The sequence below is a fragment of the Arachis stenosperma genome, chromosome 5, assembly GCF_014773155.1.
Source record: "Arachis stenosperma cultivar V10309 chromosome 5, arast.V10309.gnm1.PFL2, whole genome shotgun sequence".
Lineage (NCBI taxonomy): Eukaryota > Viridiplantae > Streptophyta > Magnoliopsida > Fabales > Fabaceae > Arachis > Arachis stenosperma.
This window is the reverse complement of record NC_080381.1, coordinates 125300135-125361082: the sequence shown is the minus strand read 5'-3', so window position 1 is coordinate 125361082 and position 60948 is coordinate 125300135. Positions and strand designations below refer to the sequence as shown.

The following is a 60948-nucleotide window of genomic DNA, read 5'->3' as shown; positions in this document are numbered from 1 at the left end:
TAAATATTCAATGAAAAATATTCCTATGATCCCTATTCAATGATTCTAAGACATGAAAAATATTCCTTTTATTTTGTCACTATCATTCTTTTGCTTATTTATATACAAATTGTACCAAAAATACATTCTCTTTTGTTTTTTTAACTTTCAAAATACCTTATCTTAAGAACCTAAAAAAAGAATGAATAAAATAAAATAGAAATAATAGTAATAAATATATATATAAAATTTAGTTTTCATCCTTCAAGTATTCATTATGATAATGTAACATTTTACATTTGTGTGGATTCATAGAATATAATTTGTGTCTTTATTATATAATGGTACACAATAAAAAACTACAAGCCAATGTAATTTGTGTCTTTACATCACCATCTTTAGGTCCAGGAACAATATAAGCACCCACAGATTCTGATCTCTCTTGATTCACATTTTGATTCGCATCCAGATCCCTAGGCTTGTTAGTTTGGCCAATATTAGTGAGTTCATCACTTGGGGCTTCAATTCCTTTGGAAGTTTGGGGAGGATCCTCCTCAAAAGCATTTTCTTTGACAGACTCACCATTTGTAGATACAGTGGCAATTTCAGAAACAGTTTCAACTGCTAAAACTTTCACATCATCTGTGGCATGTTTACCAACATCATCAGTTGGCTTTATGATAATGAAGTGCCGGACAAAGGAGACGTTGAATCCACAGGTTGCTCCTTGTTTGGTTGGTCTGCAAATATGGGGGTACTCCGATCATTTTCAGCTACAAGTTCAACATTGTCCCTCTGAGTTGTTGCATCCACTTCTGCAGCTAGAGTTTCACTTTTCTTATGAGCATGAAGAAATCAAGAAGAGAAGCTCAACTTGAAAATTAACTACAAGATCATTATCCATGTATAGTAATGCACAAGCAATACCTTGACTTTTTTGGTCATGTTGCCCTTAGATCCTTGCCCATTGGAAGCTATTTCAAAAAACGTTAAGATACAATAAAACAACTGCTAGCACTTCTAATAACAGAATATGCAAAACTTAATATTGAAAAGGCACGCTTTTTTACTCATTTATTCTAGTTTAAAATTAAACTAGATAATGACAAGACTATATAACTATGGCATGGTTTGATTCACCTAGCCAATTCCACATAGCTAAACAAAGATTATTATTAGTAGTAGTAACAGTCGTTGTTTTCATAGATCAACCTAGATACAAATTAGATGTAAAACCTTTAAATCTAGAAGGAAGAAAGTAAAAGATTTGTTAGTGGTATAGTTTAAAAAGAAAGTTCTGTGAAAACCATTTTCCTGAAGGGATGGCCATTTCTGCAAAACACACATAAGTTTTATGTCTTACAACTTAAGTTGAGGTATCAAACCATCTTCTCTTGACCTAGCAAAAGTTTACACCAAAGCAACACCAAAGCATTCTAAAACAAAGGCAGAGAACAGATTTTTGAACTTAACAAGAAACATTTAAATCTTAATTGAAAACAGTGTATTCATGCCACATTTAGGATCAGAGTAATTATAGTTCTTCAGATTATGTCAGAGGCAGGGCAAAGCTTAAAATCAATACCTTTCTAAGTTTATCAATCTCCCAAACAGAAACATAAGACTAGAGATAGGACTTCAAATCAATGGCTAGCCACAATTTTGTTCACAACTACAACAACTAGGTTTGACCCAATCACTTTAAGCAAGAAACGAACAATACTATCTAAGCAAGAATTATCCTAAAAAGTGTTACTTCAAAACAATATCTATATGAACATCAAACACTAAAATTAGAGCAAACCAATTTTAATCATCTTCGAAAATATTGACATATGCATAAACACAGTTCATCAACATCGAAAAAATGAAAAAAAAAAATAATTTTAATGTCACCTGTTTTGACAAATCGAGTGCAGGCAGATCGAGGCGCAGCGTGGTGAGGCGCGGCACGGTGAGGGAGGGACAAGCCACTGCAGCCGAAATGCAATAACCAAGGCCAACCCTCCCAAGTCCCTGCATCCAACCTAGTCCTGGGATCTGTCTGAAACGGAAGCCACGGGAGCAGGCGCGAGGCAGCGAAACCAGGCGCGAGGGACGGAGGGGTGGTGCGGTGAGGGAGGGACGGAGGCACGGCGCGACGAGGCGAGGGAAGCATGGAAGAACAGAGGCACGTAGGCGAGGGACAGAGGGACAGAGGCGTAGCGAAATACAAGGGATGAGCAGAATATAAGGGATGAGACACGACAGGGACGCTGAGAGGAGGAGGCGCGGCGAGAGGGCACCGCGGCAGATTCTGAGAGAGCTTGAGGTTAGGGCTAAGGATATGTGACTCTTTTGGGGGGGGGGGTTGGGTGATTGGGTCAAGTGAGAAGGGTGTTTTTGGAATTTTTGAAATATAAGAGTGTTATGCTATCTTAAAAAAAAGAATATTCGTTTTTTTAAAAGGATATTCTGTTATTTTAGACGTTTTTGTCACAGTAAGGGTTTAATTGAAAAAAAAAATAATGTATAGGGATCCAATTGAAAAGAAAAAAAGTATAGGGACCTAATTGAAAAATTCGCGAAACTATAGGGACCAACAGAGTAATTAAACCTATATAAAAAAGAGTTGAAATTTAATTCAACTATATTCTTAAGATTTAATTATTTTATTAGTCTTTGTAATTTTATCAAATTTATAATTAGGTTACTAAATTTTTTTTCTTTTAATTGAATCTTTATATTATTTTAAATTTTGTAATTCAGTCTTTTTCAGTATAAGAATGTTAGAGTTAATGAAATATTTTATTTTTATACAAATTGAATGTATCCACAATTAAAAACTTAATTAGAACTTTGACTAGAAATTTTTTTAGAGGGAATATTTCGTTGATTTTAATATTTTTGACACAAAAGACTTAATTATAAAATTAAAAGTAGTGTAAGAACGTGATTAGAAAAAAATATAAAAACTTAATTATAAATTTGATAAAACTACAAAGGCCAACAGAATAATTAAACATATTCTTAATACATACATTTATTATAAGATGATTACCTAAAAAAATTATGGAAATAATTATAATTTAAATAATATATATATTTTTTCAAATTTAATAAAGACTGCATTTACAAAAGAATTAAAAAAAATTGTTCACAATTATTATTATTATTGATTAATTAATTAATTAAATAGAATTTGTTTACGATTAACCAATAATAATAACAATAATGACGACCACAACAACAACAATTATAGTAACAATTGTAATAATAATAGATAATGACAATGATAGAATAATAGTGATGATGATAAAAAATTATAAATAAATAAATTGAGAAAAAGTTTATAAAAAAAATTTCAGTTCGACAAATGTATGTGTTTTTTTATTTTTAAATTTAACAAATAAATCAAAATTAATGTAATTTTTTGATAGGATATTGTATTAAGATAGATAGAAATTAAAGAGAATTTAATAAAAAATTTTAAAATTAGAGTTTAAGAAAAAAATTAAAGTTTTTAATTATATTAAATATTTTTATATTATTATATCATATTTTTATTTATAATATAATTTTATAGGTAAAATTTATGTACAATTAACTTTACGTAAAGTTAATAACTAAAAATTATTAAATAATTTAATTAATTTAACTAAATTTTTAACTAATATTTTTTAGTTATCAATTTTATGTAAAATTAATTACATCTGATTTCTATCAAACTTTTAATTAAACTATAGACTCAACATTAATTTTAATATTTTTTAAAAAATAAAAATATTAAGTGTTAGTCGTTTACACGTGTCTTTTTTAATTGGATTTTTTTTTCTACTAGGTATGTTAACCCTCTCATATATGCTTTTAACTTAGACCCAAAATAAATAAATAAATAAATAAAGAAGATCAGAGAGTAGCAGCCTTTAAAGCCAAAACATTTGGCCTCTTATTTTCGTCGTTTTCATCAATAAGATGGACATTTTAAAAATTTAACTCCTCACTAAACACCAAAAGTAACCTCGGCAACTTATTCGTACGTGACATACCGTATTCCATTATAGTAGTGTGGAATACTGGATAACTTTTTTATATTATTTTTGAGGGTTATAATGTGTAAAAGAAAAATAAAATTAATCAAAAAAAACAAATTTTGACATTATTTTAACTATGAAAATATGTTAATAAAAATTTTGTCAAAAATAGTATTTTTAACATATAAGTGATTGTGAAAAAAATTTAAATCTTATTTTAATAAATATTGGCTGTCAAAAATAATTTGTTAGAAAATTTTGAGAATATATTTTCTGTGATACTTATTAATTGTCAAAAATACTATTAATTTTGACACTTATTGGCTATAAAATATTTTCAACAAAAAATTTTAACAAAGAATGAAATGAGATCTTGAAACTAAAGAATAAATTGAGATTTTGAAGATAAAGAATGAGTAGTATAATCCTAAACTGAGAGCAGTGTGATGTCAAAATTAACAGAGCCCAAAGAAGAAGAAAAATAGTGGAGTAAATTGAAAACAAATGAGTATCAAAATTGAGGAGTAATTTTTTACGGTCAAATTATTCATCAAGAAAACATAGAAAATTTGACATTTGTGATATTTGTCAAAAATATATATTAAATTTGACATTTAATTATGGTGTTAAAAAATAAAGTGTTAAAATAACTCTATTTTCTTGTAGTGCGTGGCTGTCAGTAGCGGTTTATGTTCTCCCCTAATCCGCTACTTTTAGTAGCGGTTTCTATAGATTCATGAAAAAATGCATTTGTGTCTTCGTTTTAAAAAATGTGTAATCAGGTAAAATTGATCTCCATTTATTTATTTAAGAAAATTACCCTTAAAATAATATATATTGATATCAAAAAATTAATAGTAAAATATAAAAATAATTGCTAACAAAAATTTTGGTAAAATCACAATTTAATAATTAAAAAATTATTGAAGGATAGGTATTTTAAAAAAAATTTAATTATTAATTTTTTAAAAGTATTTTGGTAAAAATATAATTTAATTAATAAAAAAATAATTTATTAAAGGGTATTTGGTAAGTAAAATTTAATGATAAAAAATAACATTTTTGTTAATGGGTATTTTTCAAAAAATAATTTATTTTTCTTAAAAATGGATAAAGTTAATATTAGTTAATACAAAAAATTTAAAATGGATTAAAGAGAAGGTTTTTTAAAAGTTAGAAAGGAAAATAATGTATATTTATAAAATAAAGAGAAATAGAGTGTCATTTTAGCATCTCACAAAAAAGAAAGGTAGAATTTCCTTAATATTTAAAAGTTGCTTTTGCTTTTATGTACTTCAGAAACCAATTAACTAGCCATCGATCCTTATTCTCAAGCTGGTCATTTGCGTCAATTCATTATCAAACTCGAGGATTTCTTTAACATTTTCTACTTCACTACACGACAACAATAAACTCGGCAACTTGTTCGTACCTACCATACCATGTTCCTCTCTTTTCAACTGGTATATGGGATAATTTTCCAATATTAAATGAAGTGTCTCGCAATTATTTCAAAGAGACAAACTGAAATCCAAGTATAAAGGAAAATTCATACTAGAGATCTTCAATATTGTCTGTGCCAAAAGAAATTGTATTAGCATTCAAAAATATTCTACAAGAACAAATGCAATTTCAATCTGTACAACATTGTTTCACTTATAATTCTTTATTCTAACCCCACTCATCACAATGCAGAGAAGATTTAGAAAATACCAAAGAAATAGGTGTAGAAATAGTTGTACTTGGCATTAAAATCACCAAATCTTTCATGACAGGTGTAGCTGATAACAGACAACAAAACTACAAACCATGTTTTAATAATAAAAGCTTTTCAACATGATTTTAAACAAGAACAATGTAATAATCCCTATACAGGATTTTTCAACAAGAAATAATGAAATAATTCAATTAAGCATTAACTGCTGACTAACATTAGTTATGAAAATGAACAAGGGTTTTAAGATATATTTGAAATGGATTGAAAATTTGAAATGGCTTGACATCCACATCTTGTATAGTCTAACCTAGTAATATTCAGTATCTACCTACTAGACTTAGATGCTTGGGCCCTATTACTGTAGTAGGTTGTATTCTTGCTGCTTAGTTTAAGGGCATCTGAATAAAATCCAATGGCTTTCTGCTACTGCTTGCCCTTGTAAACTAGTTATTTTCTGTTTCCACCTTAACAAAAAAAAAAAAAAAAAAAAAAACCTCGAAAGACAATGATAAATGCCATTTTTCAAAATTTTTAATGTCATTTTTTTTCTGAAAAAAAAAAAACAACAAACAAATAGACCAATGTTTTTCATGATAACTCCAAGAACGTTTCAAATGAATCAATTGATTTATGGTACAGCCAGCATAAAGATGAAAGTTATCAAGCCATCAACCTACAAGTTCAGCTCAGCTAACAAATGAAAATACTCTCTACTGAACAATTCCTATCTATAAAATTACCATAATTGTTTCATTAAAACCAGATTTAATCACATAATTGTTTCTTAACACAATATTTTAGCATTAATGAGATTCGAACTTAAAAGCCCGAATATACCACCAAAGTTTCTCATTTTAATTGTAAAGTTTATAGGTTTATTATTTTTCTTAACATGATTATATGGGAACATGCAATTCATGATAGAGTATTCCAACTTTTTTGAGTATTAACCTGTGCAAATGTTTCTTGCTACTCTTTGGGGTGCTTGGAGATTGCGCAAGAGGGTAGTGTTTGATCAAAATCTTTTGGCTTTGAAGTTTGAATCAGTAACTATTTTTATCAAAATGATTGCTTTGGTACAATATGCTTCAGGTATAACTGCATGAACACAGAAAAATGAGAAGATGTTTGCAAAATAACATTTGAGATTTCATCTAAGGCTACATCAGACAGTATGCTGCTGCATGGGAGTTTACTTCAAATATGGGGGAAATGAAAAGATCGAAAGACAATAAGAGTGCAGGGAAGCTTCACAACTAACAAGGATTCCCTTTGAATGATTAAATCACAACCATTTCAGCTTAGGAATAAATTAACATCAATGCACATATATAATTACAAAAACAAAAGGGGAAATAATGATAGATCCGACAAGCCACATATAACAGCCATCTAGTCGCCGAAAAAGCCATAAAATAAGCAACGACAAAGAAAACACTTAGGTGTGGGTAAAGCAGAATAAAGAATCACAATCATGTGAAGATCTAAAAGCATTAATATGGAATCGAAAGATAATTGAGAACAAAACACAAGTTAAAAAGAAAGAGATACAAACAACATTTTGTGATGTCTAACAAGAAGAATCTCACCAACTTTTATCCTTGCAATAGGCCTCTAGATATCATTTCCCGAAGAAGTTTCTCCGCGTTATCATTTTCACCTTTTTCAAACAGAGCACGAATGATTATTTCATAAGTCACAGCATTTGGTAAGCAGCCATTGTCTTCCATTTTTGACAAGAAAGCCAATGCTTCATGAAGTAGGCCCTCTTTGCAAAGCCCATTTATCATAATAGTGTATGTCCTCACGTCTGGATGATAGCCTTTAATGGAAAGATCTTGAAAAATCTCTTTTGCATTTTTAAGTCTTCCACTTTTGCACATGCCATCTATAAGTATGGTGTATGTATATATGTCAGGATCAATGCCACGCTCTTTCATTTGATTGAATAACATAAGTGCCTTGTCATGTTGTTTGATATTGAACAAAGCATCCAGCAAAGAATTGTAAGTGACTATATTAGCAGGTTGACCTCGATCATGCATCTTTTTGAGAAGCTCCAAGGCACAAGGGATTCTCCTTGATTTTCCCAAGCCATCAACTAGTGTATTGTAAGTTACCGTGTCAGGAACCAAGTTCTTGCGACGCATCTCTTCGAAGAGATTCAAGGCATCATCGATCATTTTACTCTTACAAAAGCCATTAATCATGATATTGTAACTCCGAACATTAGGAAATGGTCTACTCTTGGCCATTGTGTTGAATACATATTTTGCCTTATTTACCTGATTAACCAAACAATACCCGTCCATTAAGCAGTTATAAGTAACCACATCTGGTTTCACACCATGTTTTGTCATCACAGCCAACACATTCTTAGCATCTTTGATCTTTCCTTCCTTGCATAGCCCATCGATCAAAATACTATATGTACGAACATTTGGAGTAATGTTTATGAGAATCATATCATTTAGCAAATGAACGGCTTCCTTGAGTTGACCAGCAAGGCACAATCCATAAATTAGAGTGCTGTACGTGATAACATTGGGAGAAATTCCCTTAGCAAGCATTTCAGAGTATAAATGAAAAGCATCATTTACAAGTGTAACCTTGCAAAGGCTATCAATAATTGAGTTGTACATGAAGACATTAGGAACAATCCCATGCCGTGGGATCTTTCTCAGCACTTGAATAGCAGCTGATGGGTGTCCGGTCTTACAGAGCCCATTGATCAAGGTCCCATAAGTGACTTGGTCGAAGTGAAATCCATGAGCCAGCACTCTGTCATGAAAGCGCACTGCTTTTTCAACACTACCACAGAGATAGAGACCTTTCAGGATTGTTGTCAATGTTACCGTATTAGGTTGATAATCCATTCTGAAAATCTTGGCCAATACAGAGAAAGCAAGCGTCATACGACCCATGCCGCAACAACAATTAATTACGATGCTCAAAGTAAATAAGTCGGGAGCGATTCCTCTGGCTTCCAATTGCTGAAAAAGGGAAACGGCGGCGTGGAAATGCTTCGTCTTGGAAAGAGATCCCAAAATCTGGTTAAATTGGATGATGGGAGGAGTACGACGCATAGAGAGCATGCGAGTGAAGGAATGAACAGCTTCATCAACTTGGCGAGTAGAATGAGAGTGAAGGGATGAAGAGGAAGGGAAGGAAAGAAAATTAGGGATTTGGAGAAGAGAATACCTAAAAATGAAAGTGATCCTTGAGGTTGAGGATGACAACATTTTAGTGATTCGCACTTTTGCTGTTACGTTTGAGGAGTGCTGTCTGTTCTCTGGTCCAAGACGTAGACGACTAGACGTTGCGATCTCTGCGGAAATAGTTCTCGTAATTTTTATCCGGTATGTACGCGATTTCTTACTCTTAAAACTTTGGAATATTAAAACTCCTTTTAAAGAGTTAAAAAAAAAATTAACATTTATGATCATTTTATATTAAATTTATTATACTTTTTAATTAATATTACTCATATTAGATTATTATAACATTAAAAAAAACTATTATAACATTATAATTGAAACAAAAATAAAAAGTTAAAAAAATTAAAAAATCAAAACATATTTTTAGTATTAATTTTAAAAGACTAAAAAAATTAATGATGAAAACCAATGATAACTGAGCTTATTTTTCATTTGAAGGTTCATTTCTTAACACTTCAGGCGCCATCCATTCGGCCTGAACATGTTATAAAAAATGAATGTACTGCAATGCCAAACAAAGGCTTAGCAACAAAACTAAATACGTGCAGAATACCGGAGCTGATCACACATATGAAAGACAGGAGTTTGAGGTAGAGATGAAAAGCATGTAGTTAACTAAGGCCCCATTTGGCAATTATCAGAGGACACAGACCTATTTGAAAAGGAGACATAGAGAAATGCACAAAATTGGTCTTCCTAGGAAAAAATTTGTGCAATTATCTCTATCTCCCCTGTCTTTATATTTTTTTTTTCCAGAAAGGCAGAAACTCTTACCAAACAACAACTTTAGTAAATTTAATTATAACAAGCAAAATTCAACAGTTTCATGTTTAGGCCTCAACAAAATTAAGAAAGATTTCCTCATTTGTTACCAAAGACCATTCATCGTAGTAGAGTGAGCTGGTAAAGTCTAGAGAAGAGTTACAAGAGTTAGTTATGAAAGAACTGTTGGCGGTTAGAACAGTGCCAGCTACAATAGGAGAGCTGTTAGTTACAGCTATCATAACTAACTTAAGAATGAACGGGCTGTTGTGCCTTTTGTACTAGCTTGCAAAGCAAGCTATTCTTCTCTATACATAAGCACAGATTCATGATAAGCTCACTAGTAATGCAGATCATAAATTTCTTGTCTTTCTCTTCGAATCCTCTTTTGTTTCTCACTCTGTGTTTTCTTCCTTCTCTCATTCTCTCAAACCCTATTCAATCAACATTTTCTTGGCACAAAGAACTAGTAATTGTATTATAAATAGAACATAACATAAGCCGAGGCTAAAGATATCATCACAGAAGGATTAATATAACATGCCAAACATAATGAATTTTTAAACGGCAAAAAGCTCCTGGTTTTCCAAATTTTTTGTTAAAAGATAATAGCAAATGCCTCCATTTGTGTATGTTTGTATATCTTCAGAAGAATATAAAGCACAACGAACATAAAAAATATGCAGCAAAATATAGAACAAGAACATGAAAGAACGAATATTCAGAAGGCAGAGGGTATGACACAGTATTTGAGCTTAGAAATGAGAATTATGACAGCTTACTGTTCCTGCAGTTAATCTGGAAGAAAGGAATGTACTGTGCTTCATTCTTGATAATCCAAAATCACATACCTATTTGAAAGAAAAAAGAAAGGGTGGAAAAAACAATTAAACGATATCTACAGGAAGCATTCAGCATGCTATCAACCATATTCTATCTTGTTTGTTCATTTTATGTTTATTAGTGCAGTCTGAAGAGTGATTTTTGTGAAAGTAAGTAGCTATTATCCACTTCCATCCAAAACTGATTTTGAAGCTTAAAATCCAATGGTGGGTTCAACTAGAAATCAAATATGCTGAGAAAATATTATATCAACTGTCGCAATTATTTCAAATGGACAAACTGAAATCCAAGTATAAAGGAAAATTCATACTAGAGATCTTCAACATTGTCTTTGCCATGCTGCAACTTAACATGCTTGCGTGCACCTAGCAATCAGTAAGCATGGAACAAAGATGAAAACGTCAAGAATCCAAAATATTCAACCACCAATTCAAGGTCAATATCAGTTTCATGAAATAAGTTAATCAGCACTTAAGCAGAGTTCAACTTTTGATATTCAAAGATATTCTTCAAGAAGAAATGCAATTTCAAACTTTACAACATTGTTTCACTTTTAATTCTTTATTCTAACCCCAATCATCACTGCAGAGAAGATTTAGAAAACCCAAAGAAACAGGTGTAGAAACAATTGTACTTGGAATTAGAATCCCCAAATCTTTTGTGACAGGTGTAGCTAATAACAGACAACAAAACTCCAAACCATGTTTTAATAATAAAAGCTTTTCAACATGATTTTAAACAAGAACAATATAATAATCCCTATATAGGATTTTTTAACGAGAAATAATGAAATAATTCAACCAAGCATTAACTGCTGAGTAACATTAATTATGAAAATGAACAAAGGTTTTAAGAAAACATTAATTACAACTAAGTAACATTAATTATGAAATCAACATAATGTACATATTTTCAGTTGATTTCTAAGAATTACAGCCGAGTAATATTAATTATGAAAAGAACAAAGGTTTTAACATAATTCATACTTGAAAGATAGTAGACAAATTCCTAGAAATTCCTTCTTGCACAGCCCCTTTTTTTTCTTGAAAAATCAAGTGTAATCACATACTTTGTATACAGGTTTCTTCAGCTGTGATCAGATTTTGAAAAATAACAAAATGTTGAAATTGTCAACCAAAAAAGGTGGGGTCATGCATTTAGTAGATGTATTTGTTTTAGAGACAGCAGCGAAAATCATATATCCATGTCATTGATCTTACCACTGCATATCTTTTAGAAGAATTCTAGGAAGATTTAGTCAAATAAAGCACAGTTGCTCATCAAAAGCTGGGAGACTATATCAAAAGTCACCTGACATTACTATTTAATTCAAATTCACTAATATATACCTCTGGTGAAATGGGAGTTGGTCCAGGCCCCAAAAAAAGCTGGGAGACTGGGGGTTGGTGATGCAGTGTTGAGAAACACAGCGCTTCTGTTTAAGTGGTGGTGGTGATTTTCCAAGGAGGAGTGCCTGCTGTGGAAGAAGATTGTGTGTTCGTGCAACAAGTTAAACCCGGATGTCATGCTTCTAACTCAGCCTTTACCATCAACAGAAGGACCGTGGAAAGATATTTGTCAGCTGAGTATTAAAGAACCACGAATTCATGATAAGGTGGTTAGGGGCCTAGCAATGGCAGTAGGCAATGGTAGAAAAACCCAGTTCTGGGAGGATAATTGGATTCAGGATGATGCTCTGAAAGTGACTTTTCCAAGACTCTTTTCTATTTCAAGCCAACAAGAATTTTTAATTGGGGACTGCGGGTTTTGGAATGGGGTAGACTGGATATGAAATTTTCAATGGAGGAGAGAATTATTTCAAGGGGAGCTGGAACTTCTCCGTCAGTTCCATGAGAGGTTAAGCCCAGTGAAGCTTTCAACTAGCCGTGAGGATAATGTCATGTGGAAGTTTGAAAATAAAGGTGTTTTTTCTACGAAATCAGTTATACAGGTCATACAATCGGAAACATTGTCAGATGAAATCACAAGCTATAGCTTTACAAGTCTACTTTGGAAAGGTTTTGTGCCTCCAAGGATTGAGCTCTTTGGGTGGTTTGTGCTAGTTGGTAGAGTTAACATCAAGGAGCGGTTGACTAAGCTGGGAGTTAACATTCAGAGTGATAGCACTTGTGTGCTGTGTACCAAGGAAAGCGAATCGGCAGAGCACTTATTTCTTCAGTGTGAGGTAACATGGCAGGTTTGGTGTAATTTGGTGCGATTGTTTCGGAGAGAGTGGGTAATTCCCGGAACCGTTAAAGATATGTTTGAAAGCTGGTGGGGCATGCACAATAGACAACAAGGGCACCAGATGTGGATGACAGCGTTCTTTGCAGTGATATGGAACATATGGTTGGAACGCAATGTCCGGATCTTCAAGAATACAAGGGCAAGCATTGGGGTAATTCAAACAAGGACGGTATTGAGCTACACAGAGTGGTGTGGATGTGAACCCGTGTGAGTTGTGGGCAGTCCTGAATCACCAGGAGCGTGTTGTGTTTTGGGAGTTGGTCTGTATGTTTCTTTTCTTCTTTATGTATGCTCCACTTTAACGTGTTGAGCTTCCTTTATTTCAAAAAAAAAAAAAACTTGTTTTGAAAGCCATTTAAAAGGAAAAAGTGAAGGGTTAAGATATGAATGGAAAAATACTTTAATGATACAATGAGAGAGCTTTTAAGAAAGTGCTAAGAATTCAAGTGTAAAGAAAAAGAAGTGAATGGAAAAAAAAAGCAAAAAATCTCCCTAAAAGATTAAAAGAGTAGAAAATATGAATTAAAGAAGTAATAAGGGTAAAAATATCATTTTATAAAAGATTTGAGGGTAATATAGTTTTTTGTTAAAAGTTTGAGATTAAATTGGTAATTAGGAGGCATAAGGGATAAATTAGTTTTTAATAAAATATTTGAGGGTAAAATGATCTTTTGGGCCACTAAGCGCAAACAGGTGATTTTGTAAAAGTTTAGGGACAAAAAGATAAATATATGAAAGTTCAAAGAAAAAATAGTAATTATCTAAAAATTTGAGAACATAAAAGTCATTTCATAAAAGCTTGGGGATATAATGATAATTTTGATAAAAAAATTAGGGACATAATGGTCATTTTTAAAAAAACTAAGGATATAACGGTAATTTAAGTATAGAGGAGTAGAAACCTAATTTAAAACCTAGGACCTAGAGGCCTTCTACATAAAAGATCTTAGGTAAAGGTGAGGGATTGAGAAAAAATTTAATTGATGATTGAGGAAAGAAAAGGTAACTGAGAAAAATAAATTGAGCAGAGGATAAAAAGAACAGTAAATAAAAACTAAATGTTTATTTGGGCCAGACAAGTTTAAAGTTCTTATTTCGCTTGTCCAACGCTAATTGTACATGAGAATTTTCACAGATAATACTATTTTCCAGATTTACACATACTTATAGCACAAACTGAATGGCAACTGATGTAGCTGTACTATCCGACTCTCGCAAATTGAAAGTCAACTAATGTGGTTTCGGCCGTACGACTTATGCAACTGATGCATCTAGAAAGTCATATCTGAGACTTGTGTCTGGGTAATATGGAGAGTGGATAGACAACTGTGTATATATTCTCTGTCTTGTGTATTGTGTGTGCTTGGATGTGTTTGTGTTATTTGGTTATTGAAGATGTGAAATGATACGAATAAGAACTGATTAATTGAGAACCGAAAAGAAAGTAAATGTTTAAGAAACTAATAGTATAACCCTCTGAATAACTGGTAACAACCTTGCTTGTGTGATACCCTACTAGGAACCTTAAGTTTTCACCTTTTTCTTTCCCCTTCTTTGCAGAAAGAGATGGCAGTAATCTTTTATGAGATGTCAGAGTTTTTTACGTATGAGAATCCAGATTTAGGAAGCATGTTGATTTGGGGTGAGCCTCGTATGCAACTGTATATATTGCACGACAGATCCTTCTAGCACCCTTTGCTTAGCTTGGATTTTAATTCGAATGTGCCATACGATTTTCCTTTGACATGGTTACACTCGAGAGGTCTATTGCACCCTTTTTCTCCAAAGTCTCTTAATCAAGTGGTTCTTGAACCTGATTTTGATTATGTCTATCATCCTGAGCCTCTATTCCAGCCGGTTGACTAACTGATAGCATAGTACAGGCCACTAGGAGAAGCCCTTGCTCCAATTTATGCTAACTGTCTAATATTCAAAAATGGCAATATTAACAGCTCGTCAGAGGAAGAGGATCGTGAGGAGGATTCAAACTAGAAGGTGCAGCTTGCAGCTGAGAAGGAGCAGCATCTAGAGGTATACGGTCAGTTGGGAGACGGAGTACCAGGGAATCTGTCCAATAGCGATGTGTGACCGTATCATTGAGGAGGAGTTGATGTTTTTATATTTTGATGACATCTTTCTCGGCCCACAGCTTGAAAACCTAAAGTATCTTTTTATTTTTGTAGTCTCAAAGAAATTAGGTACACATAGAAGTTAGGCTACCTTGGGCGCCAGGTTAAGGACTTTTTGCAAGAGCCAGGGTCAAGAGTGTCATATGTATATAGCTAATATGTGGCTATTTCTAGAGATGTAATAAAGAGTTAGAGTTTATCGGAGAACAAATTAATGATGATTTGCAAAATCCTCTCTTCTCATCCCAAGGAGCTCTCTTAGGGGGTGAGGAATGTAGTGGCCACATATCCATAATACATCGTGCAAACATCCATTCTAAATTGTGAACATCTATCCGTTTAGAGATCGAGAAGAATAAATCTAGTACCATTCCTACAATACAGGAATGTCAAAAATAGTGGAACACGAAGAATCAGTCAATGAAACGGTGAAAGAAGAAGATTTGATAGTATATAAGGACGAAGATATATCAGACGGAATCAAAGACTCTCAAACAAGCATATTGAGCAAGTTGTACACTACAAAACATATTAATGTAGGATGGATAAAGACAGCTATAGCTAATATATGGAGAAACCCTCAAAGATTGAGAGTAAAAGAGATCAAGCCTAAAATATACCAATTTTTCTTCAAAAAAAAAGCAGATCTAGAGAATGCATTCAGAGTATGATCGTTACATTTTGAAAGATAATTTTATTATTAATAGAAACTAATTATATTATTACATTAATTTCAATTAAAGAATCAATTTTTTCAATTAATATTAACTATTTTTTATTAAAATTTTATTTTAAATTCTAAATTCTAATCCTAAAACATCCAACAAAGAAGAATTAAAAGATAATTTGAGTATGATAATAAAATATATTATTTTTTTATTTTTTGGATTACCAATAAATTTAATATGTTAATTTACATTAAAGAAAATACTCAATTTAATTTTTAAATTTTTTAATTTAATTTTTAAAATTTTAATTATTTCAATTTAATTCTTAAATTTTTAATTATTTTTATGATGGAAATTATTGTAGAAATTAATGTAATTAAAATTAAAAAATTAAATTAAAACAATTAAAATTTTAAAAATTAAATTGAAATTTGAGTATAATTTTACTTACCAAAATAAGTATTTTTTTCTCTCAACTTAGTCTAGAACTGGAACATTAGCTACGGCTATGAGACGAGAATTGAGAATTGAGAATTAGAAACCCTCCTAAAACCTCCAATTATTCTGAAGAAACTTTCCTTTTCCCTCTCATTACCGATGCTATTGATAAACACATATTCATCACTACCCACATATTCCTTCTCCTCCAATGCGCCATCACCTTCAACTCTTGCAGTTGCTACCTTGGGATTCTTCAGCACCACCGCCACACCTTCTAAGTTCCTCCGCAAAACAACAAGCCATAGTCACATCCCAAGTTTCGGTTTTCCCGCTGCCAGGAACACCCCTTTTTCCCGTTATGCTTCGACCATCAGAGCCAAAGCTGGAACCACCGATTACTATTCCGTCTTGAATGTTAGCCGCAATGCTACTCTTCAAGAAATCAAGGCCTCCTATAGGAAGCTAGCTCGCAAGGTAACCTTCCCCCTTTTCAAGAAATTTATTTTTCTAGGGTTTCTGCTGTGTCGGATTTTAATGTGTTTTTGGCATGTTTAGCTGGTAATTCAAATGGGTTGTTGGGAAATGGTTGAAGAGGAAGAAAGATGAAATCTAGGGTGCTGAAAGTTTTTTTTTTTTTTTAGTGTGGTTGAGTAAGTAGAAGTCTAAGATGAAAAGCTTGGAATGAAAATCAATCTACACTATTTTGGTATAGGAAAATATGAGATGGTATAATAATAATTAAAAATAAAAACGCACTTTCATTGTGGAGCATATCTACCGGTGAAATGTGTTCTTATTCTATGTCTCATCTTCTATTTTGCACTTCAAAAGTCAAAACTACTCAACCAAGGAGACATGAAGATGAAGAAGCATCCTTTTATTTTGGAAGCCGAAATATGTTTCCTTACTCTCTCTCTCTCTCTCTCTCTCTCTCTCTCTATATATATATATATATATATATATATATAATAGGATCAATGAAACTCCATTGGCTGATCTGAACTAAAGAAAAGCTAAATTGGAAAGAAAGAGTAGAGGATGAAATGTTTTAGTTGGTCACTTGGCCTTCTTTGTTCAAATAATATACTCTATTCTTTATATAGTTCTATTTCATCAAGCTATTTGCATTTTCTGGATGATTCCATCTCTCTATGCCTCAATGCACCTGGACTTATTGCCAGTAGTAATTTTAAATTGTTAACTTTTTGTGTTGTGATTATCAATTTAACTGGATTGTACAGTACAGAAGTTGTATTAAAATGTTTGTTGAGCCATTTGGTGCATTAATAGTTCTTGTAACAATGTTTTTTTTGAGATCAGTACCATCCAGACAAACGTCCTGGGGCAGAGGAGAAGTTCAAGGAAATAAGTGCTGCATATGAGGTAATTCTTCTCCCCCTAGAACAGTATGTTTATGTTATAAGTAAAATGTGGCTCTGATAGGACATCATCATTCTTTTATCTTTTGTTATACTATCCTATATATGATTTAACTTTTTGTGCATTAGCAGCGTAAAATTTTCTCTATCTTGTATATGCAGTTGGATCTAAATTGGTTAATTTATAGTTAATCATATTGTGCCATGGATGATAATTTTCGTATTTACTATATTTTATTGTTCCCTCCTTTATTCTTATGGTAACAAAGCATGTGTATAGGTCCTATCGGATGATGAGAAAAGATCTTTATATGACCGCTTTGGTGAGTCAGGTCTACAAGGAGAAAATGGAGGGTCAGCCAGTGCTTCTGGGGTATGTTTAATTTCAAGATTATATTCGCTTCAATGTTTGAATGAGACGAACCTAATATGCTTTGATATGTTGAATTGTTGATTGGTTATAAAGTCCTAGAGTTAACATCTGTTCCTGCTGATGTGTTTTGAATTGACCAGGTTGATCCGTTTGATTTATTTGATGCATTCTTTGGCCGCACTGATGGAAATGGAATGTTTGGAGAAAGTGATGAAGGGGGCATGAACTTCAGTTTTAGAAGCAATAGAAGCCGTGGCCTTGATATTCGGTTGCCATCTTCTCAATTTGATTTTGTCTTATTTTACTTGTATGCTTGACCAATTTCTGTCAGAACACAAAATGTATAGAAATAACTTTATATTATTCTGGCATGCAGGCATGACCTTTATTTGAGCTTTGAAGAATCAATTTTTGGAGTACGGAGGGAGATTGAAGTTTCTTGTTTTGAGCCATGTAATGATTGTGATGGTACAGGAGCTAAATCAAGGAATTGCATTAAAATATGTACAAATTGTGATGGCAGAGGAGGAGAAATGAAAAGTCAGAAAACACCCTTTGGAATCATGTCTCAGGTAATTTAATTGAATCATATTTTATGTTATCAGTATATTTTATATCTATGTGGGGATCTCTCCTCTTCTGTACATACATTCTTTACTCTCTTGATTTATTTTCCAATTAAAAAAAAATTAATTAGGTAGGGACTATACTAGATTATATTCAAATTATTTGAGACTATTCCAAAGGGAAGATATTTTGCTGTGTGGAATTCAGGTTTCTACCTGCTCTAAGTGTGGTGGTATTGGCAAGATAATCACTGATCATTGTCGAAGGTGTGAAGGCAGTGGTCAGGTAAAATCTAAACGAACAATGGAAGTGGTCATTCCTCCTGGTGCCAGTGATGGAGACACAACACAAATTCGAGGGGAAGGGAATTTTGATTCAAGGAGGTTAGCAGAATGGCAATGAATATTTTTGCTTTCAACTATACACTCCCAATGGACGATTTTTTGTCTGATTATGTAAAGCTTTGCATTAAAATATTAACTGGCAGCATGCATAAAACATTTGCTTAATATTTTCTTGATTTATTCTTTACAAAATTAATAAATATGAAATTGATTACTCATATGGATGGCTACCTTATCAAACTCTCGGTTTTAACAAAGCACCAACTAATTTACCATGGAGGGCTTACTAGCATTATGAGGAGTTTATCTTGGAATCTGAGAACCAAGATTACTTGTTTAAAAATAAACTTGGGTCTTACTTTTTCTCAGATTATTGGCTTGCAACCAGGAACAGAAAGACAGTTAGAATCACCATGTATTGAACTCATATAGGTGCTAACTATCAGTTTCATCTTTTCAGGCGTATAAGCGGGGATCTTTTTGTGGTTCTCCATGTAGATGAAAAGCAGGGTATTTGGAGAGAGGGTCTTCATTTGTACTCAAAGATTAATATTGACTTTACAGATGCAATACTGGGATCTGTTAAAAAGGTAAACTTAGCTAACCCAATCATTCATGGCATTAACCAATGTCTGTAGCTTCTATATGCCTTTCAAACTTGTTCTGACCTTAAACTTAGGTGACTTCAGGTAGAAACTGTTGAAGGCTTAAGGGATCTCCAGATTCCATCTGGGGTTCAGCCTGGAGACTCAGTAAAGTTGTCACGTTTAGGAGTTCCAGACATGAATAGACCATCTTTTCGAGGCGATCATTACTTCATTGTGAATGTTCTGATTCCTAAAAATATCAGGTTTGGAATTCTTTTATCTGTAATTTCACAAGACTACTGGAAAATTCTTAGTTTTTGGAGCTTCGTGATAGAAAAGTTGTCTTTGTTTATGTTGGGGTTGAGAATTTCTGGATTATTTTATTTCACTTACCCTTTCTGTCTATAATCCTATAAATAGAACTTTCCAAGTTTGAATTTCTTTGAGTGGCAAAGTCGGTTTAGTTTCATGGGAGTGTCTGGCTTCACAAGAGAAAGAGATCAAAATATGATGTCTTCGTTACTTATGTTTCTTGAAGTTTCTTGTGATTTTCTTTTCATTCTCCTTATATCCTGCTTGTTTCAGTGCTACCGAACGCGTGCTTGTTGAACAGTTAGCCTCACTAAGAGCATCTAAATATGATTCATTGTCTTCTAAGGACACTGGTAATAGTTCGTTTTACTTGGATACTTTTGGACTAAAGCTATGCGTTAACATACATATACAAACATGTAAAAACAAGAATATTATGACATTTTTTTGCATCCATGTTTTCTAGGGATATCCCAAGGAAAATTCAAAGAATTCAATACGGATCCAAAATATCAAGATTCAAGCAAGCGAACTAAACATGTTGGTTCACTGTGGACATCAATTCAGAATTTCTTAAGGTATAACTCTCAACTGTGCTATATGTGCTATCTGTAGCTGTAAACAATCATGAAATAATTGCTCAATTCGTTCAGAATTGCACTGCATAAGATAGCTTTTCAGATTTGCTCAACAGTTTCTTCTCTTGAACAAAATAAGATCATCATTCTGATTTGGATAAACCGAAGATACTCAAAGCTATTGACCAAACTAATATTCTTAACAGAAGTTATTCATGAGAAAATACTTTAATCTATTCATTAATCGACAGGAGAGGACAGTCTGAAGAGAAGTTTGCATCAATTAGCTTGGATACATCGACGTCATATTGTAGATTCAGCCACCAAAATTATTCAGTCCTAGATTCCTTTGTTGTTTTCTTAATAATTTGTTTTTTAGCATCCATTGCAAACTCTAAGTATTCATTATTTAGGAAAAGAACCCAGTCCCTCATAAGAGAGCAGAGTGAGAACAATTGAGGAGGTGCTTGTTAAGAAAACTAGGAAATAAGAAGGGAAGTGAAAATACTTTGATTTTCCTTCCATGATGCTTCGTAGAGAATGTGGAAGTGGGTGAGAAATCAGTTTCAGCTTATTGTCATGCTACTAGAGATCAAAACTGTCGGAGTAGAGCGAGAGGAAGTCGCGCTCCGCATTCAAACATGCCGAGTTTTTGTATACAAAGCAACTGTAAGTAATTTTCTTTTCAAATCCTCTCCTGCATTCTTTTTAAGCTCGGGTACACACCAAAACCTTTGAGCTTGATTGGGCACATTGTCTGTTTACTCCTTTGTAGTTTGTTCCCTATTGTCAGAACCATGCTGAAGATTGAGTTTTAGTCTTAACAATCATCAGCAGCTTATGTTGACACATTCCTTCCTACTATTTTTAAGAAATGAGATTACACTGAAATTTTATTTTGAAGTTAGCATACTGTTGAAATCCTAAACATGTTGTAAGTTTGTAAAGTGAAGAATAGAAAGTGTCATACATCATGTAACTGATTGAGATTCTTCAAAAATGTATTTGGATAAATCACTTCAGGTATATAGTTGAAACTGTCATATCTGTTGTTTTCATGTGAAAACTAAAAGCTGGATAATTTCTTTCTGCAAGTAGTTGAAGTTGTGTGGACCAATAATTCCAATAATTTATTGAAGTATTGTTTTACAGTGTGATATGACATGCATAAACTTGCTACAAGACTACAAATTTGTCATGTGACTCAGCAGAGTCTTTATTGATAGAAAATACTGTGGCAGTGAGATATTATGACTATGGTGTAGAAGTTGGAGAATCTGAAATAAAGTTAAAGTATTATGTATACAATCTGGCACACAGTGTCATGCATTTATTTGCCTATAGTATGCAAGGTGTGGGACACAAATCATGACTATCTAATATTGGTTTGGCCATGTCCTAAGCTTACATGTGAATTTGTCTGCACAAAAGTTGTTGCATTGCTAGATGAAAGTGATGAGATAATTTAGTATCAATTGAAATGTACTCTTCATATGGAACTTGTCATTATAGGATTAACACAAACATTTCTCTTTGAAAGGAATCAAGGCTTAGAAAAATTGCTTTTAGCCTCAAACCCCACTTGTGGACTCAAAAGCTATGCCATTTCAATTTCATGCAATTTGCTATCTTTTGAATTTGGAATGAGTACAAGCGACCAAACAGGCATTTAGGATATTAAATAGACTTCAATATTTTATACTTGTGTCACTTTGGACTCGTTAAAAAAAAAGAGACACAATTTAGCATTTGCAGTTCTAAAAAGTAACTCAAAGCAGTCCCCAGGATGAGGTTGTTGCTTGTTAGAACTAGGAACCAATTTGAGTCACTAAAATGACTCCTTTGACTGGTTCACTTTCCTGTAACTTGAGAGAATGAATTGTTAATGTCTTAATTCTATTGATTGGAATGAACTGCATTTACGATTTCAAAGATCAAAATATTCGATGTTTTATTCAAATGCATATCATATCAACCAGGGTTTGTTTCGTGTGCATCCTGGACAGATATTTTTGCGGTGTTACATTACATAGTGCCCTCAGAATTCATTAGTGATACCTATTGAATTGAAAACTTTAAACCGCTTTGGACCTTCAATAATACAGATGCGAGTCAACTTCACAAGTCCCAGCATTTTTTAAGGTGGCATATAAGAGCTAAAACTTAATTTTCAAACTATGAAATAATAGCCACTTCAGAAGATATGTTAGATTCACTTTTTTCAACGTCAGAAGTTTGAGACATCATATTGTCACTTATTTTTTATAATATCATTATACACATGATTTTTTTTATTATGTTTGTCTGAATTTGTAAAAAATTGAGATTGTATGTTTATAAGAATTTGTAAAAAAAAAAAAACTGATATTATCAAAATAGCAGTGATAATATCTTTTATCAAAAGTTTTGGTAATGGTTGTTATACCAATGAATTAAACGATAATCTTTAATTAATTTTAAGATATCATTAATTGTTAATAAAGTTTTTTCAAAATTTGAACTGAAACATAAATTTTAGATTTTATTTTTATTAATTTAATTTTTTACTATGTTACTTGAATTTAGATAAGATGCTTTTTATTAATATTTATAATTTAAAGTTAATACGGTTGAAGAGGAGGGAAACAAAAAAGAAAGAAAAACGTAGAACATGATGTGGTGGACTGGTGGTGTAGAAGATGTAACAAAGTTTACAAAGTGTGACAAAGATTCGGTGATCACTATTTATCTAATAATCTTCTCTTTAATTGGCCGCTAATTTGGTGGGCAATGATATTACCCGTTATAAGCTTATTTAATTGGAACATTTGCGTACTAATGTACAAGTCAAAATTCGAAGAAATTGCAGGTCAAGCCAAATTATTGTAACAACTTATACAAATGAAATACAAATTGTTTTTGTTAGCCATTATAAGATAGAACCACAAAAAATTACGAGAGGAGAGGAGAAGGAGATGTATGTTAGGATAAATCATTAAAATGATACTTGAAAATGTATGTCGTTAATAAAAATAATTTTTAAAGATATAAACAATAAATAAACTATTAAAAGATTTAAAAATATGACAAAGATAACTATATATTAAATATATATTCTCAAAAAAAAAATTAAATTAGATTTTGATTCGATTTTTTATTAGTATATTTTTTTATTTTTAAAATTTGATTAATTTTATGTAAAGTGGATTTTTTTTATGTTTTTTATTGTCAATGATCAAATTTTTTTGAAAAGTGAAAAATCTAGAAATTAAATTTTGTTTTAATTGTGCATCTTCTAAATAGTTAGTCAAATGTCGCTACAAAAAATTCAGATTAAATATATAAATCATTTGTTAAATATATTTTTTTATACTTCAAAAATATAATATTTTTTAATTAATTTTTATCAGATTTTTAAATCACATTTAAAATTTATCTGTCATTCGTATCTTTAAAAATTATTTTTTCTATTAAGTATAAACTTTTGAATACCATTATACTTGTGCTTTCATATAATATATGTGCTTTTGCCATAATAGTTACCCTCAAATTCACATTTCAATATAGACTTTTTTGCGATATGGCCACGTTAACTTTCTCAATAACCCAACATTTCATTTTCAATATCTTGTAAATCACATCCTACAGTGTAAAGTTTGATAAAAAAAATTGGATCATCTTGAATTTCCAACCAAGTGTTAATTCAAACTCCTATAAATAACCACAAATCTTTTGAAGTGATTAAGAAGGTAATACTTTGACATATTATCTCATTAAAAGAAACTTCTATTTTTATGGATCATCACATGCATGGAATAAGAAATGTTGTTTGGACCAACACCTACTTGACCGATTCAAGGGTATACAAGAAATATTATTTGAGAACTTTGAAAACTTCTAAAGGTTTAAGAAGTTGCAAAAGTAGGTGTAGTTGTAGGTGAATTTAAGTTGTTCATCATCACATGGGTAACCCAAATAATGTGTGTGTTGATTGATGACACGGATTACTATCATGCCCTCAAGAAACTCTACACAACAATCTCACCCACACGTTTCTTTCTACTTTTTAGTAGTATTTATTTTTCATTTTAGTTTATTCTACTTTTGTTATGGATTGCAACCAGGGTTCTATAATAATTTCAGAAAATGTTTTATTTTTGTTGGTTTCTTCTTTGCAATATTAATTACACATGTATTTTTGCTTCTACTTTCATTTTCAGTATTAAGACAAAATTGTCGCATTATTTTTTTTTTGTTAGGTTTTGTATTTTTTTAGAAATTTGTAATTGAAACATGTGGCAATTTTCATAAATTTAATTATCAAAATTAAAACAAATAAAGTACTTTCTCTTACGCGAGGTTCGTTATTTTGTTTTTCTTTATTTTTTTCTAAAGATATTAAATTTATTCATTAAAAAATGAGTAAATATTTGTCCAACTTATAGGACAATTAAAAAAAAGATGGGATTCTCCCAATAGACACTAAATCACTATATTAACAATACTATGAAAGGAAAAAACAATAAAGAAAAGAGAGAGAATAGGAAAAGTAAAGTAAAAAGTGAGTCAAAAAGAATTGAGTGATGAACTTAGTTTTTCACTAATTAATCTCAATGAAGCAGTGTAAATTTTTATTAGATTTGAGCTTTGATTTTTGAAGAATGGTTTATTTCTTACCTTTTAAATATTCCAACAAAAACGTGCTAAAAGATTTACCTGTCTCGCACCTCTATGTCTACCTTGCAATGCTGACAGTAACATTTCCCATCATTGACGGAAGCTTGTAAAGTTGTAGTTGATGATGTTTGCGTTGAATGGATTCTGTTCTCAGAAGATTCTCGATTCAGAACATTGGGTAATTGGACTTATGTGAGGAAGTCTTCTCTTCCAAAGATCTTTCCAAATTGAGGTAATTGGATTCTCTCCAAGTTCTATTTCTGGCTCTGCATGAAAAAATTGATATGCTATCTGATATCCCGAAGTCACATCATACGATCTGGATTTGTTGAGGGAGCGTTGCAGAACATCTTTCCCTTCTACTTGCTTAATTGATTGGATTCTGCTTCTAATTTCAAGTGAAAAAATTTCATTTAACATCTTCTGTTTTCATTATCTATTTTCTGTCAATAAGTCCCTAACCCATATGTGCTGACCATATGTGCTGACCAGGATTAGAATGTGAGATCATTTCAGGAGCAATGCTCATTGGATATGGAGGAGGTAGCCAAGGCTCAGCAATTATTCAAATTGTAGAGGCGGAACCTACTTTCTAATTGAGGTCTTTTTCAACAACTTTTCTACCCTCCAACATACTTCGCCATCCCTACGAAAGTGAGTGTCCTGATTCAGCATTTATTGAGTTACCATATCTATAGTACTTCCCCCTGTATATCTGAACTAGAATAGATTGAGGTTTTGTTGTGATTCGCCAAAACTGCTTGCCTAGTAAAACTAGGTTTTGGGCTCTAAGATCTTTAAAACCAAGACCTCCTTCTCTTTTTGGCCGTATCATTTGGTTCCAGTTGATCCAGGCCATACACCTTTCATCACCTTTCTAATCCCAGCAGAAATTTGTGAAAATAATATGGATTTCAGATAGTAAAGTGTCCGATAATTTAAAGCAAGAGAGTGTATAAACTGACACTGCCTCACCAACTGCTCTTAATAAAACCTACTTGTCTGCCACAAGAGCTCGAATGAGGGGAAGGAGTGTTATTAGTAAAAAATATCGTTGATTTATCCAAATTGATCTGTTGACCACTAAATCCTTCATATGAGTTCAGCAAGTTAAGAATGTTGTCACAATTATCCTCTGAAATTTTACAAAAAAGAATGGAATCAGCTGCAAATAATAGGTGATTTATGGTAGGAGACCACCGATTAACCTGAATACATAAAATCTGTCTGTTTTGCTCTGTTTTGTGTAGCAAAAAGGAGAGTCCTTCTGCATAGAATAAGAAAAGATAGGGGAAAAGAGGGTCACCCTACTAGATACCTCTTTCTTGCTTAAAATAGCCAAAGGGTTGTCCTTCCACAATAATAGAATAAGAAACAGTTGATACAAGTTCACGAATCCAGTCAATCCACCTTGTTCCATCAAAACCAAGTTTGCCCATAATGAACCACAAAAACCTCCATTCAACTCTGTCATATGCTTTACTCATGTCTAATTTGATAGCCATTTCAGACTCAAAACCAGTCCTCTTAGTTTTTAGATAGTGCATACATTCATGTGCTATAAGAATGTTGTCAAAAATCAAATGTCCTTTAATAAAAGCACTTTGATTAGGACTCACTAAAGAATGCATATACCCTTGTAGTCTATGGACCAGAACTTTCGAGATAATCTTATACATAATTGTAGATAGGCTAATCGGCCTTACCTGACTCATGTAGCTAGCATCAGTGGTCTTGGGGATCAGAAAAATTTGAGTGTGATTAAACCTCTTCAGAATTCTTCCTCCTCTAAAAAAGCTACAAACAGCCTATAAATATCCGCCCTGACAATGTCCCAATACCTCTGAAAAAATCTAGCTGTCATACCATCATCTCCCGAAACACTCTGAAAGTGAACACTAAAGGTGGCACGTTTCACCTTTTCAATAGATACAGGTCTTTGAAGCCTTTGGTTCATGAGAGCTGTAAACTTAGGCTCAAAGTCCTCAAAATAAGGTTCAGGGTCTGCCTGGTTTGAAGAAGTGAAAATCTCTTGAAAATATTCTTCTGCTATGGCTGCTATACCTTGATGAGTGGAAGCTGCCTCTCCATTTGGGCCAATTAATCTCCATATCTTATTTCGTCTGATTCGGCATCTGAATTTTCGGTGAAAGAAGGTGGTATTTCTATCGCCTTCCTTGAGCCATTTAATCCTGGATTTTTCTTTCCAGTAACGTTCTTCATTAAGCACGGCTTCTTCTAACTTCTGTTCTAACTCAAGCAACTCAGTACCTCCCTAAACACCTCCTGCTCAAAACTCTTCTAAAGCAGTAGTTAGTTGGTCAATGGCTTTTTTAGAATTGGAGTTGCTGCTTTGTTGCCATTGGACAAGCTTGTGCCGACATAATTTAATTTTTTTTAAGCCGCTATACACATAGCCGAACCCTCAAAAGAAGTCTTCCAAGCATCTGCTATTAAGTGTCTAACTTCCTCCAAATTACACCACCAATCTTGAAATTTAAATCTGCGTTTTGATCTCTCAGTTTGAGGATGGGAGTCCAGTAGTAAAGGAGCATGATCTGAGCCCATTTTGAGAGTCGAAGCACCATTGGATTTGCATATAGCTGCATCCATTCCTTTGATGCTAGGAAACTATCTAATCTCTCCTGGATTAGCTCCTCCCCACTCCTCCGATTACTCCAAGTGTTCCTTCTACTAACCATTCCAAGATCTACCAGCATATTTTTTCCAATAAAACCATTAAAATTTGCAATAGATGTTGGGGATTCTTCACCTCCTCCCTCCTTTTTATTAGGACTGGTTATTGCATTGAAGTCCCCAGCAATGACAACTCTCCCACAATGTTGTTGGATCATTGTTGAAATAGTGTTGTATTATACGCTCCTAAGTTGATCATTGTGGCTCAAATGCACACCAATGAATAACCAGCTATCTTCCAAGCAATTATTTTTTACCTTTGCTGCTATATAGAATTCTTCTGCCTCCATAATATCAACGTCGATTCCTTCCCTCCATGCTAAAATCAAGCCACCAGCCCTTCCATTTAGATCCACTATATGCCACCTTGTCAAACCAAAGTCTCTTATCTTTGACTCTACTTGTCGAGATTGATTTTTGCTTTTAGTTAAAAAAATAATCTCGGGGGAGTGGGATTTATTAATCCCTTTAAGATTATGGATTGTCAGAGGTCTCCCCGAACCCTGACAATTCCAAATTAGTAGTCTCATGGCTCTTTGGATGCCATTTGACGACTAACATCCTCCACCTTAGTGACATTCAGTTGATTCATCTCCACACAGATTCTCTTTGGATCAACATCATTTTCTTTATTATCATTGGCACGTTTTGCACCTGTGATCTGAGCGTATTCATTGACTTTTCTCCTCGCCATTTTTTTCAAGTTTTTCTTAGTGTTAGGACACTCTGGCTGCACTTCCTCCCTGCTTCTATTTATCTCCATGTTTATTGGCATGGTTATGTCAGTGAAAATCGTTTGAGAATCTGCTACCTCAATCATTGGATCAACTCTCCCTGCATTATCCTCTATCTTCATGCTCTCTGTTTTTTTTTGTTATTTCTATATTTTTCTTGCTCTCCCTTATTTCTATTTTCACTACTAAGAGATTTGAGAAGTAATTGACTAGCCAAGCTGGCTCTGGCTTTTTTCTATTCATGTTTTTGGCATTGTTGATTGAGTCTGCTGCATGATTTTGATCTTCCTCTATGTTGACTATCCTCTTCCCGACTTGATCCACCCTCATTCATTCTCCAACACGGTTCTGTTTTGCATTACCCTCTTTAAAATCACCTATTAGCACTTGGCAATGTTTTGCATCATGCCCCAACCTTGCACAATAAGTGCAAAATGTTCCTAAGCGTTCATACCTCAATCTCACTTCAACATTCTGCTGATTTGGCCCCCATTTTTTTGAGGTGATCTCTAATCCTTTTGTGAACCTCTATTTCTATCTTTACTTTTAATATTCTTGACTCTTTGCCCTTTACCTCAAAGAATCCAGTATCAATCACCCTTCTAACACTTCCTCCAAGTTTCCTCCCCACCTCCATAGTTTTAAAGCTCTCAGGTAAACCCCAAAATTGCTTCCATACTGGGAACCTACAAATCAGAGTCTCCTCTGTCTGGTCGGCCTCCTACCACTGTTTAACATGAAGGATGTAATTCTTGAATAACTAAGGTGATTCATTTTTTATTCTCAGCATATCCAATTTATTGTTGAAGAAAAATTAGAATTGATTCCTTATTTTTTTAGCAACTCTAAACCCCTCTGGCCTCCCCCAAATAACATTCAAGGCATTAGTCAAAGTTCCTGAAAAAAAGGATTTATCAGCAATAATTCTTTCTATCAGACTTTTTGAGCATGCCTTTATGCCTTTTTCAATGTTTGCCTCCTCTAAAACCACTACCTCCTCTGCCTCTTCATCACTGTCCATTCTATTTTGGTTGTTTCCTCCTTCCAGCAGCTTCTTATCTTGATCCATATTGGGTGTTACACACAAGTTCTGATCAAGATTTGGATTCAATTTGTTTGTGATTTAATGAGCACTAATTTGTCCTAGCAGAGCAGTTGGAGACACTTAGGTCATTAGAACGGACTAATTAACTTGTTTTTCTAATCCATATTTTTCTTTATAACGTCTTAGAAATTATATTTGTAAATAATATAAGAATTTTATTTTAAATTATTTATAATGTAAAATATTGGGATAAGTACTTTTTTTGTCTCAAAGGTCTGGGGTCAAAATCAAAATCGTCCTCGACCTTTTTTTTTATTAAAATCATCCTCAACGTTACAAAACGTTATAAAATCGTCCTTTTTACAAAAAATAATAATACTTTGACAATTTTACCCTTAAAACAAAAATAAAAATAATATTAAAAAAAAAAAAAAACCCCACCGCACCCCACTCCTAGCCTCATCGGTCTCTCCCCCCCCTTCACCCCCAAAATTTTACCTTCATCCTACTTTCAGATCTAACCAAACTCTCAGGCCCCTGGCCCTCCTTTCCAAGTTTCAACTTCCTTCTTCCTCATTCTTTCAGATCATCAGTGATGGGGTCTTCCATGAGGGGATCGTCGGTGGTGGGAGATCCGGTAACGCCGCCGCCTCCAATGGCAGGGAAGAAGGCAGCGCCGGTGACGGAGGAGGATGACGCTAGGAGTAAGTATGGGGAGATGATGGAGATGAAGATGGTGGTGCGGCATAAGGCCTTGAAGGAGATCGTGGAAGCCATTAAAGAGAGCTTTGACAAAGGGGGGTGGCTCTGCTCGACGGTGACGGTGGTGGATCTCAGTGGCGGCGGCGGCGTTTCTCAGCGGCAGAGGCGCGACGGTGGCTGAGCACGGGTTTTCCCTCTCTCTCCTCTGCTCTCGAGCTCTCTCTCTCTCCTCAGATCTTGCTTGCTCTCTTTCTCCCCTGGCTCTCTCTTCCTCCAGCGACCACCACGGCCACGGCGCACTCAACGGCGGCAGCAGTTCAGCGATGGCCCAACAACGCCACTGTTCCTCTTCCTCGCCCTCACCGCCTCTTCTTCTTCTTCTTCTTCTTCTTCTTCTTCTTCTTTTTGTTGTAGAATTTCTGAATTTTTTTATGAAATTTGTTATGGAATATCTATAATTTAATTTTTTTGTGATTTGGCTTAAATTTAGAATATTGTTGTTGCTAAATTTATTGATTATTGTTCAAAGTGCATGTTGGGTTCTGATTTCAAAGTGAAATTTGTGATTTCTGATTTTTTGAGTTCTAATTTTCTGAGTTATGATTTTCTGAGATGGGGTGGTGGTGAGTTTTGGTGTTGATGATGATAGTGGGGGTGGTGGTGGTTCTGTTTTGAGTTTTATTTTCTGTGACATTGTAAACTTTTCCTTGAATTGAAATCCACAAATCCCCTGCCTTGTTATGCTCCTTCAGCTCCTCAGGGGTTATTGGTGTACGAATTTGCAATCCGTACAACTAACCAGCAAGTGCACTGGGTCGTCCAAGTAATACCTTACGTGAGTAAGGGTCGATCCCACGGAGATTATTGGTTTGAAGCAAGCTATGTTTATTTTATTAATCTTAGTCAGGATATCAATAAGGTTATTTGGTTTTAATTGTAAGAAGTCAAAGTATTTGGAATAAGGAATTGTTACTTTATTAATGGAGAATATGTTGGGGTTTTGGAGATGCCTTGTCCTCTGAACTTCAACTCTTCCTTGAAATCCTTTTCCCACACGCAAGGTTCCTTCCATGGCAAGCTCTATGTAGGGTGTCACCGTTGTCAATGGCTACTTCCCATCCTCTCAGTGAAAACGTTCCTATGCTCTGTCACAGCACGGCTAATCATCTGTCGGTTCTCAATCAGGTTGGAATAGAATCCATTGATTCTTTTGCGTCTGTCACTAACGCCCAGCCTTCAGGAGTTTGAAGCTCGTCACAGTCATTCAATCCCAGAATCCTACTCGGAATACCACAGACAAGGTTTAGACTTTCCGGATTCTCATGAATGCCGCCATCAATCCGGCTTATACCACGAAGATTCTGATTAAGGAATCTAAGAGATATTCATTCAATCTGATGTAGAACGGAGGTGATTGTCAGGCACACGTTCATGGATTGAGGAAGGTGATGAGTGTCACGGATCATCACCTTCTCCATAATTAAGCGCGAATGAACATCTTAGATAAGAACAAGCGTGTTTGAATGGAAAACAAAAGTAATTGTATTAATTCATTGAGACGCTGCAGAGCTCCTCACCCCCAACAATGGAGTTTAGAGACTCATGCCGTCAAAAAGTATGTAATTTAGATCTGGAAATGTCATGAGGTACAAAGTTAATCTCTAAAAGTTGTTTAAATAGTAAACTAGTAACCTAGGTTTACAGAATATGAGTAAACTAAGATAATTGGTGCAGAAATCCACTTCTGGGGCCCACTTGGTGTGTGTTGGGGCTGAGACTAAAGCTATCCACGAACTGAGGCTTTTCTTGAAGTTGAACTCCAAGTTATAATGTGTTTTGGGCGTTCAACTCCGGATCATGACGTATTTCTGGCGTTTAACTCCAGACAGCAGCATGTACTTGGCGTTTAACGCCGAGTTACGTCGTCTATCTTCGCGCAAAGTATGGACTATTATATATTGTTGGAAAGCCCTGGATGTCTACTTTCCAACGCCGTTGAGAGCGCACCAATTGGACTCCTGTAGCTCCAGAAAATCCATTTCAAGTGCAAGGAGGTCAGGATCCTACAGCATCAGCAGTCCTTTTTTCAGCCTAACTCAGATTTTTGCTCAGCTCCCTCAATTTCAGCCAGAAAATACCTGAAATTACAGAAAAACACACAAACTCATAGTAAAGTCCACAAATATGATTTTTGCCTAAAAACTAATAATATTTAACTAAAAACTAATTAAAACATGCTAAAATCTACATGAAATTACCCCCAAAAAGCGTATAAAATATCCGCTCATCAGTTATGTACTTCTTCTCAACCCCCTGCATGTTCTTGATCTTGATCTTGATTATGATGATGTCAAAACTATGTATATGTGTATCTATGTCAACCAGGGATAAGAATAACAAAAAATGGAAGTAGGCCTTGGCCTTTTCCCTTGATGGCGAAGGGGATGACTGTATTGTGCGAAAAGGAGCCTTTCTGGAGGCCATTGGGAGCAAGAAGATGGTTTGACATGGGGGCAGGTTGGAGGCAGGGGTGGCGGCGGGTTAGACGCATGGGGGAGGGGGTAATGGAGTGGGGTGAGGGGTGGGAGTTACGGTGAGGGGGTGAGGGGGAGAGACGAAGAGATGCTGGGTGTGGGTGGGGTGGAGTTTTTTTAATATTATTTTTATTAATAGTTAATGGTAATTTGGTCTAAAAAAATAGAAAAGGATGATTTTATAATATTTTGTAACGTTAAGGATGATTTTAATAAAAAAAAGGTCGTGGACGATTTTTATTTCGACTCCAGACCTTAGGGACGAAAAAAAGTACTTATCCCTAAAATATTTATATAATTATTTAATCTTTTTTATAATCATTTGTATAATAAATATAAAAAATAGTTATTTTTATTGGTGTAATATTAATATTAATATATATATATATATATATATATATAATATGTCAGCTCTACAGTATCTTAAATTGAGTTTCGATAATTAATAAATTTAAATATAATTTAATAATTTTATTGTTATCTAACATTTGTTAAAATGTAATTATACAAAAAAAATTCTTAAGTAATGAAAATCAATCGACTAATTTCTAAATTTGAAAAAGCATTAAACAATCCTAAACCTTAAATTGAATTTGAATCATTAATTTAGTTCAGAAGCATGATTCAGTAGATAGCATTTTTTATTTTTGTGGACAAAGAGGGTAAAAAAACTCTAAAGAAGAGCAAAAAGAAATAGATATTTTTTTAAATAAATAAAATAAATATTATAATTACTGATAGATGTATTTTATAAAGTATTTATATTTTTTTTTTACATTTAGTCTTATCTCATTTACAGTATAAATGAGATAATTATGGTCATATCTCGTTTATACTGTAATGAGATAAGACACGCACAACTTTTCACATATCATATTTATAAATATATTGTGATACGTGCCTTATCTCATTTGTAAACTAGATAAGGAATATTGGGGCTTATAAATACAACTCGTTGACAGACCGCCTGACCCCACTATTGACCTACATTTTTCACATTTTTCTCTATTCTTAGGCCAATTTATTGATCTTTTTGAGTTTTTGGAATGTTATGGTACGCAACTCTAACATCAATTGGCTGAATGCGTACTGGCACATTGCGGGAGCCATTGACTTTGATGTTGGTGTTATCGTTTACCGTTCGAATTAATAATTTATTGCGATTTAACTAGTGAATAGACGGAATAGACTGAACGATATTTAGGTAATACAAAGTTTGTTAGTTGACAAATAGGGATTCAAAAATTTATAAGTAGTTAGGTTTATTCATAGTGAACTTTTTATTCATAGGGAATGCTTGTTGACAACTTTGTTTGCAGTAGTTAAGTTTATTCATAGTGAACTTTTGATAAGTATGTTAGTTGACAAATAGAAATTTTAAGTACTATTTTTTCTTCTGGTTATCTAATGGTTATTTGAGTTTCATATTATATTTTTTTAGAATAGCTTTGAACATGGTAGAGAAGTTAGTTTAAAGTTTTGTATTTATAAATTTTTTTACCTTAAAACAGAGGCCTCACCTTTTATTTTTTAGGCGAGTTAGTTACACACTTGCACTCCCAGATGCCATCGTCCCTTACCTAAGGGAAGCTAGGTTTGGCGACATGGTATAACTCAAGGACTTTGTCTTTGACAACTCCCTGATCACTGCATTTGTGGAGCGATGGCATCTGGAGACCCATACTTTTCACCTGCCATGGGGTGAGTGCACCATCATCCTATAGGATGTTGCGTACCACCTTGGGTTATGTACAGATGGAGAACCAGTGAGTGGGTGCCTGCGTGACTTCCAGACTTGGCACCAGTGGGTGACATGGGAGAACGTGGAGGAGCTCCTAGGTGACAGACCTCCCTTCCAGTGAAGCAGGGTACGCAGAGGAAGGAGTCGTTCAGCATTAAGATGGCCTGGCTCAGGGACTGGCAGATGCCAGCAACCAGCGATCTGGCCACCCTCCGACAATACACCAATGTCACGAACCTTTGCTAAAAGCTCCATCACTTGTTCAACCATAATTCTCCCATGCACATCAAACATGAGGTGCACATGCTCATCGCCATCGAGCCAAAACAGACGAAATCAAAACACCCCATTCCTCATCGGTGCTAGCATCCTATACCCAACTCGACCAACCTCTTTTGTCTCTACACCACCGACGTGCGACTATATCATACTCTTCAGCTCTGATAATGAATCTGCTCTTTGACTTTGGAACAGCGCTGGACTCTCGCACTCAAATATCATTCCGTTGTTACTGTTTCCCATCTAACAGTTGGGATAAACCATCACAACAAAAAAATTACTGTCGCTAGACATTTTTTTCCAAAGCTCTATGATGAAAAAGGGAAGAGAAAGAAGAATTGATAATTTTGTGAAAAATGTCAACGGTTTGCTGGTTCTTTTATAGATGCTTGATGTTTGTCATATTATATCTCGTTTACTGTGTCAATAACCTGGGTTTACTTTTATCTCGTTTATAGTATAAATGAGATAAGGTACATATCACAATGCATTTATAAATGTGATACATGGAGAGGTGTGCGTGCCTTATCTTATTTACAGCGTAAACGAGATATGATTATACTTATCTCGTTTACACTGTAAAGGAGATAAGACTAAATGTGAAAAAACGTAAATACTCAACAAAATACACATATCAGTAATTATAATATTTATTTTACTTATTAAACAAAAATCCAAAGAAATGAGCTAATAAAAAATTCCTCGAACAGATGGTGCCTATACAATCGAAGTCTATAGCAAATTTAACGTCATGAGGTGCCACATCAAAAATGTGTATGCTAAAGGGTTGTGATTGACCTTTTTGCAAGAATGTCAGCAACCAAATTGACTTTTTTGAGCACATGAGACCAACTAATGTGAGAAATTCTTTCAGGCTGAATTTGAATATCATCAACAAGAGAGGCACAAAGATGATTATTAGGACATTTGTCACAAACTGGAGGCCAGCAAGAGAGTCTGATTTCACAATAAGACTTTGATAACTATTGGCAATGACAAGATGCGGCTTCCAATATATGGTTTCTGAAAATGGTCCCACAAGATGTGCTACTGCCATGTCCCAAGAAATATCTATCAACATTAAGCTTAAGCATACTCTTGGGAAAGTCTCCACCAAATCAACTCTGAGAAGCTGGAGAGAAGGTTTTTGGGTAGCACCGATAACCTTCAATACTAAGGATTGTATTTCTACGGACTTTAATTTAATTTAAGGCCACTGAAGCAAGGCAAACAATATTCTCAAAAACAAACTTATTCTGACAAAATCATAAGAAAGTAACCACAACCTAAGAGACATAGCCAACCAATGACTTGGAGTAGAGAAGTTGTAAATCAGCCACTCCTCCATGTGAATACTGAAGAAAGATGATGTTTGTCTAGATGGAAGGAGGGATTGCCAAACACTTCTTGCAAAAAAGCAGTCACGAACCACATGGATAGCAGATTCTTTTGCACCCCTTGCATCTAGGACAGATGGAGTCATTAGTCAAGCAACGTCTTTTCCTTTCCGCATTTGTAAGGGTAGCATTATAATCAACGAGCCAGAGAAATATTTGATTACGCTTAGGACCTTTCCAACTCCATACCAGGTTGAAAATTCTCTTCAGATTGTTGGGAGAATCTTGAAAGACATGGTAGGCTGATTTAAGGCTGAAAGTTCCATCCGAAGACAAGGCCCAAGCAATTGATCTTCATTCTTCCAAGAAGATAGGAAAAAAAATAATAATTTTTTGCAGTACATCATCTAGAAGATTTTCTTTAGTCTTCTAACATCCCAAGTACTTGAAACCGTGAGGAAATCAGTCAGATTATTAGATTGATTAAAAGATGTTACCTGATTATAGTACTGATCTCAAGCATCTCAACTATTTATGTTCTATATGTAAAAAGAAGTTAAAGTCACAAAAGTGATTATCTCAAAAAAAAAAAAAAACAAAAACGAAGTGAAATGTCTGTTTTGGCTAATAGTTTAAAAATAAGCGTATCTAACAAAAAAGATTTTTTTGAAAAAGTATAATTTTCCTTATTTACAAAATACAGAATGAAACTACTTTAAAAGGCTATGATGTACATCCAAATAGAAAGCACTTTTTTCCATAATTCTCGTAACTGAATCAGTAATCGAATCGATCAGATTATTGATTTACTAGTTCATTAATTCAACTGGTAGATCACTAATTAAACCGTTTAAATTATAATTAATAAATATAAATTAAAAAATATAATTTAATTTATATATGTTGTATATTTTAAAAGAGGACAAATGTAATAAAAAGCAACTTGGCCTAGTGGCAGCCGAATTGTCGCACATGCAAGAAGACCCAAATTTAAACTTAAGAAAGAGCTTACTTTTATTAATTGTTGACTTATGATTTTGATCTATTCGTATCGGTTCTAATCGGTTCTGTTTGATTTTGACAAATTTTTTTCTTTAAACAGTCAAAATATTAGACCAGATTAATTTAAAATTTGATTCATTGATTTTTTGGTTGAATCAGTCGGTCTAATCCAATTTAATTTTAATAATTATATTTTTTATGCATATTTTAAAGAATATTAAAAAAATTGATAGAAAAAAGATTTTTAATGAATCTTTAATATAATTGAGAATATATATATATATATATATATCCAAATTACTTCAATTTTTTTTAAAGTTTTTTTCTTACTTCTTATTTTTTCTATAAGATTTTTTTAAAGAAATCTCAAAATTATAAATTAAACAGTAGTCTATATAAGGGTGACAACATCTACTCTACTAGCGGGTATCCAATCTGACCTCACCCGATCAAATAGGGTAGGGTGCGGATAGGATTCTTGTGCGGATTGAGTAGAATGTGTATTGAGTCTCAACCCTATTCGATCAACTCGCACCCTATATATGTATATGTTATATACTTATATAAAAACATGTTTTAATAAGATGTTGAACTAAAGATCTCTCACTAAATGCAAAAGATCTTTAATCATTAAAAGAAGATCATTAATTGATAATTCAATTTTTTTTTACATAAAATTCAGTTCTATTTTAAATTATCATCAAGTTATAAAATAATGTTGCATCTTTTTTTAATTCACGGGTAGAATCGGGTACCCGCAGATTAAGAACGGATAGGATTAGAGTTGGGATATTCTCAACCGCCAAATAGAATAATGTTAAATTTATATAAAAATCTCAACTCGTAAATAGAGTTAAAGTTGGTTTCAAATCCTACTCTACCCTACTCATTACTGCCCTTAAATTTATATTTCAGATTTTAACCCGAATTGCATACTTATGACTCTTAAAAATTCCTATTTATTTGACAACATCTTCAAGCAAACTAAGAACCACGAATAGGTTTTCGCAAAAGTAACCTATTTCTTGGAAAAGTTGTAGAGATGCATGCCTTTCTTTTTATTATTCTCACAGCTTTTGCCTACTAAAGTTGAAGTTATTCTCAACAATTAATATTGGGAGAAAGTAGTTGTTTGTTGGTCCTACCTCTATTATTATAATGATTTGTATCAATTAGTCAATACGTTTATAATTCCCCCACCAACTTTGTATAGTTATTATGCTACACTTCTTTTTGGATAGAAAATATAATGCTACTCTTAAAAGTTTACAATTATGAATAATGCATTCATGTGAAGTCATCTCCAAGTTACCCAAAATGCCGGGAATAAATAATAATAACGTTAATGGGCGATCATAAGTCATAAGTCATAACTAACATTTTCTGTTTGGCAAATAAAGTGCTTTTTTTTATGATAAAATAAATCATGTGTGAAATATTAATAAAAAATTATTCTCTCTAAAATTGGTGATATATATATATCAAGGCACAATATACTACATTTCTACTACTAATCTACTATAGTAACTTTCACAAACATCAACAAAATTTTAATATTATTTACTTCGTTGGTCTTGTCGATTTATTTTCTCACTTCAATGCCAATGCTAAGAAAAGAAGATATGCATCGTTTTCCATTATCCAGAAAAATAATTGTGCACACTGTAGATAGAGAAATGATTTTATTATTCTAACATTAATAAAATTCTCTTAATATAGAATGAAAGGAATCTAGTATACATTTTTGGAATTATCTAACATATGTTCATAGCGTTTGGTAATTAAAGACGTGAATAAAAATTTTTAAAATTAGACATTTTATTTTTTAAAATTTTAAAACACACAAAATAATTTTTAATATTTATTTTTGTTAGATAATATAATTCTTATTTATTAGTCACTAAGGGTGATTATTAACATAAAATATTAATTCACACACGTGTTTATTAAATCTTCACGTATGTAATTTGGACAAATCAATTCTTAAGATAAAATATAAAATAATCTTTAAAAAATTTAAAAATTTAAAAACAATCTTTAAAAAATTTTAAAATAATTTTTTTGAATTATTTATATATAATTATCTTTAAATTAATCAATTTTAATTTCTAACATTTTTAATATATTTATCTTAAATTTCATTATTTATATATAAAATTTATTTATATATTTTCAAAATAAATTTTAAAAAGGTATTTTTTAAAAAAGATAATTTAAAATAAATGAACTCATATTTATTTTTTATCATATAAAATATTAATTTCATTTATAGGTACTAATATTCTATGATATTTTTTAATGATTATGAAAAAAAATAAGTTATTGTTGTTTGAAGAGATAAAAAAATTTCCTATTTAACATAAAATTTTCACATAAACAATTAAAAGTAGTGTTTGTATAAATGCTTATGAAGACAAAACTTTACTAGAACTTACATATACAATAGGAACCAAGTTATTTATAAAGTCAAATTTATATATTTTGGTCAATCACAAGATTAGATGATTTACAAAATTTCAATGTAAAACTCCTAATATTTTAAAATATTTAAAAAAGAAATATCTTAAAAAAATTTCAAGTGTTTTGTTTATGTTTTCTAGAAAATTTTGTGCTGAGCACTAGAAATTCTATAATAAAACAGTATTAGATGCACCGTTAACGTTTATTATTAATCGAAACTTTTTGAAAAATTTTTTTGAATCTTCGAGTCCATTATAAGATGTGAGGGTCAGTGGTAAGGTGAATCTTCGTGGCAGTTCAAATTTCATCACTTCTGGTGTGAAGGGTCCCACGGGTTCGTCGGGCTCTTCATTCTTGTCTTCAAGCTGGGCTCTCTCAACTCGGATGGTCTCCGAGACGTGGGAGGGGTCGGAATGATGTTCATTGTCTTCTAGTTATTGTTGATGAGTGTTGTTATTTTCGATTCAAGCATTGTTCAGCTCGGGAGATTTGGGCAGCCATTTTTTTATTTTCTTCTGCCATATGCTGATTGGCTTGTTGTAGCTCGGTTACTATCCGAAGAAGTTTGGATAGGGAAGGAGGTGGTACATCAGCCATGGGTGCGAGTGAAGGTAATGGGACCAAAAAGAAAAAGACCTAGTTTTTCGGTCTCACGGTGGGCGCCAATTGTTCCTGCCTGCGAAATAGATCAGCTTCTAGTAACGAATGACTGTCGAACTATCACCTTAGAGGCTGAACGTCTGATCCTTGTATCCGAGCTTTTCTTTCCGATGTGACGTGAGAGTGTGAGCAATGGAAAGGGGGAGGAGTGTACCTGTAAAGGCACTCCAAAATTTAAGTAAGCGTAATGTATTGTTCAAAACTATATCAAGAAAATATTTTACCTTGCTTTTATATGAAGGGTTTCTCGTCCGTTCTGTTCTGAGCATTAACGTCGGGTTTAAAAGGGTTGATAATATAAATGACTGTTATCCGTTTGGACGTCGGTTATGACGGGAATATTAACTGGTCGAGTTATAGCTCATAAAGGCCGAGTTATAACGTGCGATACCGAATTATAATTCGTATTGATAACTGCCATATCAATATGTATATTGTTTGTTAGGTGTTAATATTTTAAATATATAACCCTTCCAAAATTTTTGTACTGTGCACCAAAATTTTTATGCTATGTGTATTTTATTAGTTGGATGTCAATGTTGTGGACATATGATTATTTAAAAAATTTTATACTGAATCAAATTTTATTTATTCTAGTATTTTGAATATACTGGAGAAGATGATGATGAAAACGACAATAATGATAATGAAAGAGAATGAAAAAGAAAAAAAAATCAAACAAGAGAAAGAAAAGAAGAAAAAGAAGAAGAAGAAGGAAGAAGAAGAAGAAAATGATGATGATGATCATGATGATAATGACAAAAACGACGATAATAGAAGAAGAGAAAAATGAACAAAATAAAAAAATACAACAGCAATAACTTTAATGAGTATATGCATACGTTTGAAGAAGTATGTTATGATTTAGTTGAGTACTTAGTTTAAAAAAATTTAAACGCTTAGTTTTATTGAATATAAAATGTGTTAATGACAAATTTTATTAACTGATTTTATTATATAAATGACATGTTTATTTATTTTATTATAATCTCGCTGGGGTGGGGTCCCCAAAAAAGAAAAAAATAAAATAATAATAATAATAAAAACTCAGCGCATATAAGCTTACCAGGTTTCATAAGCTAATAATTTTCATAACATGAGATGCCAAGCTAATGCTTCTGTTGCTTGCTGAAAGACATAAATCATTGCTTTTATAAATCAATAACGCATGCTTGTCCCTTCATAATACAATATGATCATATGCAATATTTTACAATAAGAATGAAGAATCAAATTATCTAATTATTATTTATAAACTTTGAGATTCAATTACCATATTGTATTAACATTAAACAAAAGCTACAACTTTTTAAGTACAAATAAACGATAGTTATAACTTAATTAGGGTTGGAAGTGAGTAAAATTAGTTCATAAACTAGTTTGAGCTCGACTTGTTAATAGTTCGATAAGTTGAGTTTATGAGTCGAATTTGAGCATGAAATTAAACTCATAAATTAAATGAGCTAAACTTAAATTTCGTAGGACTGGAAGTGAGTCAAATTAGCTCATAAGTTAGTTCGAGCCGACTCGTTAATAACTCGATAAATTGAACTTGTGAGCTGATAAGCTGAGTTTGAGCCTGGAATTGAACTCATAAATTAAATGAGCCGGACTTGAACTTGGATAAACTCAACTTATTAGCTCGTGAGCTGGTTCGATTATATATATATATTAATGTTCTTATTTAAAATTTTATAATTATTTTTTATATGATTTTGATGTATGACATAAATAAAAATTCATAATTAATAGATACGTAATATATAAAATTAATATTTTTTAATATATATAAAAGTTATAATTTATTGATATAGAATTATAAATTACGTTTTTGTTATTTAAGTCTGCTTGTGAGCTTGAGTCGGTTCATGAACTTTCAGTGAGCCAAGTTTGAACTTAAAAAATAGGCTCAATTGTTAATAAGTTGAGTCGTGAGGCAAACTCAATTTTTGTGAGTCGAGCTTAAAATTGGTCTAACTCAATTTAACTCGCCTCACTTTCAGCGTTAAACTTAGGATTTAAGTGTACGTTATTGTTGAACTATTAAAAATAGTTAGAAATTCCAATAACAACTTAATAATGTTTAAAGATAATCTATGTAACGAAGTTAATTGGTATTTTTTATTTGAAACTTTAATTTATATCAAATTTGATAAGTGACGCATATATTTTATCAACTTGTTTTCTTCTTTAAAAATGTAACAAAAATAAAACATGTATTTTTTATTAACAAAAAATTAATATATTTAACATTATATTGATTTATTATTGTCTAAATGAAATAACCATGACATATAAGGAAAATATAAATGAGAAAAGGAAAGATATACCATTTCTCTGAAACAATAAAAATTTAGTTGTTTATTTTTTGTTTTCCAAATTTACACATTTAAAGGATTTCTAATTGAAAGGGAGGAAGAGAAAAGATAAAAACGTGGAACGTTCATGTGATGATATGCCAATAAACACAAATATTAATCTTTCTAAAGTATAAAAAGTAATAAGCGAGAATATATGTAAAAATAGAGAGAAGAAAAGTAAGTTGATAAAGGAATGAGTAAATATTTTTTTGGTCTTTAACAATTTGTTTGATAAATTTTGTGTTCTTTAACAAATATAAAAATTTAAATTGATCTTTATCTATTTTTATATATGTACGATCTAATTTTTGTAATCGGTTTTAAGCAGGTCATTTGCTGATGTATCAGTAACTTGTCTACGTGAGTTTATCTTTTTTCTAATAGAGACAAATTATCTGCTAAATTTTTGGCAAAACATTGTGTTCTATACATAATGTTATTATCTGGTGGTTCAAAGTTGTTTAAGATTTTTGTTTTATTCTTTATTGTTTTTATTATGTGTAGAGTGAAAACGTGATTTTCTTTTGAAAAAGACTATGGCTACAGATACTCTTTTTCACGAACCATGAAAGAAAGTAGTGGAGCTAGGAATAATTTGTGCTGGAGTCTAACTCTAAGTTCCGCTGGAAGTATAGGAAAAAGGATAAATTAAGGCAAAAAAAGATTTGTAACACCCAGATGTCATCGTGGCACATATGCAATATGTTTGAATTTAGCACAATAGGAAATATGAACAAATTTTTTTTTGTTGATCTTATTTTAAGGTAAACCTTCTTCACTTTTATCGTGTTTCAAAATTTGTTGTCGTTACCATGAAGTGTTATTTGTTGCAGACTACAGCTCAACATTGTAAATACTTTGCTTGGCTTGATGAATATGTTGATTCATATACACATAAAGCTTATGTCAATCAGAATAGAGTGGTTGAAAATTTGAAGAAGATGGAGGAAAGGTTGGAGGCATTGGAAGTTATGATGGCTAAGTAGAGAATTGAAAAAATATTTGGAGACAACACTAAATGCAGAACACTAACCACATTCTTAATTGGAATTGCAGTTACATTTCTAATTTCATCAATTTTCAGTAGATTGGAGAAAAATATGAATTTGATTTAGAGTGCAAATTTAGGTAAATAGAAGATAACTGCTTAATGTATTATGGTTGAAATTTATTGTATTATATAATTGTGAAACACTAATATAAAGTTAACAATTTAAATACTCTAAATATGTGACACATTTGGAACTACATTCCAAATCATGAGTGTTTCATAAAAGTTGAAAGTAATATATAAACCAATCTAGTAATTCACAAACCAAACTATGAGTGTTTCACAAAAAGTTGACTCTAAAATATGAACGGATCTAGAGTTTCACAGACCATACCATAAGTATTTTCGCAACTTTAAACTAAAACAAATACCAAAAAAGTAGATAGTGTTTGTAAATCAACTCTGAGTGTTTTGTAGACTTCAAACTAGAACCTAATCATAACATCAAAATTAACTAAAATATGAAGATAGAATCTCCCCCTAAACCAAAGTATTACATTCCTTAAACAGTATTATATCTATATAATTGATTCTTTCGCTGTTTCTTTGGTGGAGGCTTAGTGTCTGGAGTTGGAATGAACTTGAAGAGCTTTGATGAAGTTCCAGTGTTAGCTAATGCCAGAGTTTCATTGGAGATTGCATGAGGAGAGGTTTTTGGTAAGCCTTGTCCTTCTGGTTGGGCCTAGACATTGTCAACAGGTTGGGTGGGCTGCATTAAAGGAGGTGGAGGCCTTCTCACACTTTATTTGGGCCTAAATCTTAGAGCTGCAGATGGAAACTGAGCCTTTAAAGCTTGAGTTGTGGGTTGAGCCTTTAGAGCCTGAATTATGGGATGAGATGTTGGAATAGTTGGATCAATTTCTGGAATCTGTTAAACAATAGTAGTTCAAATATGATCTCCAAAATTACGTCTTTTGTGTCAAAAAAAGCTAACAACCATGGTGTATTTATTTACCTCTGTAATTAGGACAATTTGTGAAATGTTTATCTCATCTGACTCTACATGATACCTCTTTAGCATTTTTTTCTTGTTTTTCTAGCCTTTACCTATATTACAAAAAGATGTATTGTAGTCACAGATGATTACAAAAAAAAACTAATTATGAATAAACAAATGTACAACCCAAAATCTAAACAACTTACAATATGTTGGTCCAAAACAAAAAAAAAAAAGAAAAAATTACAAGAAAGTCCATATTAATAGGTTTAGGTTCTTCAATAGCTATGTTATTGGCACCATCATCAATGCCATCCACATTTCTTGTAGGAGGAGGTGGAGGAACTACATTTTCAATCACCACAACCAAAGCTTTACTAGTAGCTTTTGCTTTCTTTCTTTTTGGTTGCCAGTCTGGTTTAGCTGGTGTTCCTTTGCATGTTTTATAGTAATGTCCTTTTTTCTGTATTTGCTGCATGTTACCTGAAAAGTTCTTCTCACTTTGTCGCCACTTACTGGGGGGAGAGGAGAGGGTGCACCGGATCCAGTCCATCGTTTCTTTGGACGACCAGCTGATTGTACTATTCTAGGAGGTTATGGCTTTGGATGGTCTGTCTTCTCCCAAACTTCTTTGCTGTTAACTAGATTTATATACAAGTCATATGTTTTCTTCACAACATCCATGGTGAGATAAGGACTGACAAAGTCTTCAGCATCCTTGATCCTCAACCTAGAGATGGCAGCAACTGCGTAGACACATAGCATCCCTAGACAACAACAAAAAAATCATGAATATAGTGTGCTAAACATAGTGAATTTAATAAAATGTGAAATAATTAGGGGTGTTCATGGATCATATCTGATCCATATATTTGCAGTGTTTATCTAAATCCGATCCACACACTAATAAGATCGGATTGCAGATTTTGTTTAGGTATCCACATATCCGCATATCCGCAAAAATAAATAAATAAATATTCTTTTTATGTTTTATTTCAACTAATAATTATAATATATGTTGTATTATTTTAATTTATTATTTAAAAAAAGTATGTTTAATATTATTTTAAGAGTTAAAATATTCAAAAGAATAGAACAAAAGAATTTTATTGATATTTTTTAATAAAATAAGGTTTTAAAATATTTTTGTGTTTTACGGATATATTCGATATCCGATCCGATCCGCAAATGTGCGAATCGGATCGGATCAGATCTAAGCTTAAAAACTGCATATATTGGATCCGATCCGATCCGATCTGATCCATGTTCACCCCTAGAAATAATAGCTAATATTTACCTGTCAACTGTCATGCATTGCAAGTGCATGTATGTTGTTGAAGATTGATTCCCAATTTGTGTTTTTTCCTAGTAACTTCAAACAGAATCCTATCATTATCTCCACTCCATTGTGCATTCTATTTATGACTATGTGGTATAATGTGTCTGTCAAGTCTCTATTGTTGAGCTGGTGCCAACTTCCCACTGCACCTCCCTAGAATCTTCTTGTGCTTGTCCATCTTCTTCATTATTGTACACCTTATCTCTTTACACATTGTTAGAATCAGCTTCTCTCTAGGCTCAACTATCATAGAGTTTCAAACCTCACACGTTATTGGTGAGGTTATCATTCTTTGGACCATAATTGAAATATTCCTTGCACCAAACTCCAGGGTCAAACTGATTCATATACTCCCATGCTCCGTGGCGCATACTCTTAAACTTCTCCATTGATTCTTTGAATTGCACTTGAGTAGTACACTTGGATGCATGCCATAACAATCCTTTTACCTATTTGTTATTGTACTCTTGTTGAAGATTCTTCCAAATGTGCAGCACATAATTTTTATGGTGCGCATAGGACATAACTTCCTTTTGCTGAAAGCATAAATCCTTGTAACGAAAGTTAAAAAACGATAATCCAATTATATGCTACAGAAGTCTAACGATAATACAAGTAAATGCTATAGAATTCTAATTATAAGCCAAGTATATCAATATATGCTACAAAATTCTAATTATAAGCCAAGTATATGCTAGAGAATTCTTTAAACAATTCAATTATCTAAACAAGATCACATTATAATTCAATTATACTCTACAAATTATAAACAAGATCACGCTATAATGCAAATATTGCTACCTTCTATTGGTCGGACATGAGATTCCATTCACGTACTTGATAGTCACCCAAATCATCCTGAAGCCAAGTTAAGAACCACATCCAGTTCTCTGTATTTTCTACTCTTGTCACAGTATATACAATAACGAATACATAGTTGTTGGCATCAAATGACATTGCAGTTAAGAATTGGCCTCCATAATACCTTTTTAAAAAGCATCCATCTAAGCCTATTAGTGGTTTACAACCCTTAATAAACCCATTTCTGCATACATTTAAGCAGATATAAATTTTGTCAAATAGGGGTAGAGACTGTGGAATGGGTCAACACACATTTCAGTCATACTGCTTGGGTTACTCTTATGTAATTTTTTTAAATAATCCCACAACTTCCCATATTGTGCCTTGTCGTTTCTAACAACAATTTCCCTAGCTGCTTTCAAGCCCTTTGGATTATTTTTGGATGGATCTGAACATTGTAGTCTTGCTTCATATGCTCTCCAACTTATCTGTGACTCATGCCTTATCGGCTAAGTTGCTTCCATAATTCCTTCCACATGTATACTTGTTATGAAATGTCTTTATTTCAAATGCCATTATTTTTGAATTTGTTGCCGCGTATATTAACCATGGAAAATTCTCCTCCGTACATCTAGTCCTTACCCTCCCTTTCTCATTCTTGATATACGCACAATCTCTTTTATTTCAGACAAAGACATCCTTTAATGTCATCTTAAATCTCTTCATAGTCGCAAATTGCATTCCAAGTTCAAACTGAATCTCTCTATATTCATTTTCTTCATTGAAATTAAGTTCTTGCATTGTCTTTTCATCCTCAGAAAAAATTGGGGTATGACTCTCTTCAGAGGTATATTCATAGTTGTAGTCATCATTGTCACTCTTCTCATTAACCACTGTTGGACCTCCCATGTCTATTTCTACTAGCCCTTGGGCAGGTGTGTCAGTTCTATTTCCTTTACTAGATTCACCATATAGCACATGTCTCTTTCTCCTCCTCCTAATATACCTCTTTGAGGATTTCTTACCATTTTTCTTAGGTGATACCTTCTTCTTGCTTGATGGAGATACAGATACTTTTTCCTTTGCTTTCTTGTCCCGTTTTCTTGAAGACTCAAATTCACTACTATCAGTCTCATAACTTGGAGGAAGAGGTTTGTAGACCTCATCCTTGACACTCTCATATCCATCATCCGAAGAAGAATCATCTATGACTACCACATGCTCTTTTTCTGTTTCTGGCTCTGCTTCTGGCTCTGGTTCAACTTCTATTAGTTGACTTACAGTGTGATCAAAGTAGATATAAAACTCATTTTTGTCTGGACAACTTAGGGTGGCTTCATACTTGTCATGAATATCCTGGTCACCCTTAAAAATATGAAGTCCAAACTCCATGTTTCTTGATCTTGGATCAAGCTAATAAATTTTTTGTATTCTAGATATCCTAATCCCCTAAAGAGTTCTTCCAAGTCCTTCTTGTTGACAAAATCAACATCCATGGATGAAAACTTCTCAATCTTTTCATTTACATACTGTAACACTCCATTTGAATCTTTCTTAAGTCTCCCACCATAATGAAAAACAGGGACAACAAACACAGACATCTGCAAATATCATAACCATGATTCAGTAACTAAACTAAAATTCAAAGCTAATTAAAAGAAAATAACTATAATGCCACATATACTTATCAATCTACCAACTACAAGTCAAAATATTAGTTAAGAATTCTTAACTCATCAGTAAAGACAAAGGTAGAAATTTTCAAAGTTAACACCACTACTATAGCTTCGCAACAACCCTAACTCATCAAACAAAGACAGTGCTTAAATTACCAACAAACCACACTTCACCACATCCACCTATAATCACCATGCATAACACTCTCAAAGACATCAAAACTAATTTTATGGCCACTATCTCACAAGCTATTCAACTAGACTACAGTTACAAATAAAATAAGTAGAAGGGGACGAAGCATTCCTTACCGTTTCAAAGAAACTTTCAAAATGCAGTCAATGTCTTCCCACAAAAGTGATGCAACACGCTCGCACGTCCTCAACATAACGCTCTTTTGGAGGAAAGGAGAAAGGTTTACTGAATTAGAGCCTAACGTAAATGACGAAAGAAAGAAAACGGTTTTATGGAATAAAGCTATTTATAGAATGTAGCATTTTGCCAAAGGTTTAGGGGGCAATTTTTCTCCATTAGGAAGGAGAGAAATTCACGTGGGCAAGTTACTGACACATCAGTAAGTGACCTGCCGAGAATCGGTTGCAAGGACTGAATTGTACATATATGAAAGTAGATATGGACTGATTTGGGTTTTTATATTTATTAGGGGGCAAAGTCCATCGAACAAATGGTCAGGGACCGAAAATGACATTTACTCTTGTTAGAATATAATTAGGATCAATTAGATCAATTAGCATTATTTAGCATATCTGAAAATTTATTATAAGGTATTACGTCTTTATTATTTCGATTATCTTAGCACCTATAAATACCCTTTTATATTGTATTATTCTACACAACTATAATACACACAAATCTTTTCTCTACTACTCTCTCTTACTTTTTCTAAACTTGAATAGACACAAATTCTTTTTTCTACTGCTTTCTCTTTTACCTTTCTAACATAGTATTAGAGTCATGATATCCTTCTTGAGGAGTATAGGTTGTTTTTCTTTTGGTGAAATCATTGTATTTTTCATATTTTTTTTCGTGCCATTTTTTTCTTCTCTTTTGTCGTTACTTTGATGCTTTCTCACCTCACCGATTAGCTCATTCACTATATACTTATTCTCATAGAGAAATTATATGTTTTCCAACACCTTTCAATAGTTTGCCATCTCTTTGCACTATCATTTTTTCACCAGTTTTCTGACAGTTTGTCATTTTTTCAACAGTTTTTCGGCAGTTGGCTACTCTTGTGGCAGTTCCGTCTGCATTTCCTTCTTGCAGTTCTGTCTGTGTTTTCTTCCGACAGTTCGGTCTGTGTTTTCTTGTGACAATTCCGTCTGCGTTTTTTTATAGCAGTTTCGTCTGCGCTTCCTTGTAACAGTTCCATCTGCACTTCTTTCCGACAGTTTCGTCTATGCTTCCTTCCAGCAGTTTCATTTGCGCTTCCTTCAAGCAGGCATGTCTGCACCCATTCTATCAGTTTATGCATTTTTTTATTTCGTTGTTTTAATAAGTTTTAAATTCACATTGTCACTTGAGTTTGAGGAGAATGTTAGAGTATTATTAGGATCAATTATCATTATTTGACATATCTAAAGATTTATTATAAGATATTACGTTTTTATTATTTTAATTCTTTTAACACTTATAAATATTTTTTATATTATATTATTCCACATAATTACAATACACAAACTTTTTCTCTATTACTCTCTCTTATTTTTTCTAAATTTAAATAGACACAAATTCTTTTTTCTATTGCTCGTACTTTCTTATCTTTCTAACAATTCTAAAGGAAAAGACAAAAGTGAACCTTTATAAGATTTTCCTTTGCTACCTCCATAAAGTGTCTAATCTTGAGCCTGAAGTAACATGAATTTCATCTATTTCATTGCACCTTAAACTAGAGAGAGAAAGTTAATACAGCATCCAAAAAAATTTCATACAATTCTACTCTGTCACTTATTATTAGGATTCTTTTTGTTCAAATTGTGTAATAAAATTTCAGTTGTTGAATGTTATATGATTAACAAAAATTTATTATTTTTTATTAATATTTGGTTAAAAAATTTTAAGAATTAACAATTTTATTAAAATTTGATTAATATTTAATTAATAAAAAATATTCATACTATTAAAAATATTAATAACAACTAATTAATAACTACAAATCTCAAAACTTGGAGGTTAGCACACCTCCTCCTTGGTTAATTAGTATTTTTGTTGTTCAGCCACTACCTCTACCTCTCTAAAAATATCTACTATTAGTCTATCGTATTCGTACGTTAATCTCACTCTCACTCTCACTCACTTGTCTTCTCAGCACACCGTACCAGTTTCTCTCTCTCTTCTCTCTTCTCTCTTCTCTCTTCTCTATGTGTGTTCCAAAGTCACTCCTAACTCTCCCCAAACCCCAACCCAAACAAAACCAGCAAGCAATGTCTTCTGCTTCTTCTTCTTCTTCTTCTTCTTCAAAAGCATAACCACTCTTCTTCTTCTTCTTCTTCTAACAGATCACTCAAACAAAGCACAATGCATCGCAACAAACTCATCATTCTCTTCTTCCTCATCCTCCTTCCTTGTGCCAAACCCGACCTCTCTTCCGCCCAACGAGCCGCACTCCTCAACCTACGCTCCGCCGTCGGAGGCCGCACGCTCCTCCTCTGGCTCCCAACCTCTACAACCTCCCCATGCAAGTGGCCAGGCATTCTCTGCGACCCAACCAACACCCACGTCATCGCCCTCCGCCTCCCCGCCGCCTCACTCTCCGGCCACCTCCCCTCCGCCGTGTTTCCCTCCTTCACCCACCTCCGCACCCTCTCTTTCCGCTTTAACTCACTCTCCGGCCCCATTCCCGCCGACCTCTCCCTCTGCTCCTCCCTCCGCAACCTCTACCTCCACCATAACAACCTCTCCGGCGAGCTTCCACCTTCTCTCTTCAACCTCACCTCTCTCGTTCGCCTCAACCTGGCAGATAACGCCTTTTCAGGCCCGGTTCGAACCGGCTTCAACAATTTGACCCGCTTGAGGACCCTCTACCTCGAGAACAACCGGTTTTCCGGGTCGCTACCCGAGTTGAAAAGACTCGCCGAGTTGGCTCAGTTCAACGTTTCCAACAACTTTCTCAACGGTTCTGTGCCTGAAACGTTGACAGGCTTCTCAAAGGAGTCATTTTTAGGGAACACATTGTGTGGGAAGCCATTGAAGTTGTGTCCTCAGAGTGAGAATGGGAGAAGGGCAAATGGGTCTTTTCCAGGCGTGGCTGCCGGAATTGGGAACAGTGGTTTGAAGGAGGAGAAGAAAGGGAAGCTAAGTGGTGGGGTCATTGCTGGGATTGTGATTGGGTGTGTGGTTGGAATGTTGCTAATTGTGTTTGCTTTGATTCTTCTGTGTAGGAAGAAGAGTGATAACAGAACCAGTAACATTGAAAATATTGCAACTTTGAAGCAGGGTAATGGTAGGGGAATCCATGGTGAGAAGAATCATGTTTCTGAAGTGGAGACTGTCGGTGGTGGTGCGAACAAGAAGCTGGTTTTCTTTGGGAATTCAGAAGGGAAGGTGTTTGATTTGGAGGATTTGCTTAGAGCCTCTGCTGAGGTTTTAGGGAAGGGTACTTTTGGAACTTCATATAAGGCTGTGTTGGAGAATGGGCCTGTGGTGGCTGTGAAGAGGCTCAAGGATGTGACACTCTCCGAGAGTGACTTCAGGGATGAGATTGAGGTTGCTGGAGCAATGGTTCATCAGAATTTGGTGCCTCTTAGGGCTTACTATTATAGCAGGGATGAGAAACTTCTTGTTCATGATTATATGCATATGGGAAGCTTGTCTGCACTCTTGCATGGTAAAATCTCCCCCTTTAATTACAAAAATTTCTAATTTTTTCCTTATTTATATGTATACTGTGTAGTGTTTTGTAGAATGCATTCGTTTTTGTTTTATCTTTGCATAATTGCTATGAATCACTAACGATATTGATTACATTGAGGAACAGACTTTACAATATGCAATGTACACTATACACTATGGTTAATCACTTTGGAAATTTGGTAAATTATCAGTTCAATGCATCTTGAGAAAATATGTGCTTTTTGTCCTGCGGTTGTAATTTTCTTCAAAACCTAACATTTAATTTAATTTCATTCAGTTTTGTCCGGAACGATTTTGATTCATTCAACTTTGTTCCTAACATTTTCGATTTATATCAAAGCTACCTTGGATGTTTTCAAAGACAACTAGTTATTAATGTACCAAATTTCTAAAGTAATAGCTATTTTAGAATGGATGGAGTATCATTTTACAAGCACAACAATTTGGTCTTACATCTCTCTTGGATTGTTACCTGACCTAATTGTAGATATCATATTGATTTGGCATGAACACTGGTCAACTAAAGTTTACAATTCATTATCATAGGAAACAAAGGAGCTGGCAGAACACCACTGACTTGGGAACTCAGGTCAGGGATTGCGCTTGGAGCTGCTCGCGCCGTTGAGTACCTACATTCACAAGGGCCTAATGTATCTCATGGAAACATAAAGTCATCAAACATCCTCCTAACCAAGAACTATGAAGCCAGAGTATCCGACTTTGGCCTTGCACAACTTGTTAGCCCCTCGTCGACCCCTAATAGGATTGCCGGCTACCGTGCTCCTGAGGTAACTGATCCTCGCAGAGTGTCTCACAAGGCCGATGTGTACAGCTTTGGCGTGGTGCTCTTGGAGCTTCTTACCGGAAAGGCTCCAACTCACGCCTTGTTGCATGAGGAAGGAGTGGACCTTCCGAGATGGGTGCAATCGGTTGTTAGGGAAGAGTGGACTTCTGAGGTCTTTGATGCCGAGCTCCTTAGCCATCAGACTGTGGAAGAGGATATGGTTGAGTTGTTGCAGCTTGCAGTGGATTGTACAGCTCCATATCCCGATAATCGACCTTCGATCGCCGAAGTGAGACACCGGATAGAAGAGCTACGTGGTTTTAAGGATCTAAAGCAAACCCAGCACCAACATGATTTGATCAGTGTTGTAGATGATCTATCTTGATGACTTTGGTACTTGGTTGCAGCCACCATGTCCTTTTAAGGATTTTTTTTAATTAATAAATTAAAAAAATTATTACTTATGGTTGTATAGAGCTATTGATTTCATGAAATGTCCAGCAACTAGTATTATTTTGAAAATCATTAAAATTTGCTGAAAGTTTCAGGAAATCAATAGCTTAACACAATTGTAAATAATAATTTATTTAATTTATTAAAAAAAAAAAGATAATGTCATTACTAATGGAGTTTAAAGGATCTTCTTGGCTTTGTGAAAACCCCATAATTTTTCTTCCTAAATCTTGTGTTTATGTTGTATCTTTTAGCTTAGGCCTCAATTTTCTTCACCACCCAACATTGAATTTCTACCTTATATCCTTCAATCTCTGTTGTATTAATCCCTATTTTTCTTCCTTATCTAAACTATTACCTTGGAGGATTGGATATGTGACCAATTAGTAATAGTTGGTGAGTTATGGTTATTATAATTATTTTGTTTTTGCTTTTGTTGATAGTTGAAGCCTTTTTCTCTGTTGAAAATGAAAGCACATCGTGGTCATTGTCAATTAGTTGGTTGCTCTATCTCCAAGGTGGCACGCGTCACGCATCCTTTAATTGTGAACCCAACCATAGTTAAAAAAAAACGAGGTAAATCATTACATTCATGTAAGTGGGTCCTTAATTACTAAATAAGAAAAAAAAAATTGATTACTTCTTAGTAGTTCAAGACAATGATTGGGTTGGATACATCCTTTTACATCGTTAATTATGTAAATTAGATGCCTAGAAATTAGGGTGATACACTTAAGAGATTATATCATCCTCTTTTGGATTGATAGCTATTGATAATGAGGTTCTAATAACTAAACAAATAGAAACATCATGTCAAATAAGAAAAGAAATAGTACAATTAGTTAGATTGCTATGGCCAAACAATGCAGGCATGTGTAAAAAGTTTGATATTGATATGATGTATATATATAGATTATAGAGACAAAGAAATAAAGGGATGACACTTTTGGGTAAGCATTGTTTCTATATTTATTTTTGACATAAGTTTTAAATAAACGGGCTATTGTAATTTTTAATAATTTACCTCAATTAAAGAAAAGTGAGTTTAAACATATAAACCTGAATTGTAATGTTCAATTTATAAACTTGTATTGTAAGAATTTATGTTAATTTATATTTGATTTGAAGGCCTAACTTGAGATTTCGATTTGTAAGATTTAGGGAATGAATATTTAGTGCATACTAGATATTACAATGTACAAGATGTGGGGTCATAAATATTGGTCCCAAAAGTTGAGCAAATGCTTTTGTTATCCTTTCTCAAGGTAGATAACAAAATTCAAACGCCAACTCATGGAAATGGCAGGCACTTGAAACAATTTTTCTCAGATGAGTACAACAAACTGATCTGATGAAAATTCATTCCCTTAAGGTAATGTATTTGTGGATGCGATGATGGTGGTGGACCAAACTTGCCTCACATAAAATGATAAAACAAATAGTAGAAGGTGCAGTGTTAGTATATAAAGTGATCAATTCCTTATATTAGTGGTCCTACTCCTCCTACTACATGAAGTTCATGTTTATATTTTGTTGCCATTTAGTGATCCAAAGATCCTTCGACCTAGTTTGATAATTTTCTTAGAACACAAAATACAGAGCATGGAAATAATAGAGACATAAAAAATGTCTCCGCTGTCTTCTTTATTTTGTTCACATTTTGAAGGGATGCATTCAATAAAAGGAATGAGTGGTTAGCTTAGATTGACATAATGATATAGAATTATTTTACTACATGGGATGCTTTTGGTTCTTGGCTATGTTGTTGTCCTATTCTCCTTCAGAATTGATGGCCGAGTAGCACAAGCGTAAACAATGGACCGTTATTCTCTCATTTCTGGCAACTTGACAACCATAGAAATATTTGGCCCCAGTAATCAATGTGTCAACAAATAAAACACTTTTACAGAAAATCCAAAAAGTAAAAGATCAAATATACTGTGTGATATTGATACATTTAGATGAGAGGCAAGAAAAGCATATTTTACGCATGCATGAAAGATTAAAAATAAGTCTATCTTCAATTACTGGTACCGAGAAAGAATTGAAGCTTTTGGGGAATAAAAATGACGAATGCAGTTTTGGAATTACTCCCCGTTGAATCCCTTTGTACAGAAAAAGGGAAAAGGTTATTGTAATTTTGAAAACCTGGTATGAATTTAATTCTCTTTTTTTTTTCGTAGTCGTAGACACCTGTAATGCAAATAAACTATATTCTATACATCATCCTTTGCATGTATCTAGGCACCGCATCGCTTAAATCGTAAATAATAAAAGGATTCACTTTTTTCTACTTGCTAATAATTGACTATCCTTTTGTGCATAAGCAATCTTATTTCTTAAGCTTCCATTTTGTATAAACTACAAAGTATTTAATTTTGGGATCAATGTTATTTCTATGAAACAGTTAAGGGGCGAAGGGAAGCCACTACAGTACATTTCGGTAAGGAATACTATTCTGGGATGTTAAAAATAGTACTGTTTCAATAAATATTTAGGTGAAGAAGTTCCTTTCTTTTTTTTCCATCAAAAAATCATTTTGTTGGTCTGGGATCACGGTAGAAATTAGAAAGATAATTCACAACATCTCAATTATACAAGTAAATAATATTACAGTAGCTGAACAAAAAGGGATGTGCCCTCAGTGCTGCATTATATTAATGAAAGCACCACAAGAAACAATGTGAGCAACCAACACTGGTATGCATTTTAACATTTACAGTCCTCAAATTCATACAATACAACAAAACCGAAAAATTGAAAACCACCCAGTGTTAGTTCCTGTGACCTAATAAGCAGAGAGTACATCCTGAATCAGTTTGAGCTTCTAGAATTTCTGCAAATTCCAGCAAATTCAAAATTAGATCAGCAAGAATGCACAATATAAGACTTGATGAAATGACGGTAGTTTTACAGTCTCATACATTTACAATGTGTACAGATGACAAAGGTGCTTGTGCACCCAAAATTGCTTGGACGATGTCTAAACACCGAAATCTGGACTTCGACAGAAGAAAAGAAAGCTATGCTCCGGGATTTGCTGGTGGATCATCTTTCCATCCCTTGGAGAGAAGATCATAGTTGATTGATGCAAGCTGGGAGAGATTCTGGTAAACAATTGAAAAACATCAATACAAGAGAAGAGAGATCAAAATAAATATCAACAAAACAAGCATGCAACACACCAACAGTTATAGGGAGCAAAAACAGTAATCCCAGAGAGGTGCGATTAATTCCCAGTAAACAGAGGTTAAATAAATCTTTTTGCGTGTTCAGAAGAGTTAATTCTAATTAGTTGCTTGTATAATAAACATAAGTATATAACTCAAAAGAATACCTTAAAAGAGAAATTACTAAAAGAGTAGTTGACTGATGAGCTGGAATCAAACTCAGCAAGACCCCCACATTCGTCTCCCTGTTTGTAGATTTTCACAGGAGAAAGTCAGCACAGAAACTTCAAATTGATGTGACAGTTAATATTTTATGTTTAGAGATACCAATAAATGCAGTACCACTTCATCTTGGCGATTGCTCAAGCAACTACTGCTACCACTTAAGCTATCAGCATCACTAGAATCCTCAGCATCACTTGCATGATATACAAGACCGTCTGAAGTATTCCATGAGTAGCGAGAAGTGAAGTAACTAGTGTCTAGAGCACTCTCAGAGGCAGGAACAAACGCAGCCTGCAAACCAGAACGTTATTATGTTGTTCAGCATACAACATCTACTACATCAAGAGACATGCAGTACAACGAACAAAAATTATGACTTGAGAAGCATTACATACCTTCTGTCTAGCAAGTGTGTCCCAATTTATATCCTTAAAGAAAACATGTTCTTTCACCTGGATAATTAAGCATCTATCAATGTGACGTTTGAAATGCAAGTAAAATGAAACATGATCATAAAAATGGGCAACAAGCATCTGTATGCTAATACAGTAATAAGAAACTAAATCACCTCTGATGCACCTCTAGCTCCAAGTCTTTGGTTAGGATCTTCAGTCAATAATCTGTAAATAAACACATCTCAGGTACTAATCCAAGAAAATATTCATTTTTCTATCATAATCGTGACTTCAACTTAGCACAATAACGCAGGACAAAAAACCATAATTTATAACAGATCGGCATCCAGCTAAGGGAGCATAAAGAAAAAGCTTTAGATAGAATAAAACCTAGATTTTGTACAGATTATAATTATATTTTCATTTTTACACAAAGCCACAGTTAAGAGGGGGGGTAAAAAACGAATCATGGGCTTGTTATGTAGTTGACAACAGTCAAATAATCCAGAACACCAAATACAATGAGATTGCTGCTTTGTGACATAGGTTCAAATACTTGAAACAGCTTCCTGCATGTGAGGGTAAGGCTGCACATCTACCCTCCCAAAAAGCCCCACCTAGTTGAAGCCTGTTCTCATGGTTTAAGGATAATGCCATGTGAAACGTGAGACAGTAGTGGTCACTGTCACAAGATTATTAACATAAAGTTCATATTTAACAGATAAAGTATGGCACCAGGATTGCTGAACAATATACATTCGCAAATGCTATCTTCGGCTTAAGCAGTCAAGCTAAAATATCCAAATTAATGGAAGCATGCTCAGTATTGGAAACATAAACAAAGCATTGATATTCTAAAATGCGGACCAGAATAAACAGTTTGCAATTGCCAGATACATATAACATGAACATAACATGATTATTACCGATCAATAAGATCTTGAGCTTCAGGACTCATTTCTTCAGGAACTGCAGGCCAAGGTATCTTACGATTAAGAATATTATCAAATATAGTCTACAAACACCCCCAAAAAGAAATATCTGTCAGTAAGAGCTAAACCATACAGCAAACAAGAACAGAAACGCAAAAATCCTGGCAAAAGGTATGCTATAAACCTGAGGATGCTCTGCATTAAAAGGTGGAAGACCAACAAGCAACTCGAATAAAATGACCCCAACAGACCACCAATCAGCCGTATACCCTGTAAAATTTAAAAGATAAAATATATATATTTTGTTCATGTTGTGATTGCAATGTAAATACACAATTGCAATGTAAAGGCTGTGGAACCACTAAATTAGCATTTTCAGCAGATTTTTTTTATTTTTTATTTTAAACAGAAAAGTGAAGATCCTTACAAATTTTTCAGGAAAATTAAGAATAAAATATAGAAATGATGTTGCTAAATGCTAGACTAAATTTACTAGGTATCCTCTAAAAGATACACGACATTAAATTAGTTTGGTCCCTAAATTGTTTTTAGCACCAATATAGAGACTCAAATATGTGACATAACAGGTCCTTAAAAGATGCATATGACATCTATTTGATCATATATTTTATTTGAGTTCAATAATTTATACAATATTACATGCATCTTTGAGTGAGCGAAAATGACAATGTATCTTTCTTTGAGGACATAACAGTTGTAAAAAAATTTCTATTTACTAAACTAGTTATACATGTGTCTTCGAAGAAAAAGTTTGATATATCCTTCAAGAACTAAACTAATGTTGAAAATTTTCTAGGGGGCAAACTGGTACATGTATCTTTAAGGGACTAAATAGATAGTTTATTATTTATTTTACTTTCTCTAAACTGAAAGAAAAAAGAAGGCAAAACAAAACTGATCTAGTAAACAGAAATCAGACCACCTTAAACATAAAAATGGATCTATACGAACCATGTCCAGTTCCCAAAAGAATCTCTGGCGCCAAATAATCAGGGGTACCTACAGCAGATCTTTTCTTCCTCAGTTCCCTTTGATGTTCAGATGTAGACATGTTAGGCTCATCCTCCCCAAGCAAGGATGTCCCACTCACTGCTGGACCAGATAAATCATCCGTGCTGTTGATGAGACCGACTTTGGAAAGCCCGAAATCTGTTAGCTACATAGAAGGAACCAAAAAGAATAGAAAAACTTCAACATGTGATCAGCTGAACATCAGTATGCATGAGTTAAGAGATAAAACTCATAAAAATCTACATGAATATGCAAGAACTCCTATCAGCAAAATTCAAATTAGGAAGAATAAGGGAGAGGCCAGGGTTAAACATTTATCAAAAAATCTCAAACATTACATACAAACATAAATAACTTACAAATGTAAAAAATATGTTCTTAAAAAGGCTAACACTGACAAAGATCTTTCATCTTTGTGCTCCTCCATACAGCCCAAAATTTATTTTCTAATTTCTAGAAGGACAAAATTAATTGAAAATTAAAAAAATAAAAAAAAATTAACCAAGAAAAGCACATGTCAAATCATCTTTTCTTAAATTCCAACAGTAAAAGGATTAAAGGAGAATAAGTTCATAGATCATCCCTTCCCCTAGCAAAAACCACAGCCACATAAATGGAGGACAAAAGCTTTTTAAATAGAGAAAAATTATTCATATAAAACAAAAAGCTATAATGATACACAGAAGACAGTTAAAATATGCTAATACCAGCAAAAAAAAACTGAATGACCCATAACAAATATAGGCCAAACAAAATCCAAAAAGCTGAAATCACACCAGGCACCCTAAACAAGCTATACCCTAACCAAAAACATCAACTTATTTGTGTCTACATAAAATCAATTTTTAATTAATTTATTTAAAAATATTGTGCCTAAATACAGGGTTGATGGCATTAATAGTGAGTAGAAAAAGTGTATTCAATTACCTTAATGTGACCATCATGGGCGATCAGTAAATTGTCAGGTTTCAAGTCTCGATGAACCACTCGTAGTGAATGCAAATACTCTAATGCGAGAACCTAACCATGGGAATGATGTTTAGACAATGTAACAAAAGTTCCCTTTTTTCCCTTTTAGAGAGAGAGAGAGAGAGAGAGAGAGAGAGAGAGAGAGAGAGAGAGAATGAAACAGATTACCACTTCAGCAATATACACGCGAGCAACTTCCTCGTCTAAGCAACCTAAATTCCTTAATAACGAATATAGGTCACCTCCATTAAGATACTCCATGACAAGATACAAGTTCTCACGGCATGTGAAAGAATAGAAGAAACGAACCTGATTATGTTCAGTTAAATTAGAAAAAAGTTGCATTTTGAAAGACATCATGAAACAAGTAGCAAGTTAGATCCGCTCACCACAAAAGGATTCCGAACTGTAATTAAGATATCACGTTCTGCTAATATACTTTCCACAGCATTCTTACGAATCATGTCAGCCTTCTTCAGAACCTGTGAAAAAATAACTTGGATTCATGTAACCATGCAAATATATAAACATGACAAAGTAACAAACAGTACCATAATCCTTCAATGTTTTAACTTTTAACAAGCAATAAGAAAATAAAATTTATTAGAGAAGAAAATAACAGAAATACAACAAAATGTAGATTTAAATTTCATATGGAACAGTACCCGGAACATGTTACAAGAACAATAAATAGTGTAATATACTACGATCAAATAAAAAGTGGTATGAACAGCTTTAAGTCTCCAAACAACCTCACATTATGAAATGAGTCTTCTACAAGCCATAATACCGATCATCCAAAAACAGAACAAAAGATAAAAACTGAACACTTATCGAAATTAAAATTTAAGCATACAATAAATGAAGAAAAAGCACCGAATAAAGGGTGAAAATAATGACCTTAATTGCAAAAAGATCACCAGTTGTTCTCTTTTTGGCCAGGAAAACC

The 60948-nt window shown here is 33.5% G+C and overlaps 6 protein-coding genes across 9 annotated transcripts in view; 3 read left to right on the top strand and 3 right to left on the bottom strand.

Moving 5' to 3' along the window:
* Positions 1–241: 241 nt before the first annotated feature.
* On the bottom strand, positions 242–2323 carry LOC130979901 (uncharacterized). The gene is made up of 3 exons (XM_057903446.1): positions 1876–2323; positions 907–953; positions 242–800 (listed from the first exon to the last, which is right to left on the bottom strand). Exons 1-3 carry the CDS (start codon positions 2135–2137, stop codon positions 753–755), a joined length of 357 nt encoding a protein of 118 aa, XP_057759429.1. The 5' UTR covers positions 2138–2323; the 3' UTR covers positions 242–752.
* Positions 2324–7015: 4692 nt separating this feature from the next.
* LOC130982891 (pentatricopeptide repeat-containing protein At1g62930, chloroplastic-like) lies at positions 7016–9032 on the bottom strand. Of its 2 annotated transcripts, XM_057907026.1 has the most exons (2): positions 8911–8986; positions 7016–8759 (listed from the first exon to the last, which is right to left on the bottom strand). In XM_057907026.1, the coding sequence occupies exon 2, from the start codon at positions 8631–8633 to the stop codon at positions 7305–7307; it is 1329 nt and encodes a 442-aa protein (XP_057763009.1). In that variant the 5' UTR covers positions 8634–8759; positions 8911–8986; the 3' UTR covers positions 7016–7304. The 2 variants fall into 2 exon arrangements, with proteins under 2 accessions (XP_057763009.1, XP_057763008.1); XM_057907025.1 differs by having other exon boundaries at positions 7016–9032.
* A 3400-nt stretch (positions 9033–12432) lies between these two features.
* Positions 12433–12990, top strand: LOC130981324 (uncharacterized). Its single transcript, XM_057904920.1, has one exon. The coding sequence runs from the start codon at positions 12433–12435 to the stop codon at positions 12988–12990; it is 558 nt and encodes a 185-aa protein (XP_057760903.1).
* A 3090-nt stretch (positions 12991–16080) lies between these two features.
* Positions 16081–22307, top strand: LOC130979815 (uncharacterized). 3 transcript variants are annotated; one of them, XR_009086742.1, is made up of 12 exons: positions 16081–16491; positions 17338–17400; positions 17677–17769; positions 17910–18037; positions 18146–18341; positions 18544–18719; positions 19141–19270; positions 19370–19530; positions 19853–19932; positions 20046–20157; positions 20409–20826; positions 21310–22307. XR_009086742.1 is itself a non-coding variant. In XM_057903362.1 (11 exons), the coding sequence occupies exons 1-11, from the start codon at positions 16174–16176 to the stop codon at positions 20614–20616; spliced, it is 1665 nt and encodes a 554-aa protein (XP_057759345.1). In that variant the 5' UTR covers positions 16081–16173; the 3' UTR covers positions 20617–21265. The 3 variants fall into 3 exon arrangements, 1 of the variants encoding a protein (XP_057759345.1); XR_009086741.1 differs by lacking the exon at positions 21310–22307 and adding an exon at positions 20933–21265; XM_057903362.1 differs by lacking the exon at positions 21310–22307 and having other exon boundaries at positions 20409–21265.
* A 28171-nt stretch (positions 22308–50478) lies between these two features.
* LOC130979190 (probable inactive receptor kinase RLK902) lies at positions 50479–53577 on the top strand. Its single transcript, XM_057902567.1, has 2 exons — positions 50479–52013; positions 52586–53577. The coding sequence occupies exons 1-2, from the start codon at positions 50705–50707 to the stop codon at positions 53206–53208; spliced, it is 1932 nt and encodes a 643-aa protein (XP_057758550.1). The 5' UTR covers positions 50479–50704; the 3' UTR covers positions 53209–53577.
* A 2273-nt stretch (positions 53578–55850) lies between these two features.
* Positions 55851–60948, bottom strand: part of LOC130979146 (probable serine/threonine protein kinase IREH1) — an 11036-nt gene continuing 5938 nt past the window's right edge. The window contains exons 6-18 of the mRNA XM_057902513.1: positions 60900–60948; positions 60389–60481; positions 60168–60308; positions 59958–60050; positions 58971–59175; positions 58183–58268; positions 57993–58081; positions 57240–57291; positions 57067–57123; positions 56789–56962; positions 56614–56691; positions 56201–56383; positions 55851–56112 (exon numbers count right to left, since the gene is read on the bottom strand). The exon at positions 60900–60948 is cut by the window's right edge and continues 198 nt beyond it. Of these exons, the coding sequence (XP_057758496.1) occupies positions 56300–56383; positions 56614–56691; positions 56789–56962; positions 57067–57123; positions 57240–57291; positions 57993–58081; positions 58183–58268; positions 58971–59175; positions 59958–60050; positions 60168–60308; positions 60389–60481; positions 60900–60948 (1201 nt within the window). The 3' untranslated portion in view covers positions 55851–56112; positions 56201–56299. The remainder of the gene's footprint in view (positions 56113–56200; positions 56384–56613; positions 56692–56788; positions 56963–57066; positions 57124–57239; positions 57292–57992; positions 58082–58182; positions 58269–58970; positions 59176–59957; positions 60051–60167; positions 60309–60388; positions 60482–60899) is intronic.

Bases quoted from the DNA above. Each gene is read 5' to 3' on its own strand.
- LOC130979901 (XM_057903446.1), bottom strand. From the start codon at position 2,137: ATGCTTCCCTCGCCTCGTCGCGCCGTGCCTCCGTCCCTCCCTCACCGC. The intron at 954-1,875 runs GTGACATTAAAA...TTTTTGAAATAG, and splicing joins CACTCGATTTGTCAAAACAG to CTTCCAATGGGCAAGGATCT. The intron at 801-906 runs GTATTGCTTGTG...GTGAAACTCTAG, and splicing joins ACATGACCAAAAAAGTCAAG to CTGCAGAAGTGGATGCAACA.
- LOC130982891 (XM_057907025.1), bottom strand. From the start codon at position 8,951: ATGTTGTCATCCTCAACCTCAAGGATCACTTTCATTTTTAGGTATTCT.
- LOC130981324 (XM_057904920.1), top strand. From the start codon at position 12,433: ATGTGGAAGTTTGAAAATAAAGGTGTTTTTTCTACGAAATCAGTTATA.
- LOC130979815 (XM_057903362.1), top strand. From the start codon at position 16,174: ATGCTATTGATAAACACATATTCATCACTACCCACATATTCCTTCTCC. The intron at 19,271-19,369 runs GTAAACTTAGCT...AGGTGACTTCAG, and splicing joins TACTGGGATCTGTTAAAAAG to GTAGAAACTGTTGAAGGCTT. The intron at 19,933-20,045 runs GTAATAGTTCGT...CATGTTTTCTAG, and splicing joins ATTGTCTTCTAAGGACACTG to GGATATCCCAAGGAAAATTC.
- LOC130979190 (XM_057902567.1), top strand. From the start codon at position 50,705: ATGCATCGCAACAAACTCATCATTCTCTTCTTCCTCATCCTCCTTCCT. The intron at 52,014-52,585 runs GTAAAATCTCCC...TCATTATCATAG, and splicing joins CTTGTCTGCACTCTTGCATG to GAAACAAAGGAGCTGGCAGA.